Raw genomic sequence first — 72,089 nt, 5'->3', positions numbered from 1 at the left:
GACGCGCTCTCCACGGTGGAGAACAGCCCGAATTTCACACAAGGAAATCTGTTGTGGCAAAATGTGATAAAATGCAATAAAACAATTGGAATAAGGTAGGCGTACATGTAACAGCTTTTTTTTTCTTTTTTTCTTTTTTGTGGTGGTGGTGGTGGTGGTTTTTTACCAGTGACACGGGAGACATAATTCTATCATATAAAAACACGACTACTCACCAAGTCAAAAGGCACATTATACAGTCAGTCAGTCAGTGATCTGTTAAAATCGATATCGTAACACAGTGGTCAGTTAAGATTGGTATTGTGACACAGTGGCCAGTTAGTAAAGATCGATATTGTAATACTTGTTGATTAGGTAAGATCAACAGTTGTCAGTCAGCTAAGATCGACGTTGTAACAAAACGTGCTGAACGGAAAACTATAATGTAAAAATGATAATTTTTTTAAAAAGCAGGCACCACTGAGTAGCAAATGTCATCGCCATCAGAAATTTTAACGATCATCTTGTGTATCCATAAAAACAACTTTTTTTAAAATGTGTTTCGATTATCCAAAACACTCGTGCAATACCATTTCTACTTAACATATGCTCAGTTACTTACAGTATGCACATATTATGCACACATGAACGCACACGGTGGTTGTACTGAAGAAGAAATGGGGTAGACAGACAAAGAGAGGAAAGAAGGGGAAAGAGAGAGGGGGGATGGAGGGAGGGAAGGGGGAAGGACGGGAGACAGAAACAGAGAGAGAGAGACAGAGAGAGAGAGAGAGAGATGGGGTTCGGGGAGAAAGAGACGGTATCTCTGCATACAAACACAACCACAGAAGAAAACTGTTAGCCTAACAATAATTGTCACATGCGTTCAAACAAAAAGCACACGGGAGTAAATAAATGAACAGAACCCCCTTCCACGGAAGCATGAAACACCAACACAAACATGACGTAAATAAAACCTATGAAAACCGGACGTGATAAATTACAATACTGATCCTTTCTTTCACATATACGCACATTTATACACGTGTTGACACATGCACTCATGTGAGTCTACGCACACACAGGATGTGTAAGAGAGGTGAAGGTTGTTGTTATTGTTGTTGCTGTTAAACGACTTACAATGATGAGAATATTAAGACCAACAAAAACATCAATACAGTTGCAGAGAAGAAATAGAGGATGAAAGCATGAGAGAAAAAAGAGTCAGAGGAAAAAGAGATAATTCCACAAGAGATAAATGCAACCATAGAAACACAATGGAAGCATGATTATAATTACAATATTTTTGTGACTGATTAAAATTGACGGTTGTGGTGCCGTTATCCTCAAACTGCTGTTATCTTAACTTGCAGACAGAAACAATGAATGATCCCCGCTCAACCCTCAGCCGAGTGATGTAAAATGCCGATGCAATAGTCTTTGTCGTCAGCACTCGCAAAAAGATAATAATGACAATAATGTAGAAAAGGTTTTCCGTTCCTTCAATAAAACAAAGGAAGAAAAAAAATCTTCAAACAGACAGATGCATTCCATACCATTGATATGTAAAAGGTGTTTGGAGTTATGTGTTGACGATGGGGTGTTGAGTGTGTAACGAAAAGGGGCAACTGTGACGTCAGCTTGGCCATAGTGACGTCAACCCACGACAGAACAAAGAGACCGACATGGAGAGAGGATGGGCGTGAGGAGGAAGGGTGAGAGACTGATACAACGAGAGACTGCATGTGAGAGAACACATGTCTGGACAAAAAGGTGGACCTTTCATGTTTTCACCTGGGTGGTGGTTGAATTTGTTTTTGTCTGCTTAAAGTCATCTGATGCATTCTTACTGTACCAAGATTTCTTGTTACATTTCACATTGCGAAAATGGACGGTTTAATTTTCGCATTGTATGAAGTTAAAAAGACGGGGTAAAAAGACATTGAATCAGATGTGTGGCACAGCTCAGTATCGGAAAACCATGCCCTTCACAAAAACAGAAAGTCACTTTTTTTTCGGATCGAATTCATGTCTGCCACATTCTCTCTAAAATTTGTTTCTTGTTTTTTTCAAAAGGAATTCAGCAACCAATGTCTCACTCGAGTTTATAATCTGAAAAGGTCACCGATCCGTATTGTTTTTGAGAAATGAAGGGGTGTCTCTTTCAGTCCGGTTTGCTGTGCTGAAGCGTGATTGATAAAAGAGAACATTGTTTCCATTGCACTGTCTTTGACAGAGTTAATTTGATGAAAGGGCAATACACTGGCCACGCGATAAGCAGTTCTGTGACAGGAGTCAGAGATCTTATTGGAGCAAGCTATGGGAATGGGGAGAGAATTAATCACTGAAACGGGAGAAATGGCATCCCCTTACTCTTCGCAATATTGTTGGACACTGTAGCCCTCTCTCGGGTTTCTCAAATCACCAGGTTCGCTGTCGAGGCTGGCGGAGGAGAGCTGTCGCGATGAAGACACTGGAGAAGACAGCAGCAGTGCTGTGAATAGCGCGCGCCGACTGATTGCAAACAACTCTTCAATACACCTCCCTGTCTAATCAAGCCGGGGACACTGTAAGCAAGCCCCCGGCCGCACGGCCTCTAATCAAGACGCAGGAGCCAAACCTCCACCTGAGGAGGGAAAATGGAGCTGCACTCAATCAAATCACCCCATTAAACAACTCCTCCTCTGCGCCGTGTCTGCCTTGTCTTCATTTCCGCCGCCAAGTGAAAAGAATCACCCGGTTTTACATATTTAATTTCCGGTCACTTTGCCGACATCTATCGAGTACACTTTTTATCATTCCCGTTTCTCTTTTTACCAGCCAAACAACAAATCATGTTTCATTTCATTTTTAAAAGCGGGTCAGTGCTTGAAGACCCAAGATGATAAAAATGCTCAGTAAACTGTGCTAGTAAGGTGTCGAAAACATTGTCAAGTCATGAACAAGAACGTACAATAATATAGAAGTGATGAACATTTTTTAGCGCCTTTTTCTCGGGGTGGGCCCAAATCCCTAAGAAAAATTGACGAAATAATAAATCAACCTCCACACTCCGTGCGAACACATCGCAGAAAAACAACACAGCACACAGCAACAAAAACAAACCGTGGCCCTGCTTGACCTTCCTTCAAAGCAGGCTAGAAAAACAGAACAGTGATGGCCTTTTTCAGAGCTTTGGAAAACCCTCAAAACCCACTTCACGATGCTGCAAAGCCGGAACCCAAGAGTAGTAGACGTAGGGACGCGGCGGAAGATCGTTCAAGGAGCAGTGGGACTGGCACTGACAATGCAGCAAAAATACAATGCAGCTGGTATGCCAGCTACATGAGACCTGGAAGAAACAAGAGTGGGAGGAAAACCTTGCATGAAAACCTCAAATATATATCTTCAGCACAATCATTTCACCCACAAGACATTGTCGGGAATGGCCAGTGACGACACTGATGGCCGCAGTGGAGAGGCTACTCATAGAAGAAAACACTCACGGTAAAGAAGAGGACTCCATCACTGATACACACATATGGCGCGGCAGTCACGAAAGACCAATCGTGTTGGGGAGTCGATGCAAACTGTAAAACGGAAAAACAATTGGAGAAGAGAATGTTGCGTACAAAGTCGCAACCTCCAGTCTGACAATGTAGCCTAGGATGAAGCTGAGACATGCTCTCCGTCCGGTGGCTGTCACACGTTTACATACCCTTAGATATTAACATGCCATGATTCTGACTCAATGAACCTTCTACAAAAATTGAAAGTGGTGTGGGGAACCCATAGTGGAATGAAGCAATGCGCAACTTGAAGATTCCAAAGCTTACATTCAGTGTTACATACCTACTGCCCCTGACGTGCAGGGCGACGGAGTGACACGATGACTGGCTGGGCAACCACAACAAGCGGTCTGCATCTGGGACGGAAAAAAAACCTTTGAAATCTTAAGAAAAGTAAAAGAATCCCTAATAAAAAACAAAAACAAAACAAAAAAACAGGTACATGACCGTCACACTGCTGATCGCCTCACAGAAAGAAAGAAAGAGAGGGAGCGGCCACAAGTCTACTGAGCATGAAGGTAGAGCATGATCCCGGGCTTTGCAAATCTAACGAATATTGATATCTTTTCCAAACTAACATTGTGCAAATTTCTTTAGTTTCTTGGCTTTATCAAATACATTAGACTGAGAGCATACTTGACGCGGCAACGTCAGTTCAATGCGGTAAATATCTTTTCCAACCCATTTTGTGGCAAACGGTGGCTCTCTCTCTCTCTCTCTCTCTCTCTGTGGCATCCAGTCTTCTTCACTGAGCATGAGTTTTACCGAAATCAAGGTAAAAACAATCACTGAAGTGCACTATGTAGAAAACATAGCTGACTTCTGTGTTGCCTTCGTGTTGTGGTGTGTCTTCCCGGCTGGTAAAAGTGTCACTGGTTCGCTGTGTCACATAAGTCGCCGATATTTTGGGGATGGGCCACGCACCCGTGGTTCTGGTAGACAATCAAGCCAGACGGAGACAATGTACACATTAATTTTCAATGGGGCTGATAAAGAGGTATAGTTTTGTATTGTATTGTAAACTACAGGGAGTTTCTGACGTCCGATGTGCATCAGCGTGTCTGTACATAGTTCACGCCCAAAAGACAGAATCAAATCATGCACACACGGGGAGTATCGGGCTGACTTCCAACCAAACCACGCCACATCGGTACCTCTCCGTATCTCTGCAAGGAAGGCAGCTGTACGCTGCAGGCACGGAAGTATGTAAGTTGAAACGTTGGACATGTTAACTGGAACAGCGCGCACGCACGCACGCACACACACACACACACACACACACCGGCACACACACACACACACACACACACACACACACACATTGTACTGAAGTTTATTGGATTTTACAGCATTGTTTTGTGTTGTACTTTAATGTATTGCACCTCAGTCACGGCAGTTTTCTCTTCTTTTTTTCAAATATATTTCGCTGTTGTTGTTTTTGTTGGCGGGGAGGGGGGGGGGGGCTGTTCTGCCCTTGAGGATCGAGAAGACGTCGCCACAAATCCAGCGCCACCCTTTTCTTTGAGGTTGGGGAGGGGGGGGTGTCTCTGTCTTCTGCATATTTTTGTTTGTTTGTTTGTTTTAATAATAACAATAATGATATTTATATAGCGCTGAATCTTGTGCAGAGACAAATCAAAGCGCTTTCGCACCAGTCAGTCACACTCATGCATAACTATTACTGGAGAAGCTGAAGACAAGGAATAGGCAGGGAAGGGAGGCTATTTTGGGAAGAGGTGGGTTTTAAGGCCAGACTTGAAAGAGCTGAGTGCGATAATTCAAGTTGTTGGTGACGTCAACAAGGACAGTCTAAGCGGGCCAGTGTGTTACAAATATTTAACTAGTACAGACCACCCAGGCCGTTTTCTGCGAAGAGAGAAAGCGTCTTGAGTCTTGATATATTCATTGATTAGGACTTTGACTCATATCAACAGAGGTCAACACATTCAGAGCTGTAGTTTGAAAATAACACAGCAATGGTTGTTAATTTATATATTTCCGGCTGATTTGGAAAGCTTTGGGGAGAGACAGACAGACAGAATGACAGAGGCAGGCAGACAGATATACGGACAGAAACAAATAGACAGGCACAGAGACAAAGAGAGAGAGGGCGGGGGAGTGCAACTTTCTTTCCAAGAGTGGTATAGATACCCATACAAACATACTTTTCCCCCCTGAACTCGATTGCCTATGTGCCCATTATTAGACTGCACACATAAAATTAGAATATAGCCATTAATAAATGAGTAACTAACAAGAAATCGGAAGCGAGAAACCAGTAGAACAGAATAGAATAGGTCTTTATTACCAAGTGTAGCGGGGTCACAAGGAATACTGGGGGGGGGGGGGGGGGGGGGGGTAGTACATAACAAGATACGAACATAAATCGAAAATCATACACAAACACAGATACAGTAGAAATTTGAATACATACAAGTGCATATCAATATAAAAACTTGTGCATACTCACACATGCACGCACCGCACTCTCTCTCTCTCTCTCTCTCTCTCTCTCTCTCTCTCGCGCGCGCGCGCGCGCGCGTTTGAACAGAAGCTGCATGTTACATGTGGATGGGGCTGATGACTAGATCTTCAGGTAGGTGGTTGTTGGTTAAATAGGTTGTTGGTTAAAATAGAGAACAAAATCGTCTCAGAGTCACAATCATTGGAGGTTTGGGGAGTGAACACGAGCGGAGAGGGTGCGCGCGCACTGATGTGTGTGCGTGTGTGTGAGTTGTGTACACGCAAGTGCGCGAACATGCGTGTGTGTGTGTGTGCGCCCGCGCAGTGCGTGTGTACGCATTTGTGATTCTGATTTATTCCTTTTGTTCGACTTATTATCTCTCTCTCTCCAAAGCTTTCCAAATCAGAAGTATGTAAATCATCAGCCATTGCTGTGTTATTTTCATTCCACACAAATTACTTTACTAATTAATTTACTGTAATACCCCACATGTGGTACTGACATGAATTTACAAAAAAAAAAAAAAAAAAAAAAAAAAAAAGAACCCATCGGTTGGGTTCAACAGCCGATTTTAGATTTTTATGTCGTCTCGTTTGTGTTGTAGCTTGGCCGTTTTATTTTATTTCATTAATTTTTTTTCCTGTGTCTTTGTGTTATGAAAAGATATTTGATGATATTGATTTATATACTTTTGAAACTTATTTCTATTAATAATTTATCTTGAAATTCATTTGGCAGTCTCTGCACGTAAGCATACCAACATTTTGTCAACCATTCATGTCAGTGGTGGCTGCACGGGCGGGATGCGGGCAGGGTGGTAAGATTTTGATTAAAGAAAATTTTCGTTATCCTAACTCAGGTATGTGTCAATACTTTTGTTTTGGTTTTATTTGAATGTTTAATATGGTATCAAAAGAATTACTCTAGTTTTAGGGATGATGTTAGGATATTTTGTGGGAGGGAAAGTAAAACACTTTTGTCAGTTGTGAGTTGGGAACATGTTGAATGTAGAAAAAGTTTATTTATTGATGTGTGTTAGTTTTGGGTTGTTGTTGTTTTTGTTGTTGTTGTTGTTTTTTAGGAATTCTGGTCATTTTGGCATTATTTTTAAAACTCTTGGGAAAAAAAGTACAGAAGAAAAACAAATTTTATTATAATTTTGGTACTGTTGGTGGGTGCAGAAATCAAAGGCATGGGACTTTTTGCCCCTGAACTTGTAGTCATTGCCCCAGTAAGTAGTATTATATTTTTGTAATCAGTTATGATCTAGATATATCTTATTAAAACTTTGTTGTTTGTCTTATTTCGATTATTTAAGAAAAGTAAATCTTTACATTATTATATATGTTTCATTTGCTTGATGAATTTCACCATTACTCACACAAATACTTGCGTGTACCGCGACACGCGCGCGCGCGTGCGTACACACACACGCAGACACATACAGACGTGCGCACTAGTCATGTGCATTCACCTGTAAAAAGAACGACACAAACCACGCAGATCATGAATTTAAACCACTACACTACTCTCCCTCCACCCCCCTACCCCCACCCCCACATTGTTTTGACATTCGCTATGTTGGGGATGATATGGTGAATGCGCTGGCTAAAATTTCCAGTGTTAACAGAAATCAACTTTTACTCAAACAAGACAGCAAGTACTATGACTTCTTTTTTTTTTCTTTTTTTTTTAATGTTTATTAATTTATTTTTTACTATATTGACCTCAAGGCGGTTTGAAGAGGTGGAATTAAAGGTAATGGTGATTTTTCGGGGTGGATGCTGATCTGTGTTTGCTTTTTTTTCCAGCTAAACCATTAACTAACTGTAGGATGTCACTTCAAAATGCTTCTTCAGAGTGCAATTTTTTTTTGTCATGGACGTTTGATGCTATGTATGCGGTTTATTTTATTATTATTATTTTACTGAAGGGGGTCACTTCGAAATGTTTCTTCAGAGCGCAAAATTTTGTTATGTGGACATTACATGTTAAGTTATGTACACTTTCCACTTTTTCCTTAGACTGGCATGTAATTTTCTTTTTTCTTTTTTCTTTTTTTTTAATCTTTTTATAATTATTATTATTATTATTACTACTACTTCCTAAGATTTGTGGAGTTCGTGGGTGATTCGAACTGAGCATACTGTTTTGTTATGCTATATGTATGCTTAAGTGCATGGTTGGTTCAGTAATTGATTCTGGTTTTTCTTGATTGATTAATTGCTTTATTGTTTGTTTAGTTAAGGTTCGCTATGCTGACGAGACAATTGTATGCTGAGGACGCTGGCACAGCTTTTTGCAATGTTAACTAAATTTCATCTGCACTCATGCAGACAGTTGCACATGCCATAATACACATGCGCGCGCGCACGCGCGCGCATGCACACACACTCACGCATATACAAGTGCTGCCACTCGTTGCAAGAAAGAACCAAACGCACGCATGTCAAGAATTTGAACTACCACACGATATGTGTGTGTGTGTGTGTGTGTGTGTGTACATATATATATATATATATATATATATATATATATGTGTGTGTGTGTGTGTGTGTGTGTGTGTGTGTGTGTGTATGTATGTGTATATAAATATATATGTATGTGTATATGTATGTGTATATATATATATATATATATGTTGTTTTGTTGTTGTTGTTGTTGTTTTAAGAATGCTTGCAGGCTGAACAGATGTTAGGTTTGTACTTAGCCGCTGTAACCGAGATTTTAAGTATGCACTGTTCTAGGTGTGTAGGTGTGACTCACTATATCTTCTACATTGAACATGTAATCTTTCCATACTTCCTGTCTAGTCGGTCTAATCAAGTACAATTATGTGTAATGTTGTTCCCTCTCCATGTGTATATTTTTTTCTTTTTTCTTCTCTCTTTTTTTTTTTTTTTTTCTTCTTCTCTCATTTCTTTATCTTATTCACTAACTTGTTTTTCTTACCTTTTTCTGCTTTCTGTTGTGAACAACGTATCTCACAAATGATGTTTATATTCATTGTAAATTCTTTAAATATATTAATCTCCACGGCGGCTCAAAAAAAAAGGGGGGAGGGGGGAAACAATGTATGTCTGCAATGACTGTCGTTTATATGCAGTTGGAAAATGTGTATTTCAACATAATTGCAATCGTGTAGCGTCCACCAGCCGTCAAACGAAACAAATGTATTTAATCACATTCCTGAGCACGATATAAGCTATTAGCTTGTTGTTGCTTCGCGGTCTATCTGTACATGTGTGACATATTTACTGAATAAAAATGTTGTTTAAAAAAAAAAAGTGTAGAAAAATCATTACAGAACTTAACTTAACAGATGTTTGGCGAGAAAATAACCCACAGCTTAAGCGTTTTACATGGAGAAGAAGCTCACCTATAAAACAAAGTAGACTAGATTTTTTTTCTTGTATCAGAAGATATTTTGTATAATTTTGAAGACGCAGATATTATACCAGGGAATAGAACAGACCACTCAATGATTATTTTGAAACTAAGATTTGGTAAAAATATAAAACGTAATACATTTTGGAAATTTAACTGTAGTTTACTCAGAGATAAGCAGTTTACAGATGAAATTAATAAACTAATAGATGAAAATATATGCGAATATTCTACAAAACAATACGATACGGAGACCCTACACAGAATTTCGTCTATGAACATTGAATTAGTAGTCTGAGATAAGGTATTCACAGACTTCATGCTCATGAAAATAAGATCTAAAACTATAGCTTATGCCACAATGAAGAAAAAAATACAAAAGAAAAAGAAGAAGAAATGTTAAAAGGAATTGATCTTTTTGGAAAAAAAGAAAAAGAAAACAGAACAGAAGAAGATATGAAATTATTAAAAGAAAAACATCAGGAATTAGAGTCTTTGAGAGAGAAAAAGATACAAGGCATTATATTGAGATCAAGAGCAAAATGGATAGCAGAAGGAGAAAAGGTAACCAATTATTTTTGTAATTTAGAAAAAAGACATTATGTGAATAAGAGCATGGCCAAACTGACAGATCATAATGGAACACTAACAAAAGAACCAATAAAGATAAATCAAGAAGTTAATTCTTATTATAGAAATCTATACACACAGAAAACTTTTGATGCATGCAATATAAGGATTTAGTTAGTGAGCTGCCTACACTATCAGATGATGAAAGTAATTTGTTCGAAGGAGAAATAAGCTTAGAAGAAGCTAGTTTAGAGTTAAAAAATATGAAAAATGGAAAGTCCTGGCACAGATGGATTTGGAGCGGAATTTTATAAAAAATTTTGGAATAAACTGGGTCCTTTTGTAGTGCGTGCTCTGAACCAATCAATGAAAAATATGAAAAATGGAAAGTCCTGGCACAGATGGATTTGGAGCGGAATTTTATAAAAAAAATTTGGAATAAACTGGGTCCTTTTGTAGTGCGTGCTCTGAACCAATCAATGAAAGATGGAGAACTTTCGGCCACTCAGAAAGAAGGAATCATAACGTGTATCCCGAAACCAGACAAATCTAAAGAATATATAAAGAACTGGAGACCCGTCTCACTTCTAAATGTTTTATATAAGATTGGATCGACGTGCATTGCAAATAGAATAAAGATGGTTCTTACAAAATTAGTTGACGAAGACCAGACAGGTTTTGTTGCAAACAGATACCTGGGAGACAATATAAGACTCATATACGATTTAAATGATTACCTAGAAACACGACAATTACCTTGACTTCTGATTTGCTTAGATTTTGAGAAAGCCTTTGATTCACTTGACTGGAACTTTTTGTTTAAAGCTTTGAGCGCATATGGATTTGGAGACAATATATGTAGATGGATACAAACATTTTATAACAGTATAAAGTCAACTGTTATAGTCAACGGTCAAACGAAAGAATGGTTCTTTGTAGAAAGAGGTTGTAGACAGGATGACCCACTCTCTCCCTATGTGTTGAAATTTTAGCTATTATGATTAGAGAGGATAAAGATATAAAAGGTATAAAGATAAATGATAAAGACCATGAAATATCACAATTTGCTGACGATGCACAGTTGATGAATACTGGGGACCGTTTATTGTTTCAAAGATCTGTTCGACATGTAGAACAATTTGACAAGTTTTCAGGACTTTTCATGAACACACAAAAAACACAAGCTATATGGTTAGGAAATAATAATTTTTAAAAAATATTAAAATATTCAAAACCAAAATATATGCAACATCTAAACATTAAATGGAATCCAGAAAGATTTAAAATATTAGGAATATGGTTTACAAACGACTTGAAAGATTGTGAAAAAATAAATTATGCAGAGAAACTCTCCGAACTGAAGTCCTTATTCAAAATATGGATAAAAAGAAATATCACACATATAGGACGTGTTGCGGTGTTAAAATCTCTTATCTTATCCAAACTGTTCACCTGTGGATCTTGCTCCCAAATCCTCCTGATGATTTTATTAATAGCTGTCAGAAAATGTGTTTTCAGGTCATATGGAATGGAAAAAGAGACAAAGTAAATAGAAAAACAGCAACAAGTGTTAAAGAAGGTGGTTTCAACATACCAGACATAAGAAAATATATTCAAGCATTAAAACTCACTTGGATAAGAAGATTTAAAATTACAAAGCATAAATGGAAAAACATTTCAATTGAAATGTTCCCATTTTTCACTGAATTAGAAAGATATGGACCCATGTATACATTGGAAACACACTTTTCTGGCTTACAGAGAATTTTGTTGTCAGGTGACACCTGAATCAGATATTGACCTTCTGACAGAACCAGTCTTCTATAACGAAAAATTTAAGATTGGAAATAGTACTATAAATCATAGAGACTGGGTTGATAAAGGTGTATACTGTGTTTCGCATTTCCTGAATGACAATGGACACTTTCTTACACAAAACGAATTTTGTGGAAAATATGAACTGAATGTACATTTTCTGGCGTACAATGGTTGCTTAAGAGCAATCAAAAAATGCATGGAACAGATACGTCTTAATGTTCCAACAACCCACAGTTTGCCTGATACACCAGGGCCATTAAAAATATACTCCACACCTAAAGGATCACAGCGATACTATGATGTTCTAGCATTTGATGATACAATCCCGAAATCCTGCCACAAGTGGTCTGAGAAACTAGGAACAAATATCAGTTGGGTAAAAGCATATAACAAACTTCATAAAATTAAAGACATAAAACTAAGGTGGCTACAATTTCGCATATTATATAGAATCATTGGAACGAATGTTGTTTTAAAGGAAATGGGAATTGTAAACAGTATTGATTGTGATTTTTGTCTAGAAGTTAAAGATAGTGTTGAACATATATTCTGGCGATGCCATTACTCGAAACGCTTTTGGATAAGTCTAGAAGAACTATTAAAAAATAAACTGTACAGTGTGTGAGAATTTGAAATTCAGTGAATGTATAATACTGTTTGGTTTCCATGCTGATATGAAGACAGACTCAGTGCTTGATTTATTAATCCTCCTGGGGAAGATGTATGTATATAAATGTAAGTTGGATAAGTGTCTTCCAAATATTCACGCTTTTGAACATTACATTGTTTCAAGATACAAAATCAAAGAATATAACGCTAAGATCGCATGTGAAACACACAGCTTCAAAATAAAATGGTTGCCATACTTACCTTTAATTAGAAACAACATATAAAAACTATATTTCAAACCATGTATGGAAATAAAACACAACTAAGTTAGATGTTGAAAAAATGGTGCAAGTTGATATGTAGGGATATGGATATCTATTACTATATTTGAAGACTTATTTAAAATGACTTATTCAAACATTCTCAGTTGTTTTTGCTTAGAATGCTATATGTGTATATCAGTTATGTGTGTGTGTGTTTTTTGTTGTTGTTTGTTTGTTTGTTTGTTTTTTTAATGTTGTTGTTTGTTTTTGTTTTTATTTTCCTATTGTTACTATGTTTTTGTCAAATTTGTCTTTTCTCTTTTCCCAATATATGTATTTATTCATTTATGTCCTCATGTCAATTGTCCATGTGTTACAAAAATGGGAAAATAGATATTTCATACATAAAAAAAAAAGAAAAAAAAAAGAACTTGATCAATTGTTTGTTTTATTTCCCACATTCAATGAGACTGATTAACTATTCACATTCACATAAGTCAGTGTGAGAGTTGTTTCAGTTAAAGATTGGGTTTAAAGAAAAAGATGAAACTGACACACTCATTTTCCAATAAAAAAAATAATTAAAAGATTTATGATATAATAGAAAAACAACTTTGTATATAGAGGTCAAAAAGAAGAGAGAGAGAGGGGGGGGGAGATTCTTTCTTAATGAGGGTAATTTAATGGATAACTTAGTTTGTCGGTCAGTTGACTATATAAACCTGTTGATTCTATTCTTTACATTGTTAAAATTCCCAACTTTGCTGTCTATCATTCTAAATTGCACTTTTCGTCATATGTAACCAATCCAGTTCGAGCACGTTCTCATACACCCACCCACAGCACAAACATTTTTCTCCGTTTAAAACCCCTTTAGTGAATAGCCGCCAACCAACAGAAAGTAGAATGCGCATTTCAGAGTAAATAATTAAACTATGCTTTAATTTTGTTTTCTTTTCAATATATTTCAATATTGTCATCTCTCTCTGTCATAACTTGCTGTGAGGAAATGTCTCCAATGAGTTGACATTTAACTATGACGCCAATGCCTGGTGCAGTCCCGTCGAAGTGATAATTCTCATTCTACATTCTCTTTGACAAAAAACAACACCTTATCAGCAGAGTACAACAGATTAGCTTTCGCTCTTCAAGTAAATTTGACAGATGACTGGGTGTTTGTCGCGGTTGAAAAACTCATTGATCTGTATCGCATGCGGTAGCCTCCCCTGTCATTCCATGTGTGACCTCACCGTGGGAAACGGAAGTAAACATCATGGCGGCGTTCTGCTCGCATGCCAGAACGTGAAGAAACGTAGACATTTACACCAAACCGTCTTACTGAGATTTGGCAGCCTTGGTGTATCAGGCGAGCTGATAAAAGAATGCTTTTTTAGAAGTTGAAATTTTGACAAGTCACCCAAAACAATGTCGGCGAATAATGTGTGGCACAGACCACCAACGCAGGCCTCTTCAGGTAGCAGTCGGCCGCTTCGGGCCGTCAGGTTGGTCACTGGGCTTAAGACTTCCCTCTCTCTCTCTCTCTCTCTCTCTCTCTCTCTCTCTCTCTCTCTCTCTCTCTCTCTCTCTCTCTCTCAGTCTATCTATCTATCTCTCCCTCTGTCTCTCTCTCCCCCTCTCTCTCTCACTCCACCTCTCTCTCCCCCTCTCTCACTCACTCCACCTCTCTCTCTCTCTCTCATGCTCTCACTCACTCCACCTCTCTCTCTCTCTCTCATGCTCTCACTCACTCCACCTCTCTCTCTCGTCCATGTGTCACAACATACCCCATATATTTTCTTTCATAGACCAGTGTAATCAGGTTTCCTTTGGTTAAAAACATTTTCTCCCATCATTGCTATGTGTATCTCTGTTAGTGTAGTAGTGTATTCATACTTGCAGAAGTGTGCTGATATTTTTTACAATATATACATACACACACAGACATATATATATGTGTATGTAACTGTGTGTGTGAGTGTGCATGCATGTGCGTCTTTCTTTTTCTATTTTGTTATTTTTTCCTATGAATTTTACCATACACCATACTTGTGCATGTGTGTGTGTTTTTTTTAATTTTTCAAATGTATTTCTGTTAACACCATGCTATGCTTTTTATTTAGTATTGTGTAGTGTAGACCCTGGTCAGGGTGGAGACTGGGTGTAAGAAAAAACATATCTGTGCTTATTTATTATCCTCAAAATAGATCACTTTGTTTTGTCTTGTCCTCTCTCTGTCTTTCTCCCCCCACTCGCCCCCCTCTCCAACCGCTTTTTGTTTTCTGTAGAGATGTATAAAATGCACTCATGACCCAGACAGTGTGGGTTAAGGACTGCTTTACTGCTTTTTGAATGAACGATGTTTGAAATGAAGCAAAGACAACCAATAAAAAAAATCAAATTTATGTTAACAAGACAACCAGTGAAACTTTTGCTCTTTGAGGCATAAGAAAGGGACATAGCATATAGCTGTTGTTTAGTTATAATCTTCCATCCACCTACACTCATGTTCATAAGAGATACAGAAAAACAAACGCAGAGGCCCCAGTGTTAGGCATTTCTGGGTCTATTTCTGCTCTCCTCATACAGTTGCTTGCTAAAAAAAAAAAAAAAAAAAGAACATATTTTGATGGTATGTTTGTTGGTCAGAAAGTGAACATGCTATTTTTTCCTGGTTGACAGATATACATGGGCAGGCCCTTTCAATACACAGCTGTATGATGATCAGCTGACAGATCTGACGGACAGGACAAGAGACAACCTGAGTCGGTTAGCAAACAACATGATGCAGGATGAATTGTGTGACCAGTACGGTATCAAGCACTATCATCCAGCATCCTCCTCTCAGGCATCAAGTAAGTTTTCGTTGTAAAATTCAGACAGTACTTGTCAGTTTGGTTCAGTGTCTTCTCTTTGATTCTCTTTATAATCTTGCTTGTTGTGGTTCCATTTGTATAGATTTAATGATTATTGTATTTATGTGTATTTGTGACTCTTGTTGTTTTATTGATGTGTATATTTATGTGCAGCACATGGTTATGTGTGTTTAGGGGGGAAGGGCATGATGTGTGCGTGTCCATGTGTGTGTCCATTTATTTGTGAGAGAGAGAGAGAGAGAGAGCATGCAAGTCCATATGTCAGCATACATCACCTGTCAAAAATAATTGTATCCACTCACTGTTTCCCAAGTCCATCATGTTTCATTCATTCATTCAGAGACGGGCAGACCACAGGAGCGCCCACCCAGCCGCGGCAGCTGGAGCAATCTGTCAGTGATGTTCACCAGCGCCGGCAGCCTTGGGGCCTCACAGCGCCCTGCTGATGACGCTTCATCCATCACATCCACTTTCTCTGGTATGTCTCTGTCATCCAGCATCATTAATGGGTCACACCTTGTTGTGGAGATAAGCAATATTTTTGTGTCTCACTAGAATGATCTAAAAACAGTGAGTGGTAGTATATTATTATATTAACATCCTTACACCTTGATATTAACACACTGGCACCAAGTCTCTTTCAGCCAGCTTACACTATACAGAACCAGCCCAAAACATGTAATGTGCAGTTGTAAACAGACCTTCCAAGCATTGGATAGGGACAGACTGGGATAGCTGTTTTTTATCTGCTGTTTTTTAGTAATAAATTTATTAATAAATGATGAATGATTGTGAAACCAGCTATCTCTGTTTTGTTTTTTTTATTCAAAGCTGGTAATCTCACATATCTGGCGAAAAAAATCTGTATGATGTAATTGTCTTTGTATTGTCTTTAGGACCAATGAACTTCTGTTACCTGTGCTCTACAATGGAGGAACACCAGCGCAACCATCTCAAATTAAGAACGCCGGTAGGAGGTCCACATTGTGCACAATGTGTTTGGGTGATCTACAATATGTGTGTGTGAAAGGTCTGCAGTGTATGTGAGAGGTGTTTTGAGTTTGTTTGTTTTTTTAAAGTAGATGTGGTGGAGCATCTATGCATCAGTCTGCTTGTGTTGATACCTCAATGAAGCTCTGTGTGTGTGTGTGTGTGTGTGTGTGTGTGTGTGTTTATGATCATTACTATTTTCATTTGAATGAAAATTGCTTTGTTCAAAGAAGCTCGAAATAGATTAATCTTCATTTATGTATTCAGCAGTTTTCTTCACAAATCTCACACAACAGAACTGTCTCAGTGCCTTTCCTCTCAATGTGAAGGCAGAGGCTGAAAAATAATATGTAGTAACAAATATTTTATTATCTCAATAAGGACAATTAATTGGTGATGTAAAACACATTAACATTACATGAGAACCACAGTCATTCGATATGTATGCATACAAAAATAGAGAAAATGCATATATGTCAACTTGGAATAAACCATACATACAGTAATCACAGTCACAGACATGCAGTAACTCAGTAGACAAAAAATACTTAAAAAGGTAACTTCATACATACAGTATTCACATTTTAAGGATAGCCATGAAATATGGAACTAATATTGAGCATATAGACATGTAATAGGTAAGCTGTTCTGCAGTATTTCAAATTATGATGACAAATCACACACACACATAGGCTCTAACATGAATGTTATAGAGTCACACAATTAGTTTTCAATCATTGCTGTTTAGTAGCTGTTTTGACTTTGGGACAATGCTGAATTTTCTTCTGTTTGTTTTAGAATTTGGAACATAGAAGTTTTTGCCTGATGGTAGGAGTTGAAAATAATTTTGCAGAGTATGGCTGCTGTGGCTTGAAATGTATGTGGCTTTATGCCGCACTCTGACACTACAGTTGATTTCAGCTGTTTTGTATCACACCCACAACCTTGAAACATGTTAATGATCACCATGTCTTTTCACAGGTTCCACTGAACAAAGATGGCTCAGTGCGTCAGAAGAAACAGCGTATCCAGTACATCCCCCCACCCCCACGCCCCAAGAAGAAGGAGGAAGAGCCAGTTGTGGTGCAGGAGGCATTGTACAAGGTGACTGTGTGGACAGGGGATGTCCCCAGCGCTGGAACTGACGCCAATGTAAGAATTGTTTTGTTTCCGTTAGTGGCTCTGACACCAGTGTAAGAATTGTTCTGATTCCATTACTGGCATTGACTCCAGTGTAAGAATTGTTCTGATTTCATGACTGGAACTGACACCAATTTAAGAATTGTTGTGATTCCATTACTGGCTCCCTGCTTCTCATGACCACAGACTCTTAAGAGAGCAAAGGAAATAGAATCCAATTCAAAATGTGGAGATAACAAGATGAAATAAGAAATGAACATGGTATTGATTTCATTGTACTCTCAGTTTACTGTTGTGCTCAGTACAATGATTGGTCAAACAAACACCCAAATGGAGAGTTGAGGTCAGGGGCCTGAGTTCAAGGTCACAACAATTCAGAATGGGAAAAAAAATGTTCTGTTTGATAGAGCTTGGGGTTTTCACCCCATTTTAATCAAACTTAATCCAATGATGATGAATGCAGTGATGGATTAGATGTGCTGTTAAAGAGTTAGAAAGGTGGGAATTATCCTGCAGATATATCCCCTACAAACTAATCTTTTTGAGGTATATGTCACATGATGCTATTTCCCATGGAAACATTTCTTGATCTCTTTTTGTAGATGACACATCCTATGTTCCACACCATACTGACCTTGGTAGAGGATGGTCAATGGTTTTCTCCATGTTCAGATGGTTTGGTTTTAGCAGCTGTATTCAGTTTGGTTTTTGCAGCTATGTTCAAATGTTTTGGTCTTAGCCATGTTCATTTGGTTTGGCTTCAGCCATGTTCAAATGTTGAGCCATTTTGGTCTTATCAGCCATGTTCAAATGTTTTGGTCTTATCAGCCATGTTCAAATGTTGAGCCATTTTGGTCTTATCAGCCATGTTCTGTTATCAGGTGAATTAGGCTGATGTGACATGAGCAGCACTGTTCATTGGCTTATTCCACATTTGCTGAATAAGTTGTGGAAACACTTAATGCACAGAAAATGCCATTTCAAGAGCTTGTTTCCACCTTAGACACTGTTTCAAATCTCACTGTTTTGAGTTTACCACACTGTGTGGATGTGTGTGTTTGTAGGTGTTACAATGATAGTGGGTGACAGAGACATCCTGAACAAGACCAAACTGTGTGTTTGTAGGTGTTCATCACGATAGTGGGTGACAGAGACATCCTGAACAAGACCAAACTGTGTGTTTGTAGGTGTTCATCACGATAGTGGGTGACAGAGACATCCTGAACAAGACCAAACTGTGTGTTTGTAGGTGTTCATCACGATAGTGGGTGACAAAGAATCCTGAACAAGACCAAACTCTGTGTTTGTAGGTGTTCATCACGATAGTGGGTGACAAAGAATCCTGAACAAGACCAAACTGTGTGTTTGTAGGTGTTCATCACAATAGTGGGTGACAAAGAATCCTGAACAAGACCAAACTGTGTGTTTGTAGGTGTTCATCACGATAGTGGGTGACAGAGACATCCTGAACAAGACCAAACTGTGTGTTTGTAGGTGTTCATCACGATAGTGGGTGACAGAGACATCCTGAACAAGACCAAACTGTGTGTTTGTAGGTGTTCATCACGATAGTGGGTGACAGAGACATCCTGAACAAGACCAAACTGTGGCGCCGTCAAGGCACCAGCAACTTCTGCTTTGTGCGTGGCTCCAAGGAAGTGTTCCACCTCAAGGGACCCAAACTGGGCAACCTTTCAGTCATCACCCTTGAGGTCAGTGATTACCTCCCTTCTCTACTGGTCATTGAAAGGGGGAAAGGTTCAGATCACAGTCAGCACTCAGCCTGGAGTGATGTGTCTGTGTGTTCTTTCTTTCTCTTACTTTTTCCCATATTTCTTTCTTTTTTTAGAGAGAGAGAGAGTGTGTAGACATACATGTGAGAGACTCGGAGTGGGTGCTATAACATGAAAATGCACCCAACTCAGAGCCACTTCACAAGAATATTGGTGCATTATATAGAAGACAAAAAAGACATTGTTAGAGTGTAGAATCATGTCCTTAGCTTGCTCCATTCAAACAACTGCTGTAGTTTTCCACCAATGATCCCACTCACTTTCTGACAAATGACTGCTATAGCCTGTGGAAAGCTGAAAATGTTTTAGTGAGTTGTCCACATGATGACTGGCCACAACAAGCCAAATAAAACAGTCACTGTAAACTAATTTGTAAACGACCAGTATCCAGGGAATGCCTACCCCCTATTTGGGTTAAGACTGTACATAAGGTGAAATACCTTGTGAATGCCCACCTCCAATATCGGTGAAGTTTGTGCCAAGTAGGGGTGGACACTGACAAGGTATTACGTGGAGTGATGGCCTAGAGGTAACGCATCCACCTACTAAGCAAGGGAATCTGAGCGCACTGGTTCGAATCCCATAATCGCCAGTATTTTCTCCACCTCCACTAGACCTTGAGTGGTGGTCTGGATGCTAAACTGAGGTCCTGTGTGCAGCATGCGCTTAGCACACGTAAAAGAATCCACGGAAACAAAAGGGTTGTCCCTGGCAAAATTCTATAGGAAAAATCCACTTTGATAGGAAAACAAATAAAATTGCAGGCAGACAAAAAACCTTTTTTTTAAAAGGATGGTGCTGTCTGTGTAGCAACGTGCTCTCCCTAAGGAGCAGCCTGAATTCCACACAGAGAAATCTGTTGTGACAAAAGAAGAGAGTAATATAATACTATATAGTATATTTCTGCAGTAGATGGCAAACACCTTTCTCTGTATGTGGATGGGTAAATCATTGGTAATGACTATCCACAATGGCTTGTCAAGCAACTACTTCACTAGCTGACAGAGTTGGTGACAACCGCAGCATTTTACAGCTGCTGATGTCTTCAACACAACACAGACAGGAGGTTCCAGCACTGAAGAGGTGGATGAAGACAAAGAACACAGCATCTGTAATGGCAAGAGTGACAGGCTGGGTGATAATGAATCAGTTCAACATCAGTGGCGACTGGGCAAGGGGAGAAGACGGAGGGAGTGGTGTAGAGAGTGCAGGTTATGACATGGGTCAAGATGCCATTTGTAATTTTCGTCACAGTTCTCTGTGATTTGTATTGTATGACTAGTCACATTACATTTATCTGTGCAATGTATTGTATTGTGTAACTTTTTGTCACAACATAATTCTCTGTGTATTGCATTGTATTGTATTTCTATTTGTCACAACACATTTCTCTGTTTATTGGATGAATTTTCTTGTCAAAAGACATTTTTCTGTTCTTTGTATTATATTTCTTTTGGTCACTAAACAATTCTCTTTGTGTTGTATTGTATGACTTTTTGCCACAACACATTTTTCAGTGTATTGTGTTACTTTTGCCACAACACATTTCTATGCGGTTTATATTGTGCAACTGTTTGTCACAACAGATGTCTTTGTGTATTGTATTACTTTTTGTCACAACACATTTTTTGTGTGTATCTTATTGTATTTCTTTTCGTCACAACCTATTTCCCTGTGTTGTATAACTTTTTGTTACAACAGACTTCTTTGCATATTGTATTGTATTGTTATCGCAAAAAATTTCTCTGTGTATCATATTGTATGACTTTTTGTCACAACAGACTTCTCTACATGTTGTATTGTATTACTTGTTATTGCAACACATTTCTCTGTGTACGGTCTGGTTTTGGGGTAGTGTCATGGATGGCGTAGTGAAGCTGGTTACTGTTTGGGTTGGTGCAGCACGATGGTTTGGAAAAGCGCCATGGGTGGTACGTGGACCGAGTGGAGGTGCAGTGCATGCAGACCCAGAAGACGTGGGTGTTTGTCTGCAAGAACTGGCTGTCCATGCATCATGGGGACTTCAGGATCAAACGTGACCTGGAGGCCACGGAGAGACAGCTGGTGATCCGTGGTATGTGCTGCTGTCTTGGGTCAGGGCTTGTTTTGTTTTATGTCTGAGACATGTGTATTATATTATTGGTATCTGGTTTGTGTGTGTGTGTGTGTGGTTGTGTGTGTGTGTGCTTTTGTCTGTCTCTGTATGTTTGAAATGAGATGAGGGGAGGAAGAGTGGATGTAAATGATATGAAACTGTACTCAATTTGTTTTGTTCAAATTCCAAATATTAGAATTGTCCTTTGTTTATAGTATTTGTACCTAATTTTCCTTATGATATTAAAACACACACACACACACACACACACACACACACACACACACATACACGCACACACATGCACGCACACACGCACGCACACACACACACACACGTGCACACACACATACACACACACACACACACACACACACACACACAGATGGAGCATGTAAACAGTTACCATGTACGCAGTGTATTGAAGTTGGATGAGGTGCTGTGGAGAAATTGTCAGTCAGTTTATGTTGGCAGAGGAGTACTACATGAATGAAATGTTTGCAAATGTCTGCTTGAACATCCTTGATTGATAAGTTTACAGGTAAGGTTGTTGACTGAGTGATTGGTTGGTGGTGTGATTGGATAGAATCAGATAGTCATTCAGGAAGGATAGATCCTGCATTTTGTCCTCTTTCAAAATCCTGCATTTTGTTTTCTTTGGGCTACTGGTATGGTTGTGTATTTCTGTACATTGCAAGATTGGAGATTGCTTCATTTGTTTCTGTAGTTTAAGGTAATTCTATAATCTGTAATCTGTCAGAAACATGTATAATAATTAACTGAAATCAATATGCACATTGACAGACATAGCAAATCTTGCAAATTATTTTCCCAATCTGGTTATAGAGCGACACATGTTGATGGTGTGTTGACAGATTTTGAGGTTACCGTGGAGACTGGGAAGAAGCGTTTAGCTGGAACTGACGCAAATGTCTACATCACTGTGAACGGTAGTCTGGGGCGTTCACGCAAACATCACCTGAATGCTCTGAATCGAGGCACTTGTTTCCAGCGTGGCCAGACTAACAAGTTTAAAATCCACATGCCAGACATTGGAGCAGTACGGTCAATAAGGTCAGTAAGCATTGTCAACTGGTTCCACACACTTCAGTTACACATTGCTCATTATTGTAGTTAAAACTAGATATATGATGACAGTTTATATGGCTTAGTTTAATCTATATGCTTTTAACTAATGATACATGTGTTTCTGTGACTGCTAGTGTGTGTGTGCATGTGTGTGTGTGTGTGTGTGTGTGTGTGTGTTTTGTTGTTTTTTGTTAGGTATAATTTGAAAAAATTCCTTGTGTAGACAAAATCCTGATGATTGTATGATAACGTGTCACTGTCTGTCAGTGTCTTATATTTGACAGGAAATCTGAGTGCTGTATGGTTGGCACTTGCATGCAGACAAGTCATTTATGTAAAAACTCACCTCTCTTTGTGAGGCATACAACAACAATAGCATAGGTAGTGCAGATTATTGTAACAAGTGAGAAACCTTTTTGATATGTACACTTTTCTATGTCAAGACTTAAAGTCAGCATGAAAGTATTAGAAAATATAGTTTTTATTCTTTTAAGTTAATCAATGTTAAAAAGAATCAGTATTATTTCTCTTTTTTTTTCTTTTGGAAGGGGATGATATTTTGCAGACTGAGATTTATTCTTTGCTAACATGTGTTTGTTTAAGATGGCATGACACATTGTATCCATTTTTGTGATTCCCTCCTCTGTTTCTGCTATTTTAGTATATCTGTATTTATGAGATAGGCTGAACAGTAGTTGCTTAATTGTATATTCACGAGATATGTTATCGGTTTGTTACTATATTATATTTTTTTCAACATTTCAGTGTGTGTGTGTGTGTGTGTGTGTGTGTGTGTGTGTGTGTGTGTGTGTGTGGTGTGTGTGTTCATACAAAATCAGAATTGAACATGATGGAGAAGGAATGGCATCTGGCTGGTTTTTGAATAAGGTAAGGATATATACGCACACAAAATGTGTTGTCAGATTGTTCAGCTCAATCACGAGACAGAGAGAGAAAATATATTTGTTTTATCTGTCTGTCTATTCTACATGTTGTATTTATGTCTGGAGAGCTTTATCTTGTCTTGAATCAGTACTGTTTGTATTTAGCATTATGCGGTATATTGTGACTAAAGGACTTTGTCCTGCCTTGAATCAGTGCTGTTTGTATTTAGCATTATGCGGTATATTGTGACTAAAGGACTTTGTCCTGCCTTGAATCAGTGCCAAAAGTGTTTCATGTTATGTGGCATATTCTGACGAAAGGAATTTTGTCCCATCATGAGTCATTGTTGTTTGTGTTTCACATTGCATGGTATATTCTGACTGAAAGACTTTGTCCTAACATGTGTTTGTCCTACCAATGATACGAGAAAGTCTCCATTGTTTCCTCTTCCACAGTAGTGTGTTTGAAAATTGTGACATTTACAGTGAAAATATGAGATCTTTGGTAACATGAGCTGGCAACTACACAAAACAAGCATGAGGTACATTCTCTTTAGAGACATTTACTGAACTGAATAAGTAAGTCTTCTTTTTTTTCAAGGGTTGGCATTATAACCCAAATGTATTGCAGCATGCTGATTGGAGACTTAGTTTAGAGCATTGAGCAGTATACTGCCTCGGCTTTCCAGTGTGCTAGGAAAATCCCCACTTGTCTCTACCTGTTTCCAAAGCCATTGACAGACTATGACGTGCACATTTGCATGCATTTGTTATGAGCTTGTTGACATGCTTTATCACAATGTTGCTCTATGTGTGTGTGTGTGTGTGTGTGTGTGTGTGTGTGTATGTATGCGTGCGCATGCGTGCGCATATGTGTGCATGTGTTTGCATGCTGTTTGAATGAAACTGCTTTTCCTGTATTCTGTTTTGTTTTAAATATTCAAATGTAATGTGTGCAATCTTGAGTCAAGGTAGAATGCCAGTATGATTATGTTCTTTATTGTGATTGTATTAATGGTGAAATGTACCAATGTCCACAAACCAGATCATGCTTCAAGATGTGCAACAACCTCAACTGATCTACCATTTCCTGTACAATGGCTGGATTGCCAAAGACGTTGGTGATGGAACTTTGTGGCGAGAGATACGTGCAAAGAAGCGTCTGCCCAGAGAAATCACCTCTGGTAAGGCTGTGTCCACTTTATTTATATCTCCCTTTGCTTTGTGAAGAAAGGCAGTGCGTGTGTTTGTGTGTGTGTGCTTTTGACAGAGAATAGAAATGAAGAGATAAGGCTGTACACTGTATTTAAAGCTGAAAAAAAAGAACATTACAATTCTGAGGGGCAATATGTTGAAATATTGTTGGAATTGAAACACGTGAAAGAATGGGAAGTAAATGGCCTGTTGCAATAATTCACCCCATGACTTTGATGAACTTCCAAGCCTGTACAAACAAGGGTTTATAAACTGCAGTTACGTGTATTTCCTCAATGTTTTTTTAACATAGTTGTTGCTAAACAAAACAGTTGTTACTGAACACATCCTTTTCTGTTGTCTTTATCTTACCAAGAGGAAAGTCTTCAATGCAGTTTCATACCAAAGTTGATGATTCCTAAATGGAAATTTAAGGACTTTTTTTTGTACAATGCAGTCATCTCAAAAGTACTTTTTAAAGGATATTTACATAGCTTTTTCCTTTTATTTTACTTGCATAAGCACTGAATACTATTGTTCTTTTTAGATTGAGCATTGTGTTCTGTGCTGACAAGTGTGTCTGTGTTTTAATGAAGGATCATTGCTTCATACACAGCCCACAAGGTTCGTCAGCCACCATCAATTTCAGAAGACCGTAAAGGTTTGATCACAAACTGTTAATTGTGGTAGTTTGCATGTGTTCAGTGCTGTTTCACTCTGCCTTCTGTTTGAGGAGTCATATGTTTGTAAGAGTTTGTTAGTTTTGTTTTGTGCCTGTTACTTTAAACAAGACACTTTTAAGTTTTCTGTGTTGAATAAGATTCCTGTACTTCATCAATATAATGTTTATGGAAAACACAACTGTCCAGCTCCCTTTTTGCTGTGTAAAAAAATCTACTGTAAGTGACTATAAACATTTGTTGATGTTGTGTAGTTTGATACATCTCAGTCAGATTATACAAATGGGATACTGAGACTGTGTGTCAGCTAGCTCCATTATTGACATCTCTCTGATCAGAAGGCAGAGTTGTGGGCATGTCTTGGCTTGTCATTGTCCATTTTAACAGAAGCAAATGGGAGTCATGCCTGCTGATCCATTGCATCTGTGCTTATATTTTTATGTGTTATTTGTGTCTAGCTCTGAGATGCGTCCATAAACATTCCAGTAACTGTGTTACTTATGTGCATGTCTTACGCAAATTGGGTCATGAGTATATATATGTGTGTATACCAACATGTTGGTTAGTGTCTCTATCTATGTGTATTGATGCAGAAATCAAGACTTACTCATACTATCTACATCAGATACAGGATTAGTTAAAGGCAGTCAAACAGTTCACTACAGCTGGCCACAACCTTTCCAATTCTGATTGGCCACAAACAACCAAACATGCATGACCCTGTGGTTTTCAGTTTGATTGAACTGTTTATGTGCAGTTAGTAGGTTTTCATGTCAGTCATACCACTTACCTTTTGCAGATGGAAGTTTATGTGAACCAGTTATGTGTAACAGGCTTATATCTATATAAAAAAAAATCTTTTAGCATGTAAAATAAGGAAACTGAAAATTATTAGAAAAACTTTGATATCTACATGAAATATTAAAATAAAGAAGTAAGGAACATATACATTAATGAATGATAAACACACCAATGTTTCTTGTATGAATGTTAAAAAAAAAAGTTTTTTTTTTTTCTTTTTCACCATGAAAATATATGTAATATGAATCTTTCAAGAGTGATTAAGATGGAAAGGGACATACAATGCATTTTGTTAGAACCAAAACAGGGGTGATCTGACACTGGGAACATGGTGTGTTCTACCTGTCAGTCTCCTGTCGCCCTGAACTCAGTGAGGAGTCACTGGAGGGCCACACTGAAGAACTGTTCACCACATTCCTCCAGGTCTCTTGGGTGTGTGCTGTGGCCTGGGTCTCTGCAAATGGTTTCACCATCCATTCTGCAGTGTTGTCAGCTCATTGTTCTCTCTGTCCTCCCCTTAAAAGTTCTTCGGAGGATTGTTTTAGTAAGGCCATTGGATCTTGTTGTGTGGCCAAAACAGTTTTCTTTTTCAAGGTGATGTCATCATGTCTTCGCATGATTCAGTGTGCTGTTTGGAGGTTTGGTGCACTTGTTCATTGATGTGGTCAGTGTTTCTGATGTTCAGTATCTTGCAACATCACCTCATTTCTGATCAGTGTGTCTGATGTTCAGTATCTTGCAGCATCACCTTATTTCCATGGCATGGATTCTTCTTTGCAAATTTGTTTTGATGGTTGATGTCTCACATGCAAACAGGAATATGGAATATGCCTGTGCAGGAGCCTGAGTAATGAAGTGGTACCAAGTACTTCACAAAGTTCACAGGATGGACAGTTTATATCCACACATGTGGATTTTGAAATGCAGTTTTCCTGTGATGGTGAGTCATGATTTCTCCTGCATGTTGACTTCATGTTGACTGCATCTTGCGCTGCAGTATTTTTACAGCCTTTCAAGTAAAGCCACATTTTTTCACTACTCTGGTTTTGATCTGTCAATCTCCTCCAGAGATAGTTGATGAAATGTGTCCACCCTGATACACTCGGCGCTGCGAGCATGATATTTGCATGATGTGATCTGACAGGGTTGTGGATTTGTGGTCAGTGGCTGTCCTCCCAATGTACTGGTCAGAGCCACTGGTCTGCTTTCACCTGCATGCAATGAGCTTCCTGTTCAACTGCAGTATTGTTAGTACTTCACATTTTACACTGCCTACATTGAGCTTGACTGTCAGCCTGTTTCATCGGTGGTGGATGAAACATCTCTGCCTTGTTGGATGTTGGTATGGTTAGATGTTCTGGGGTTTTATCATGCAATAGAATTAGTGGAATGTGTTATGGAAATGCTTTTGTTCATGATGATGGTGTGTGGCAGTGTTTGCTCAGCTATGATAGTGCCTACAGTACATGTGTCTTTTATGGTGTTATTGCCCTGGGCTGGGTTGTGCAAATAACCTTCACAGCGTTTAATTTGATTAGTGGTAAGAATTTTCCAAGGAAGATGGAATTTGCAGTAGAAAATTTCTTACTGCTAAGCAAACTTAGCACTCTAAAATCACTTGTGCAGCCCAGCCCCAAGCTGTTGAAAAACAGAATCAAATCTGGATTGATCAGTGGAACATTTTTCTTCTCCTTTGCTGTCATTCTTTTTTTGTCTCAAATGTGGAAAGTTATCAAGTTACGATGTAATCACCTGGTCTTGGTTGTCTGTCTTTGTGCATGTGTGTATCTGTGGTAAATTTCAATGTTCACATTTTCTTGGCAACCAAAAATAGTGCAGTAACCAAATTTAACTGCATGGAAGGTATGCATAAAACCTTTTTTTTTTTTTTTAGTCATTCTGTTTATGTTGATCTGATGAGCAGGTGAGATATTAAGAGTTCATGTCTTATGTCCAGTATTCATCAAACTTCGTTGTCTCTGGTCACAGTGACAGCATGTTCCCTATTGAAATTAGTGATGAATTTTAAAGATCAAGGTCACAATGTGGCATACTATAACAATAAAAAAAAAAACCAACCTTGCAGATACAAAAGAAATGAGGTCTTGGTTTTTTTTCTGTTCAATAATTGGTGTGGTCAGTTAAGTGCGTCACATGCCAGTCTTAAAGGTGACATGTCTCTGGTTTCTGTATTGATTGTCATGTTCAGTTGATGTTGCATGGCAGATCTCATTGCACTTGTTACTGTCATACTTTTTTCAGACAGTGTGTGACTGAGTAAGTTTATTCTTTCCCAGGAGATACTTTGATATTTAGTATGCCTTTTATCTGTAGCTATGCTGTGAGGTTTTAGCAGGTAACTGAATCTAGCTCATAATTTTTTTTTTTTTTTTTCAAAATAATTGTATTGCCATAGGGTTTCCATGTTAAACCTTCTTTATGGATTCAAATTAAAAGGAGGATTGTATGTCAATTCTTGAGTATATAATTCTGATGTTGATATATCCAAGGCCATATATATGTTTTACTACAGTATGACTGGCAGGCCACTTTCTGTCAGCCATTCTGATTTTGTGTCCAGTGTTTTTATATGTAATTTAAAAACAAGATTGATATAGGCTTGTTGCAATTTTTGTTTCTATTTTCTCCTTTCCGATATTACCCAGTAACTGTGAGGGGATTTTTTGGATTGTTTGTTTTTCATCATGTTTATTTTGTTTACTGTCATTTTTTATGAATGTCTGATGTTTGTCATAAAGTAAATAGTGAACAAAAATATGGTTGGGATCAATATATGCAAGCACCAGTACACACACACACACACACACACACACACACACACACACACACACAGATAAAATCATTCAAATTACAAAATATCATACACTCTTGAAGTAGTTATCGTGAAAGAAAGGAAAGTGTGTCATAAGTTTGAACATAGTGTACAATGTCCTTTGATTACACATAGGGGAATGAGGTCAGCACAAGTCAGCACTGGCGGTCTCTTTCAGGAAAACCTGTGCAGTATGAAGTGATCGTAAAAACTGGAGACGTCCGCTATGCTGGCACGGACGCTAACGTGTACATCATCTTCATGGGCTCCAGTGGCAAGTCCACCAAGATGTTCATGGATGATTCCAGCAACAACTTTGAGCGAGGCATGACAGAGAGTTTCAAGGTAGATGTCAAACTGTGATCTTTTTCTTAATATCTGTAATTAGTCTGAGTATATGCTTGTGTTTGTGTGCATACACCTGTGCATCTGTGTGTGTTTGTGTGCGTGTGTGGATGTATGTGTTTGTGCGTTTGTAGATTGGTCACACTGTACAATGGAACACACACACACACACACACACACACATACACGTGCACACACTTAAAAAACCAAAAAAAAACCAAAAAAAACGAGGGAGGGTGAAAGACAGAACAATTAAAATCTGTTTTACAGACAATATATTCATGATTTTATACAACACTCTTTCCCATATGAGAAAGGTAAAATGAACTGTGGACACATTTCAGTAGTCAGTCCTATTCCCTGAGTCAGTGATATACATTTGTCAGTCACCGCCTGTCACTAAGCAGATTGTCTTCATCATTCTGTCATCATTTACCAAAGGATGTTTCCTCTAAACTTTCTTAATCTTGGTATTGTTGCTGCTGTAATATTTCATCTCTGTTACAAATTTGCAAGATTCATCACAGCACATGCATTGGACCATTACTTTAAACTGTTTTATTTTTATATTATGATATTAACTCCTTGACTGCCAAGCCTGTAGAATTAGGGTCATTGTGACGAAACAGATGACATCAAAAGAAGGGAAATAACTGTGGAAAGCTGAAAATCCACACATTTGATCCAGAGTGGTGCATCTCCAGATTGTTTTCTCACTTTTTGGCTGATTGTTCTTCTGGATATTGATTTATGACATGCAACACCACTTTCTGCTGGGGGGGTTTCTTGGCAGTCAAACGGTTAATGACAGTTACCACTGGGTGTTTCTTCTGCTTCTGCGCACATAGGCAAAGGACATTCCAGGTACACACCTGAAACTGTTAGTGACCGTTATCATTGATTTTTTTTTCTTTTTCTTCTTCTATGCTGATATCAGTATGCAGCAACTTTGCTTTCATTCACACCAGAGAGTGGGCTTTTATGTGTATGATTGTTCTTACTGCACCATGTAGGCAGCCATACTCCATGTTGGGGGGGTTGCATGCTGAGTGAGTTTGTGTTTTGTATTGTATTGTATTACTCTTTTGTCAAGACAGATTTCTCTGTGTGAAATTCAGGCTGTTCTCCCAAGAGAGAGTGTCGCTTCAGCGCAGCACAACCTTTTTTTTTTTCTTTTTTTTTCTGCCTGCAAATAAGTTTTCCTATCAAAGTGGTTTTTTCTTCAGAATTTTGCCAGAGACAACCCTTTTGTTGCCATGGATTCTTTTACATGCATTAAGTGCAAGATGCACATGAGACCTCTGTTTATTGTCTCCCCTGATTGACTAGCATCCAGACCATCACTCAAGGTTTATTGGAGGAGAAGAAAATATTTCTGAGTGTGGGGTTTGATCCTGTGCACTCAGATTCTCTCACTTCCAAGGCTGGCATTGATTTGTGGGTCTTTAATGTGCACATTTGATCTTCTGCTTGTACATGTACACGTGAAAGTGAGTTGGGCACTAGTAAATGTTACGTATGTTGATCTTAGAGATTTGGAGAAAAAAACAAAACAAACAAACAAAAAACTTGCCTCCACTCTTCATTTACCAAGTACTGAAAGCAGAACTAAACCCAGAACCCACAAGTTGAACATTCAGTGCTCTAGCCACATTGCAGTTGCATCACTGATTGTGAAAATGATAATAATAATAATAATAATATAATACATACTTTTTCTATGGCGTGATATCCAGCACCAATGCTGCTCAAAGCGCCTTACATCATAGTTGACTATAAACATGCCTTAAAAAACATATCAACCGCTATCTGACAATGGAAAACATCCTGAGTGTTCATATGAATGCAAAAGCACACTAAAGATTATAAAAGCTATGAAGTAAGTATGGCTTAGATTAAAACAAAATGCATTTCATAGAATACACACACACACACACACACACACACACACACACACACACACACACACACACACATATATATACATATATATATATATATATATATATATATATATATATATATATATATATATAAATGTCCCTCCCTTACAGACACACACACTGACATTAAATATCAACTGCACTAAAAACAAAATTGCATAAGCATTAAAATATCTCTTATTTTCTAACATAGAATTCTGTTTGGGCATACTAACATGCCTACACACATACACACATGTACCAGAGCACTGTAACTTCACAAACACATGTATGCATGCACACACGCACGCACGCACGCACGCACGCACGCACACACACACACACACACACACACACACACACACACACACACATGCCCATTAAAAATAACCAGATAGAAAAAATGACATCACATCTAAGACCGAAACTACATAAAATACACAATGCATTAAAACAGGACTACAAAAATACTAGCACAAAGATACTTGCCAACAAGCATACCTTGGTTTAACCATTCCGCCCAGAACAAAAATGCTTACGGAAAAGGTAAGTTTTCAGATCTGACTTAAAGGAATGTAGATCAGAGGAATTTCTAAGAGATGAATGTAGAGAGTTCCATACTTGGGGAACCTGAGCTCTGAAAGACCTATTTCCAGTGCATTTCAGATTAGTCCTTGGAACTTTAAGCAGCTTTTCGGAACTGGATCTTAATGTTCTGTGCGGTTCATATGTTTCCAATACAGAGGAGAGATACAATGGAAGAGACTTGTCAAAATTTTGAAGGCGAGTGTTGCTAACTTACAGTGAATGCGGGACTCAATTGGAAGCCAGTGTAACCGATTCAGCAGAGGTGTAACATGATCAGATTTCTTTTTGGTGAGAACCAGTCGTGCAGCATTGTTCTGAATTTTCTGTAATCTGTTGATAGAGGAAGATGGTAAACCTGCAAGAGTGGAATTGCAGTAATCCAGTCTGGACAGAACAAAAGAGGAAACTAACTGAGCCATATTTTTCTCTGTTATGTAGGGTCTGACTGAGGCTAGCCTTCAGAGATGAAAATTACATGAGCGACACAAGAATGAAATTTGATTGTTCATAGTCAAGGTTTGATCGAGATATACAACCAGGTATTTGGCTGATAGGAGTGTGATAGGTGAGTAGATGGATGAATACGTGAATGATTCATTGTTATTTCTGTCCATCAGTTAAAGGCCATGGATGTGGGACACCTGACGAGCATTGTCATCGGTCACGACAACTCTGGACCTGGGGCTGGCTGGTTCTGCGAGTTTGTGAGTCTCACAGTTTTTGGTTACTGCTGTACAATTCATGTTTGTGAGTTATACAGTTATTGGTTGCTGCTGTACCATTCATGTTTGTGAGTCACACAGTTATTGGTTACTGCAGTAATGTTCATGTTTGTGAGTCACAGTTATTGGTTACTGCTGAACAGTTCATGTTTGTGAGTCACAGTTATTGGTTACTGCTGAACAGTTCATGTTTGTGAGACTGTTATTGGTTACTGTTGTCCCGTCAAAAGCACATATTTTTGTCTCTGAACTTGGCCAGTTGTGGCAATTCAGTTGATAATATGAAAAAATAAACATCAAATATGAGGTAACAGAACAAGAAACTGTGATGAAAACAGGGAATCTTTGATACTTTGACTGAGATCTATATTATGTGCAAGAAGGCATCTGATCTGCCTGTCATAATTTTGTTGACAGAAATGGACTTGTCTGAAGTCAATATTATGTATAGTATGCCAGAGACTGCATTTTACGATTTTGTTACAATTTATCAAAACTGGCATCTCATGATAAGGGCAGGGAAAGTTTGAAAGTTTGATAGATTACTGTTATGATCATAACACAATGAAATACTGGTTGACATGGTCTGCTTTAGCTGGATGGAATTGTTCAGTTTCCAGCACACAACTTTTGGTTTGACAGGCACTTGTTTCAGATGATGAATGAAAGTATTTGGATAGGTATATATAAGCATATCATGACACCCCATTGCCCCCCACCCACCTCACACAGCCATGAAGGCTTTACCACTTTATTTATGATGGTGGTTGAGCATAATGTGGAAATTCACTGAGGTTTGAGACTACATGACGGAACTTCACTTTAAATTTCCATTGATGATATACCAACAAGGGCCAAGATATCTACAGTGTTGGTAAGGAAAATTTGAGCAACATTCTTGAAGACACATCCATGAAGTGGATTACACTGAAATGTCTGGTCCCAAATTTCCCATCTGAGCCCATAGAACACTCAACTAAGGGTCAGAGCTTGCTAAGAGGCAAAAAATAAACAAACTCACTATCATATTCCTCTATGAGGAGTGTCTTTATGGCATTTAAAGTATTTTTTCCAGATGTTTGTGTTGAATGTGAAGCACTCCTGGCCTTGTTTCATCCATCATGTTGTTGTGCAGGTCAAAGTGCGCAAACATCTGACCCGCCAGGAAATCACAGCACAGCTGACGGAACAGAAGCAGGCATGGAAATCCTCCCGGAGGCAGCAGCATCAGCGACTGGCCACCAAGCTCAGCCAGGACAAAGAAAACGTCTCTGACGCAGAAGATGACGAGGAAGACGCAGACCCAGGGAAGAGGAGTGGCAAGACGAAAAGAGATGAACGCTTTGCCGACGTGTTTGATCGAGATGGCAGAGTGCTGAAGGTTCCCGTGTATGAGGAATATTTCTTTCCCTGTGCCAAGTGGTTTGCGGCAGATGAGGGTGATGGACTTCTGGAACGGGAGCTCCAGTTTGAAAGGCAGACACTGTTTTTTCAGGAGAGGTAGACTAGCTGTGCGCATTGACTTTTTTCACGCATTTGGTGATGGGAATACTGTTGCTGTTGTGCTTTAGGAATAGTTATAGACAAATGTTAACATAGAAGTTAGTGTGAACCACCTTCCACACCCTGCCCCCCCCCCCCCCTGGCCCCCCCCCCCCCAAACCCCCACCCACCCTCAGACATATTGCATTAAAAACCTGATAATTAGTGCTAATCCCGCCATGTCTTTTTAATATTTATTTACCTGTGAAATATATTACTGTTTGGGTTTCCTGTGAGTTATTTTGTGGAATGCCAGTGATGAATGCAAAAGGGTTTACCTCCATCAGTGAAGGACATTGGTCATTTTGTGTTGGCACTTGACGACAACTTCAAACAAATCAATGGCTCAGGTTGAGACAGAATCAAGCAAACAACAGGTCAACATTATTTTAACACAGCTCCTCTCCTTTTGTCAAGTTAAGAACCCTTTACTTTCTGCTTGTCTTTTATACACCAGTGCTGGAATCCCTTTCCACTTGTCTCTTGTATACACCAGTGCTGGAATCCCTTTCCACTTGTCTCTTGTATACACCAGTGTTGGAATCCCTTTCCACTTGTCTCTTGTATACACCAGTGCTGGAATCCCTTTCCACTTGTCTTTTATACACCAGTGTTGGAATCCCTTTCCACATTTTTCATTTGCCAATGCTGGAATCCCAGGATTCATGTTTACTGGATCATCACAGAACAAACTCAGAGTGTATGACACAATCTGCATAGACATGTCCTGCTGAGCCGATTCCATTCTGAATGAACCGACAGTTTCTCTACACAGGTCACTTCCAGAAAGTCCATGGGTTGTGTTTGAATCTCTATTGTACAGCTTTTAGAATTGAGGAATCTGATATTTCTTCTTTGTTTTCTTTTTTTTTTCCTTCTAAGTAATGATCACAGGGTGAACAAACCTAATATGTCATGCAACACTTGGCAGCAGAATGGATAACATCAGCTGTCTGGTGTACTGCTGTTTTTTCTTTTGTCTTTTGAATGGAAATCAGGATAATGAGATCACTTTTGAGAGAGAAATTCAATTACAAGCATGGGTGGTGGTTGTTTTTTTTAGGGGTGGGGGGTTGTGTGTGTGCACATTCAGATGTGCATGTGTGTGAACATGTCTGTGTGTCTGAAAATGTTAAGAAGCAGAAGAGAGACAGGGAGAGGGTATTCGTGGCACTGGTTCTGCACACACATTCATCAATGTTCATCTTCTGTATACTGTTTCCCTCTGCCACTTTCCTGTGTCAAACTTCATCTCCACGCTATTGTAATGCAGTAAGCATTTATACATTGATGATACTTGTGAATTCACTCTCTCAGTCATATATATATTGATTGATAGATTTATAGATATCTCTCTCTCTCTCTCTCTCTACATATATATATATATATATATATATATATATATTTGTGTGTGTGTGTGTTTTCCATGGAAACAGATTTGATATGCAACTGACAAAAAACGGCATTGATTTAATTAACCTCAAGGTATGGATTTACCAATGTACAGACATGGTTTGTTTTGCAGTAATGGTTTCCAAGTTGTTGTCTTCTAATTCCATTCATCTTCCTCAAGTCAATTTTTTATGTTTATTGCATATTTGTTATTATGTTCTTATTTGAGACGTATGTGTTTTGGCTTTTTTTGTGTGTATGTGTTGTTGTTTTGTTGTTATTCCAATAATGTGCTGTTTTTGGTCACTTGACCACAGGCGACCTTAGTCGACTAGACAGTGCCCCGCCATAGGTGACTTTTAGTTGACATCCAGATGTCATGTCAAAAGGACCGTTTTTCACATTGTAACAAAGCTTTACAGCTCCAGCCAGTTTACCGCCAATAGAACAATGACTAACCTTTGCTCCCTGACCCAGTTTGATGAAACCAAATCCATTGTGTTGTTTTGACATGAACCAAACGCCTGTGACAGAGCATTGTATCAAAAATACCTGGTGCTGGGAAGTGTTTTTCACACAGAAACTTGGTGGTGAAAGAGTTAATAATTATTAAAAGATTGGAGGTTCAATAGCCTTTTACGTTCATTGGAGCAGTAAATTGATAATGACAGTGTCAAGGATTCGGCTTTGGAAGGTGGTGCCCAACCCTCTCCTTCCGCCATGTTTAACCTTCCCTGAGCAGTATAAGAATACCGATTCATACCTGGGTGGAGTGATGAGTTTGGAGTAAAGTGCTTTTCTAAAGAACACAGCACCATGCTGAAACGTGGCCTCAAACTTTTGAGCACTGGTGAACACTGGATCAGAAATTCAGTGCTAAAACGACTTTCCCACAGCTCCTCATAATAATAATGATGAACACTTATTCAGCACCTTTTCTCACAGTGATGAGCCATTAGAGAAGATTTGAAGGAGCTGAGGAAGTGGAGTGTCTAATGTGAAATGGAAGGGTATTCCAGATGGTTAGACCTTGAAAGGAGTATCTGTTGACTAAAGGATTCTGTTCTGACAGATAGAGCCCGGAGAAATATTGACAAAAGGATTTTGTTCTGACAAAAGGAACGTATAGTATGAGAACATCAGAAGAACAGATATTTCAAGATGGGGTGCAGAGGCAAACAATGTCAGAGAGATATCCTGGGCCAGTGCTGGTGTCAGATGTGAAACTGAAGAGAGTTTGTATGAAATCCTGGACTGAATAAGGAGCTAGTGCAAATATTTCAGAGGTGTGGTATGTTGACGTCACTTGACATTGGTTCTGTGTCAGATCTCTCAGAGCACCACTGAGTCTTTTTCCAAAAAGTGTGAATATGTGGTTAACCCTTTCAGTGCTGCCAGGATCATGGCTTGTGCAACCTTCCCCACCTGGGAGGTTTTAGCAATCATTTTTAGTCAGTTCTTTTTTCTTTTCTTTTTCTTTTTTTTAACGACAAATGGCATACATCAGTGGACCCAGAAAGGAAAAACCTGAGTATGTTAACCTAAGGATTTTGCTCTGACAAATAGAGTGCAGAGAAATATTGACCTGAGGATTTTTTTCTGACAAATGGAAACAGAGATTATGATTACAAAGAAGATGCAAGTCACCTGTTGCCTCACCTGTCAATGTTTACAACAGTCATTCTTAATATGCATGTCAGGATCATAAACACAGAATTCATCTCAAAACAGTTTTATAATCGATGAGAAGTGGAAATCGACTTTTTGGCTATGATCATATAATTAAAACTTGTCAAAATGTGCTTGAAAATGCTGTACCTGCATTCAGATTTCATCAACAAGTTTCCCGGAAGTTTATCAAGTCGTGCCCATGCCCCATTTGTTTACACATAGTTGAAAGGTTGAAAACCAGTTTAATTTGATGAATCTGGATTTGATGCATGAGCTCTGCTCAGGCACAGGCCATGGCATGACAATATGCACACCAGTGCCCAGACAGACCTGTGCAGAATAAGTGAATGCAACTGTGCCTGAAGCAGTGTTCCCAAAAACGTACATATGTGCGTAAATGACGCACAGATTTACAACTTTGACGCACAAAATTTTTACCCTGTGCGTCAATGTGACGCACACTTTTTCCTGAAACTAACAAGCATCTTACGGCTTCCAGGAAAACCGCGAAGCACGCATCGTGGGCCTAAGCTTAGGCTAGTGCATAGCAGATGAAACTGAGCTGGCCAAAAACGTGTTAGAGTAACTTCCCTTGCCGATGCAGGCAAACGCTGTTGTGTGTTCATTAGTAGTGAGTATGGTTATGTGCTCATTATAAGTAGTTGACTGTGTTTTCATTGTATTCAAGCATTTCGAATGTCCTTGTTTGGAGAAGGTGTGGGTTTCTTTTCATTTTCATTGTACAATTGTCTTCATTGATTTTTTGTATGTTTTCCAGTTGACCCTCAGAAATGTGACAATGACCCTCAAAAATTCCAGTCAAAGGGTCACAGTGACCCTCAAAAAATCAGGCCCATTGGGAACACTGCTGAAGTCACTGACAAGTTCTTGTTTGAATCTCTTCATTGCCTTAACCCCCACACTCATCCCATGCCTTCCCAGATTGCCTTAGCTTTGTTTTGTGTAAGTATATGAGTGTATGTGTGTGTGTGTGGAAGTGTGTGTCTGTGTCTGTGTTTGTGTGTAAGTGTGTGTGTGTGTGTGTGTGTGTGTGTGTGTGTACACTTCTACATGCTGGTGAACATGCTTGCCTCTGTGATTGTGTGCATACTTGCTTGCACATTGTTATTATGTATGCATGGATATGTTTTGCATATTGTGTTTGTGTTCATGCAAATTTGCTGTTTTGGAACAGTTTGACATAATTACAAGGCTTACTCCATTAGAGGCAGGTGAAAGTCTTCAACACTGGAGTTTCAAAACACCAGTTTTAGGGTCCAGGGGAAGGAAATAGCGTTTACCAGGAATGCAAGAGCTGCTTTCTTCAATCAGGTTTTTGTGTTATCCTTACCAGTGTTTACTGTTCTTCACTGTATAGTTTAAAAAAACCCAACTTTACTGAAATACACAGTTTAAGAAATATATCAAATGTTCAATAGAGATACGTAATTATCTAGATAATGCATATGTGTATTCAGTTTCAGTTTCAATTTCTCAGGGAGACATCACTGCATTCAGACAAATCCATATCACGCTACACTACGTCTGCTAGGCAGTTGCCTGACCAGCAGCATAACTCAACATGCCAGCCAGGCCTTAAGTGCATGTATGTACTAACTTCCTGAACATTACATTTCTTTACAGTGTTGTTATCGATGTTACTTCCTGAACATTACATTTCTTTAGTGTTGTTATCAATGTTAGCTGGATTAATGTGTATTTCTCTTATGGTTTAGGTGTACACACACACTCACACACACACATGTACTCACAATCTTTATCTCCCTCACTATCTCTGTCAGACCATCCACATGTACAGACATGCACATATACATCAATGTCCAAAGGTCGTAGCATTATTGCTTAGTTAGTAGTCACAGCTTTATTGTTTTTCCGATAACATTATTGTTTATCAGTTGTTCTTTTTTTCAATACAGTCAGACAAATACTATCTTCTTTCCACTTTTTTAAAGATTTTACATCTTACAGCAGTGGACATGATGCATGTGGACAGTGTTAAATGCTCACCAGAAAACATCTATCATCTCCTCTCTTTCCCTCTCTTTTTCTGGGGTATTCTCTTTGATTCACAAACTGGTTTGTACGACGAGTCATCTCTATTTTAACAAAGGCAGAAAAACAGTCGGCTGACTGAAAAGATTGTGATGTGTACGTGGGTCATGAGAGACCGAGTAATCATATTTAGAAATGATTGTATCCCCTAGAATTATGCTGTTCATGTCTGTGTTTGATTGTGTCGGCTTTACCATGTACGAATATTATTGTGTTTCTGTGATTCTTAATGTATGTATGAGCAGACTCAAAATTTCCTGTGTGAGGAATTGAAAGAGTGATATTGTATAGGAATATACTGGTTTTGGTGAGGGGGTTAACAGATAAAGTGCAATTTTTTTTTCTAACTGTGATAAAAAAAAATTTTTAAAGTACAACTTCAGTCTGAAACCAAGGAATTTTTGGTACACAATGAAGTTAATTCAGCAAAAGTAATATTTGTCCTCAAGTGACAGTCATACTGTCAGTTCTTATTTATATCTCAAGGACGTGATGCAGGATAAAGGGAAATAATCATCACACTGCATTTTTCTATCTGGTAAAATTTTGCACATCAAAATATGCGTGTATGACCCTTGTATCACTGTAACCCCAAAACAGTACTTATTAACTTGAACATTCCCATATTTGATGTGTATGGAAATACTTGGTAATGGTCATTGTGAAGTATCATCTGTTGAGAAAACATAACCTTCATTGCAAGGAAGGAAAAAGTGTGTATGCATGTATATTGTAGTTTTGGTAGCAACACAACATGTTGTCATCAGTGTTGCATGATTTGCCCTTGATCTCCTTCCTGTGATTCGTTGTGATCTCCATCCGGTTATTGTTTTTGAAAAAATGTGTAGTAAAATAAATACAATATAACCAACTTCAATTTGTTGTGTGTGTGTGCGGAAGGGGGGGGGGAGATTTACGGTAGAGTGTAAGTGTGGGTGTGTGTGATACATTAAAAGTTTGTCTCATGGTGATTGTACAAACAGTCAGTTGCCTCATCTCAGCTGCCTATGATAAGCAATTGACAGATGATGTATGTGCATATATTGTACATGATATATGTACATGTAGAATAACAACAGTTTGTATAAAACAATCATCAATATTTTCTTGCATGATACCATTATGATCATACATACAGTGCAGATGTACTTCCTTTCCATATGCACTATGCCCCCTCCCCTCCGAACCCTGCCTATGCTGTCCACACTTCAACACCCACATGTCAACGTGTGAACATTGTCAAAGCAGTGCACGGTGGGGGCAGGGTGTGCTGTTTCCAAACAGTAGCAGTGAAATTCTATCATGAAAAATCTGTTGTCTGTGGAAAAGCATTAAAAAACATTATTCTGTTTAAATTTTTCACCACCTAAATTCACACCATACAGAGGGGAAGTTGTGTGTGACTCTCTCTCTCCGTCCCCTATAGTTACTGCAATTATTTGTTCATCAATACTACTGTCAACGAACAGTTTTTCACCCATACAAATATTTTTCCTTTCCAAAAGTGCGTTTTACAGTGTGTCAAGCACAGCTGATATTATTATTATACCCCATTATGGCAAAGGTTTATTTATGCAGCACAGAAAAAGCATTGATAGAATTTTTTTTTTTTTTTTTAGATGGCAGCATGCATGCACACACACACACACACACACATACAACAAGACAAAAAACCAAAACCAGAATCACTAATGAAGAACCGTGGGATCAAACAAAACAGCAACCTGCAGAGGATGAGATCCTCCAAAGATGCTGGAGATGGGTCAGCAACACGCTCCACAAGCCTGCATCCAGTGTCATAATGCTATCCCTTACTTGAAACCCACAGGGGAAAAGGAAAAGTTGCCAGACAAGAAATACATGATCCAGTGACCCACGGCAAATACAAAGACAGGCTACACTTGGGGACAGCTGGAGTGACTGACAGGACCAGGATGGCTTGAGAGTGCTTGTTGGCGGTCTACATCCCAGATGGAACAACAGGCATAGGTGAGATGACACACAAACACACATGTACATACACACATACTATACCATGCACACATATACTACTACCACACACACACACACACACACACACTAATGAACCATTCAATATAACTTTTGAAGTTTTCATGGGTGATCACTTCTTGACATACCGTATAGGCACAGTTCAGTATATAAATATGTACTGATTGGAAATCAAGATGAAGCAAAGAGAGATCAAAATGACATTAAACAACAAACCTTACAGAAGATTACTTCATGGCTTTGAATTGAGTACCTTTGTCTCACAGTATAAGAGAAACAGCTAGTAATTGTTGCTTGGGTATTGCACTGACACACAAAAGGCTACCTAATCTTCACTAGTGACTTACCATCATATGTATAGAATATATGTGTGGCAATATAATTATGTTCATATTCGGAACTGGTTATATTTTATACCTGATCAACAGAATGCACTTTATAAGATTGTTCGTTCATCTACTTTTTGTTCTTCTTGTTGTTGTTGACAGAAAAGCTGGAACTTAATTTTGGAAGACAATCCGTACAGCCCCCTTCCCACTTTCCCCACAAACATCACGGTTGCACACACACACACACATACACACACACACAGAGTGCGTGGCTAAAGGGCCCAAAACAGTGTTGACATCACTGCTATTTTAAGCTGCATGTCGAGAACGAGACTGATATTACAACTTCCGATTCTAAAGTCATCTTCGAAGAGTTGCACCACACTGACGCAAAGTAGCCGAACATACGAGCCTATAAAAAGGTGACCTTTGGTTGAACATAACAGTTACACCCACTGAGATTCCTGGCAGTGCCAACTCAGGTCCGGCCAGAAAGGCTTCATCCTTTTTCTTTACCAACTTCTCTCGCAGCATTTGTCGTACGCCCGACTGTGAGCAGACGACAGTCATGGTGCACAAAACATCGCATCGTGGAGTGCACTCTGGAAACACTCTGCGAGCTTTCAACTCCCGATTCAGCCGACGCTACCACCACCAGTCTTGCATCGTGTCCAGAGTTCGTCCAGAACTTCTCCAAAAACTGGCTGGCGGCAGCGGAAAACCAGATGACAAAAAGCTTGAATTGCACAACATCGCTGTTGACGTACCTCTTTCCCTCAACAAACAGTCCCGGTGGTCATTACCATCAGCTCTCATTCGTCAAATCAAAAGCAACGACATCGCCCAAGCAGAGCTGACCGTGTCACTGTTGGAACGTCACAAGTTGAAGCAACATGCTAACTGCGTCAGTTTCCATAGCAACAAGGGGGAAGTGAAGCGAATCCAACCTCGAAATGGACGGTATTTTGGGTACAGTTATCCAACTATTGATGGGAAATCCAGACGAGCTTGGAGAAGAGAGCAGCGCGAGCTAAGACTGAAGGAACAGATGAAGGGAAAAACGATTGAGGTCTACACAGAACAGGGAGCAGCCAAGAAAAACATGAATCTTGGAGAGACAGAAGTAAGTAGATTTGCATCTTCTTCTTTTTTTTTCTCTCTCTTTTTTTTTAACACACTGTATGGGTGTAAACATGAAAACCGTATCATGAAAATGAACTATGAAAAAGAAAAAAATGAATGAACTGCAGTCAGTAAGACTAAGAGGACATATCCATACATGATATATTCATAGACTAATTCAGTAATTGGCTTGTTTGAGTACATTTGAGTTCTCTCTCTCTCTCTCTCTCTCTCTCTCTCTCTCTCTCTCTCTATATATATATATATATATATATATATATATATATATATATAAATTGGTCTCTGTTACATGATTTGTTCAGTCAATGATTAGTTATGCAGTCAACAAACACACACACACACACACACACACACGAGCGCACACACGCTCACACACGCACATGTGCTCATACACAAGCACACGCACACACTTACACACACACACACATGCACATGTGTGCATACACACACACACACACAAATGCACGTATGCACCCACACACACACGCATGCACACACATGATGATACACATTGTAAAAGAAAGGGAAAAGAGATATAGATACAAATATATATGTAATATATAAATCAGGATATAAAAAGGAGCATAGATAGTTTTTATGAAGTCCTTTTCAAGTTTATTATTATACACAATTTTCATTACCAAATTTTGAATTGTGATTTTGTCTCAGATCCCAGGACTTCTTCAGCAAGTCAGTGTAAAGCATGTAATTGACTGATGGATGGATTTGATTGGCTTGATTGATTAATTGATAATTGGTTGATGTATTGATGAATAATTCATTAGTGATTGTTGGTTCATGAATTGATGGATTATTCATTTGTTCATTTCAACTACATTTGTCAGTTTAAATTTAAGAGAATTTGAGAAGTTGCGAGGAGTACTATACCAATGCCAACCAAAGCCTTCATTATATATATACATTGTCAGTTCGTTAGTCAGTCAAGTTGGTTAGTTAGTTCGATGTCCATCTCTGATAAACACCCCACCCCTCCCCTGTTGTAAAAAACAACAACAATTTTTTCACTAAGACAAAGACTCTCTCTCTCTCTCTCTCTCTCTCTCTCTCTCTCCCCAGTTGCAACAATATATATATTTATCTATATTCATATTTTGTTGAAAATATATACATTATACCTATTTAATCTTCCTCTGTGCTGTCTGTTTCCAACCCTTCCAGTGTCTCTGGCTTGTCCATTAATATGATTTTTTTTTTATGACAGTGTTCTGAAAAGATATACATTTACCATTAACCCCATAATGAGACATTTGTTTACTTGTTGCCTGTTTCAGGTCAGGTATGAAGTTTACTACCCCTCTCCAGCTAAGAGCTCCATTTCCCATAACCCACGCTACATCAAGCAAGATGTGGACGTGGCCCCAGGAGATGACAACGAGTATGTGCAGCACGGGAAGCCAAAGAAACAACATCGAGGGAAGCAGAGAAAGAGAATGTCTGTAAAAGACCTTGATGTTTGTGACCTGCCTTCTTACCATGAACAGTGTAACCATTCCCTGACTACTGTCCCGGACCAAGAAGAGTTTGCACCAGTTGAGGGCATCAGTGCAGTACAGAGCACAACAGTGTGCCTCCTCACCACCTTAATTGAGAAAGCCCAGCAACTGCAGAATTTTAAAGGCATCACCAACTCTCGCCACAGAAAGAAAACTAACAAGACCAGCACATCTCACCATGAAGATGACAAATCGCACATTGTCTTCCTCAGTGACCATGAGACACACACATCTCCAGATGAAAATGCTGTCCAGTCATCATCATCCATCAGTCTAGTTTCATTTTGTCCTTCAGAGTCAACCAGAGTCATGCTTCCAAAAGAGGATGTTTCCCTTACAAGTTTAAAAGAATGTTTTGGACAGGGTTACTTTGAGGCATCCTGCAAACCCCGAAAATTTGTTCTGGATGTCACCCAGAATGTACAGGAAGTGCTAAAAAAGAAAGGGATGCAGATCAAAACAGTTGAGAAGTATAGTGATACCTATCTCATCTGCATCCATGATGGATTCTATGATGATCTTTATGATGTCTATAAAGTATTGCTCAATTCCAGATTGCACCAGGGCTTGCTGCCTGTTCAGATCAACACTGAGGAAAACCAGGACCTGTTCAGAGGCACACTGATGAACTTAATCAGTCAGACCATGGACTTTGTAGAAGAGAGCTTGGTGAGAAAACTTGAGGACAAGACCTCTGTCCCTGTTGTCTCTGAAAGCATCTCAGTCAAGGCCTCAGCACGTCAGCTCAACAGTCACCTTGGTTCAGCAATGGTCTATGTACCATCAGTGCAACACCTGTTCCAAAAGGGTTCTGATGTTTCTGACTTTGCCATGCCAACACTGTTCGACCTATTGCAAGAAGATCCTTTGTTTTGTGATGTATGCTATGAAGATATAAGCCCCCTGACACAGGATAGTGCAGCAAGCACATCCCTGTTGAAATGTGGCCATCGTGTGTGTGACTCATGCTGGTCACAGCACATCCACATGCGTTTCCATGAAGGCTTTGTTCGGCTCACTTGTCCAGGGTACAACTGCCAAGAGGAGGTGAAGGTGGGGGTGCTGCTGTCTTTGGCACCTCTGGACAATGTGGAGAAGCTGCTGCAGAGGCAAGAAGAAGTTCGTATTGGAGGGTCTCTGACAGAAAAGTGGTGTCCCAACGAGTCCTGTGGTCGAGTCATCAGCATTAACACATCTTCCACCTCTGGCAAACATCAGCAGGACGTTGTCTGTGCCTGTGGCATGCACGTCTGTTTCCAGTGTCTGTTGCCTGCCCACTGGCCTGCATCCTGCAAACAGGCTGAAGACTATCGTGCCAGTCTGGCCACAGCTGTCTTCCCTGATCGTCTGGCTGAAGTGCATGATGATTATAAAACTGACAGGGAAGCCCAGTTGAGGAAGTTACAGGAAAAGAAGACAATGTTGGTAGAAGGAAAGCACTGCCCAAAATGTGGAAATTTTGTTTGTAAAAATGGTGGATGTCCCCAGATGACGTGCCGATGTGGACAAATGTTTTGTTGGTACTGTGCCAAGCCAGGTCTCTCCCACCCAAGTCGCCATGGTTGTGTTACTGAGGAAAAGGAAAAAATGCTTTCCACCACAGTTATTGTTCGTCATCTTGAAGCTAACCAAAATTCAAAAGATCAAAAGGAGGAGAAGCATTCAGGGAACAGGCGCCAGAGGGTGTCTCTTTTGGAAAGAGCAGTTGAACATCGTAAGCATCATGAAAATAAACAGCAGAATGTCCGCGCTGTTACCATACTGGCTAAAGCTGTGGCATCAGCAGCTGCTAAGAACAACATTCTCACTCAGCATGTTATCAAAGCATGCACAGAGGCATTTCCCTCTTCATCCAGCAAGCCATCTGCCAAGTCCCCTGCCTCAGAGTCTACAATCCAAGCACATGCTTCTGTACTAGAGATAGTGACCACCTTCCTGAGAAGTGCTGCCCAAAGCAAGCAGGAGTTACATGAGGTGGTGGAATACTCCCTGGTGTTGCTGAAGGACCTTCCAGACTCTCTTCTCAGACAGCGAGCACTGCGGGTCACGGAGGATCTGGGCGCCTTCTGCTCCTTCTCCCAGTCTGTGTTTGATGCATGGAGCAGCAGCACTTGTAGCCATGGCCAGCCGCAGGAGGCGGTGATAAGACTGGCAGAGATACATCGATGGATCCAGTCTGCCCTTGACATCCACATTGTCACTGTGAGGAAACTCCGCTCTCTTGGATCCCCTCAGTTGTGAAATGAAACGCAAACTGAGGTTTCTGCATGTGGCTATTGAGTGTGTTTGCTTGCAGTTATGCACAAAGATGTTGTGCGTGTGTGTGAGTGTGTGTATGTATGTGTTGGTTTGCACAAGTGTGTGTGTGTGTGTGTTGCACACAAGTGCATATTGTAAGTGTACAGAAGTCAACTGTGATTGTTAAAAACCAGTGGTTAGTCTGGAAATTGGCTGTGAATTAAAAGAGTCAGTGAGCCACTCAGTTGCTTATATAACTTTACAGAATTATACACTTTACACACACACACACACACACACACACACGTCTGTGTGTGTACTAAGATCAAAATGGATCATAAAATTTATGTAGTTTCATATGTACACAATTACTGAATCAGTAAATTGCTTGTGATTATTTACTCAACAGTATTGGAGGCAACATTCGTCTTCCCCTTAAACTACTAACACAACATACTGGAATAAGCTGGCAGGTTTCACACGTCAATGCAATATCATTTTGTTATTGTTATTGCAATTGCTTCTTTTGTAAATGTACTTCTATGTGCAATCATAAGAATTCTTTGTGTGCGTTGTGATAGGTGTCATGGGTACATCTCAGGAACTGAAGATGAATATGTTTTACCGGTAATCTCTAAGTCTCTCTCTGTCTCTGTGTGTCTCTCTCTGTCCCTCTCTGTCTCAGTTTGTCTGCCTGTCACTCTCTCTCTCTCTCTTCGTGTCTCTGTATTTATGTGTGTATCTGAGCATGTTTATCACTGGGGTATTCATGCATTTTAATTCATAATCATTGATTAAATTGTAACAATAATTGTGGAGCAGGGTGCTTGTCATAATTATATGGGCCCAGAAAGAATATTATTCATTATCATTATCAGTGGACTTTGGATTTTTTTTTCTAACATATTTTGTTTCTCAATTTGATAAAGGCTCTCTGAAATGAGCTGATTGTAACACATGCACCATAATTAATATGAGTGCTTTGGGAAGCACATGGGTGCAACATAGAGTTTATTCCTTTTTCTGTACATATCTATTGATTTGTGTTTCCTTAAGAGTGATTTTGGAACACATGTGTGCAACGTAGAACTTGCTCATTTTTCTGTGCTTGTAAGATTTATGTATCATTTTGTTTTTTGTTGTTGATTTTTTTCTTCCTGTTTTAGATTAATCTACAGGACTACAGCATGAAAGGTTCTCTTTCCAGATCAGAATTTCTTGTCACACTGTATGGCTGCGTTACAATAAAAATAAAAAATAAAAAGGAGTGGAAATTGTACAATGAATTCATAACAATTTTGGAAACAATGTGTAATTTGTAATTTGTATATGTACAAGTGTATATGGATTTGTTATTTTACTGTTGCCTTTGATAATCAGCAGGTTCATTATTCTGTGAGCACACAAAATAAATCATGATGAATCCACAGTCTGGAAAAGTTACAATAAATGTATTACACAGTAATGGTGTTAATTAGGGGGGAAAATTAGTGGGAAAAAATCTAAGCAAGAACAATAAAAATGAAAAAAGCAGGAACAAGCAGAGAAAAGTGTATCATACACTCAGTGAGATGATACCTTTTGAAGATATGCTAACAGGAGTTTAATCTTTATGATTGATTACAGTACTTGTAGTGGTTGCTGTTTTTACAAATTACAGATTTGTTTTAAAATGACATTTACATTTTAGTGGCTAGTTAGTACTTCTAACTTGTTATCTTTGGGTGTTGAATTGAATTTTGAGTCTTTTTGAAAGTAAATAGTAATAAAAATAGATTGAAAAGTTCTTTGTTTCTTGGTGTGTGATGGTTGAACGTTCCTATTGATTTTGCATTTCTCAGTCTCTTTCAGTCTAAAGTGTATGTGTGTTTTTTTGGCATGTGGGTGTGGTTTTGTTGAAAGGAGCAGGTTTGACTATTCACCCACTTGTTCACTTTCTCTTTAACATTCCCCACCTTCCTCTTACGCCTGCCCCCTCCTCACTCACACATTCTGATGTACATGTGACATGAGCAAACCTTCACATACACAAAGACCTACACACGTGCCTTCCAGCATCAAAGTAATTAATATATTCCTTCTCATTCTTAACTAAAAAAATTGGGTGTTCTTGCATATATTATATACATACTCCCACACAAGTAAACACACATTTGCACACATTTTCTATCCGTGATATACACACAAACACACTCACACAAACTGTGATACACACACAAATACACAAACTGTGATAATACACACACAAACACTCACACAAACTGCGATACATACACACACTCTCAAAGATTTAAACTGAGTAACCAGATTATTCTTCAGCAAAAATATATTTCCTTTCAAACTGAAATTGTGTATCACAAATATTTCCTCTTTTGTATCATGAACAATGCTTATGTCGCTATAAGGGAAACACATTAAGTATCACAGTCTGATATTTGCATGAAAATGCATCAAATAAATAGTTCTAGACAATACCACTAACAGTTCCAGTGGTGATAATGCAACAAATAAACATTTCAAGACAATAATACTAACTGTATACAGTGGTAATTATGCAGCAAATAAATAACTGTAGACCATAACAATAACCATACCCAATGGAGCCCAATTTCTACAGAAAAATGTATGCATACAAATGTAAAAATCGTGCATCATATATCTAATACTAATGCATCATCTACAAAATAACTCACAGAATAATACTCAACATTACTCTTCAAACACTGACACACAAAGAATGCAGTAGTCTTTTTTTAGAGTTAGAAGATTAAATATGATTTTATTCTTTTGTGTGTGTGTGATGCATGGGTATGTGTGCAAGTTTAGCTTTACAGAAACAGTAATGAGACGATTCTTTTAAGATGCATACTAAAATCATTCCAGAAAACAACCTGGTAAACTAATACAAACAGACAAGAGAAATAAGCTGTTTTTTTCAAAGAAGATTTTTGAAAAGAAGCCACAAGTAAATTAATAATTCATATCTCATATATGTTGATTTAACAAATAAGTGCATAATAACTAAGCGACTGAAAACTCGAACATAATTCTCTATAACAGAAGTAAATGCTTAATTTAATATTTAGAAATGAAGCAAAATGAGATAAAGCCATTACTTATGAAGCCAGCTCTCACAACTCTCCAATAAAAACAATTTGCAATAAACATGAATGAATCACATAATACCTCATTCCAAAACAAGGAATAAGTATTGTTATTATTTTCAAATTACAGGTCACTAGCTCAGCAAATTCTGCAGTATTGTGTGATAAAACACTTCAGTTCTGCATAAAAATTTTACTATTATCTGCAGTATGAAGTATTTCCAAAATAAGGTATTCCCAGTACCATTACATACGGAAAGAGGCACACAATGCTGGGATATTCTTGTTGCTACAAAATATAAGTTCCAATCAATGGGTGGTGATCAAACCACCACAAATAATGCAACCAACTGAACATCACAGGTAATGCACACACAAAAAGCATCTATGTATGCACATAAACCATAACATACAAAGACACATACCCCAATGCACACAAAAACAAAACAGAACTGAAGGAACAATTACAAGTAAACATTACAAGTAAGGCTTACAGGTAGTCAAGAATACTAAAAATAAAATGCATTAAAACAAAGTGTCCCACTGAAAAATAATGTGGACAGATCATAATATTCAACAGCAGTGCAGCACTTTTGTGTGCAGTGTGATTTTTCTGAACCAAAATAATACACTTGCATATGTGAAATCCTAAAAATATGACATTGCTGCATGCTTGACCCAAGGACTCCATTCACTGAAGCAGTATCCTTCAGGAAACAGTTTGTCACAGCAGATTTCAGGAACAGCAGTATCAGCATTATTAACGTTGCATGACTGAAGTTAAAGGTCAAGGTGTAAAATCAATAAATCTGAACAAAAACAACAACAAAATTGTTGAATGACAAAAATAAAACTGGAAGTCATAATAATGTATCATACAAATCAGTGCAGTAAAAAATAAAGGCAGTATGATGGTGATCACAGAGTCAGACCAATTGATAACAAGTGTAGAATAATCTAAATTGGAGTAACAATGCCACAAGGACACAAAATAACGGAACATTAAATCACCATATTTTAGTCAGCAATACATCTTTACCTGGCACTGTGATTGGGGCAGAAAGGTTGCAGAGATATGAAGAATCAGAAAAACACAGAGCATAGTGAAGTGAAATACAATCTGTGCATGCCTGATTTTTTTTTTTTTTTTTTAATCAAACGTCCGTGTATAAAAATTCAGCTGCACCACATTTGCTTCCTTTACTGTAAGAAAATTGTAAACTGTCCAGCATGTATTTCAGAAAAGTTGCATAGAATTTTTTAGTTTCATCCAATGACTTCAAGTTTATTCCACTGCAGCTTGTTTCTGTAGTCATCAGTCCAATATGATCAACTGTCATTAACTCTTTTCATCATGAGACACAAGTATATAATCACAGAGAGCATAGAATGAGGAACCCATGTCTTGAACCCTACTTTCGGTTCAAGTACACCAAAACCAGTTTGCCTTGTTGCCTTCCTTTAAAAAGGGAGATATGTCTGTCATGCAGTGGTCATGCTATGAGTGAGACCTACAGAAACTGTGGAACCCAAGGACTTACATTCTGTCTGATCTGTTCTGTTTGTCGCAGTAAAGACAAATCACATTTCATCAATTTACAAGTTGCCCAAACTTCAGTAATCACTTCATAGCATGCACACTTAATCTTACAACAATCCATTCAGAAACAAAATTTAACTGATTATTTTTCTGACAACCTTCTTTCAACCTTTGCCACCAGAAAATTACTTGGTCTGGAGTGATGAGATGGTTTAATTTTATTTGTGATGAAATGGTTAATGAAGTGTATCATGTCTGAAAGTAAATGTTAGGGAAGGCTGGTATTTTTTGTTTTGTTTTCAAATTATACACATCGTATCATTTGCAACTCGTAACTCTAATATATACACACATTTGACTATCCAAATTCTTATCACAAAATAATCTTGGTGTTAATAAAAACATGGACTGATTGCAGGTTTAACAGAAAAAAGTAATTCTTCATTCTTAGGCACAAGCATTTCTTGATAACTGTAAGTACTGTTTCCCCATTCAATCATACCTTCACCATATTTGAGATCAGTGACAAATACTGCACACGGTTCATCCCTTTTCTACATGGTATACATGACACATTGGTATCTGAAAATAAAACCAATGTTTTTCCTTATTTCAGAATGAAATGGGTACAGGTTGACTTTAAATCAATTATCAACAAAGCAATATGTCAATAAACCATATAAAACAATACTTAAATACGTATCAGTCCCATTTCATTCACACGAAACGCTCATTGCGGATAGTAGTTTGCACAGGACAAGAATGTCAGACCCCTGCCGGAGTCTGCACTAGTTGGGTCACGGTTAAGTGTGTGTAATTAAAATACAATTATAGTTTTCTTCATAACAGAGACAGACCAACATGTAAAACAATTAATGACTTTTCATTGCCTGATTCCTTCATTTCCATCAGTCAGACAATTTCTTATCTTACAGGTACAGCACATGCATGCTACATTTGTTCTGCCAATATAGCTTGGGATATGTTTCAAGGTCCACTATCTATTTTTTCCTCATTTTTAAGCACCTATGCTACCGGTTTTAAAAGTTTCAATATTCAAAGTCCTCTTTAAAGATTTAGTATTAAAGTCCTCAGTAGAGAATGATCATTCAAAGCAAATATTCACAAATCAAATGCATGAAAAAAAATGGTACATGTTATATCAGTGTAGCTCATTATTTCCTATTCCACATTCACAAAACAGTAGCAGCTGTTAACTTTACAATCTAAATTCTCTGATCGCCTGATCCTCAACATTGCTATCTTTCATGGAACTATTTCATTTGTTATTTTCATTCTCATTCTCTCATATAAGAAAAATGGGGGAGATAAAAAAAAAGACAGACACAAAATACACACACTCACTTAAGCATGAACTGTACAATGCTTGAAGACTGAATCTTTAACACATTCACGACAGAACAGGCAGAATGTCCAGAAGAACACTGCTCATAGACATAAGACTTCTGACACAGATCAGCTTTAAACACAGGTTGAGCAACTGTTTCTGTGACCTGTACAATACTTCTATGAACCCTTCTCCCACCAATCGCTTTTTGGGATCCAATATTTCACACACTCACAGTAGCACCACTTTCATCCAGGCCTCTATACACACCCACACTTAGGCTTTACATCAACTGTCAGAAGTGTTCATACAGTATCACCATCTCCCCCCCCCCACCCCCCCAACACACATATCAACTGTCAGAAGTGTTCACACAGTATCACCATCTCCCCCACCACTCCCCCCCCCCCAAACACACATACATCAACTGTCAGAAGTGTTCACACAGTATCACCATCTTCCCCCACACACACACACATCAACTGTCAGAAGTGTTCACACAGTATCACCATCTTCCCACACACACACACACACACACATCAACTGTCAGAAGTGTTCACACAGTATCACCATCTTCCCACACACACACACACACATCAACTGTCAGAAGTGTTCACACAGTATCATCATCTCCCCCTCCCCACACACACACACATCAACTGTCAGAAGTATTCACACAGTATCACCATCTTCCCACACACACACATCAACTGTCAGAAGTATTCACACAGTATCACCATCTTCACACACACACACACACACACATCAACTGTCAGAAGTATTCACACAGTATCACCATCTTCCCACACACACACACACACACACACATCAAATGTCAGAAGTATTCACACAGTATCACCATCTTCCCACACACACACACACATCAACTGTCAGAAGTGTTCACACAGTATCACCATCTTCCCACACACACACACATCAACTGTCAGAAGTATTCACACAGTATCACCATCTTCCCCCCCACACACACACATCAACTGTCAGAAGTATTCACACAGTATCACCATCTTCCCACACACACACATACATCAACTGTCAGAAGTATTCACACAGTATCACCATCTTCCCACACACACACATCAACTGTCAGAAATGTTCACCAGTATCACCATCTCTCCCACCACCCCCACATCAACAGTCAGAAGTATTCACACAGAATCATCATCTCCCCCTCCCCACACACACATACACATCAACTGTATCACCATCTTCCCACACACACACATCAACTGTCAGAAATGTTCACCAGTATCACCATCTCTCCCACCACCCCCACATCAACAGTCAGAAGTATTCACACAGAATCATCATCTCCCCCTCCCCACACACACATACACATCAACTGTCAGAAGTGTTCACACAGTATCACCATCTTCCCACACATACACATCAACTGTCAGAAGTGTTCACACAGTATCACCATCTTCCCACACACACACACATCAACTGTCAGAAGAATTCACACAGTATCACCATCTTCCCACACACACACACACATCAACTGTCAGAAGTGTCCACACACTATCACCATCTTCCAATGCACACACATCAACAGTCAAATATTAACACACTATCTTCCCATACACACAAGCCATCTGTCAGAAGTATTCACTCACTATTATCATCTTCCTATACACACACATCAACAGTAAGAAATATTTACACACCATCTTCCCATACACACAGATCAATTGTCAGAAATATTTGCACACTATCATTCCATACACACATGTCAAATGTCAGAAATATTCACCACCTATCATCTCATACACAGTCAACTATCAGATGTATTCACACACAGTCATCCTCCTCCCATACATCCATCTTCCCCCCCCCCCCCCCCCACATCAACTGTCAGAAGAATTCACACACTATCACCATCTTTCCAAACATACACATTAACTAATCACATCAACACCTACTTACAAATGTGAGCAGATGTTTCTGTCATCATTGTCAAAATGATTCAGCATTTTATAACATAATGATTTGAACAAGCAAATCATAACATAATAATTTGAACAAGCAATTTGAAACATGAAAATCCAAACAAGCAATTTATAACATAATCATTTGAACAAGCAGTCAAAAATGCAATAGTTTGAAGAACCAGTTTTTACATAACATGAGCAAGCATTGTCAACAAGGAAACAAGGTAAGTCTGATATGTCCAGGTCATTGTTTCCATTAAAAGGAAATCCAACCAACATGGTCATCTGCAGACAAATGTATCTGCTGTTGGTTTTCCTATCATGCAGTATCACTGTTAATGTTATTTACAGCCTATGATATGCCAATTTTTAACTCATATCTAACGCCCCGTGTCTTCTCGGCTATATGCAATCTGTGTCTGAAAACTGAATTTGACTTTCACTTGGTGTCACCTCTTACAACAAACTAAATACTTGACAAGGTGCTTGGATAACAATAAATGCACATGGTCAACTGCACAGCAAAACTTACTTGCTTCATTCTTATCAGTGTTCAGTTCAACATAACTGATTTTCACCATCATGCTGATTTGAAACCAAACCACATATGACGCTGAATTTAAAGTGAACATGACAGGTATTTGCTCTTTGAATGGGGAAACAGAGCAGCATCCAAGTTATGGTGTGAAAATGGAGAAATCAGAAAAATGAACTGAATGCCTGCAAGAAAACCAGGTATCTTTTCTAACATGCAAATCAAGATGGCAGCCAAACCTGGAAGGAGAAATGGCATGAAATTGGGGCTTACCTGTCAGTCCTTCCTATGGTCTGCCAAGAATTCACTTCTACTGATCTACTGATCTACTGATCCGGTTTTTCAGACTCATGGATCAGTAGTGTCATGACCAAACTGAGATTTCTGAAACTCAACCAATACTTTCATCTGAGAGACACCACAAACAATCCGATTTGATTACCATCATGGTGGTGCAGTGGAGGACAGATTCAGGTAGGAATATACTTATTATTTCTGACTCACAAAAGTATACTGAGCATGGTAGAGGGTAACAGCATGATCTCACTGCGATCTTACCTTTATCTGGTGACAACAGAAGGGACAGCAGCATGACATGTATGTAGGACACACATTTCAGTGTGCAGAACAAACCAGAACTTGTGAACACTTCATCCAAATATAAACTCTCTGCAGTAGTAGTATCTCTATGGTGCTGTGTGTAATCCCTGTACAAGTGTGTGAACAGTAAAAATGCGTATCACTGTTCTCTATCACTTTGAAATTCTGCATGCAGCCTCCAAATTCTTGACAGAACATTGTTCTCCTTGGTGAAAAAACAAATTCAAGAAGTGTTTGTGAAATCATACACCATATCTAGGCATGTTCTGTCTAAGACAGAAAAAACCACAAGACTGACAACACTGTGGAAAGAACATGAAAACTATCTGCAGAGAACCAGGCTTTCAAACACAACCGACAGACCTGGAGGAATCTGGTGAACAGTTCTTCTGTGCAACACCCCAGTGATTCTTCACAGAGTTCTGAGTGAAGGGAAAAGAAGAAAAAGAAGAACACAAACATGCTGACATAAGACATGACCTGTCTTGCACTCAGCAGGAGCTAATCGCTCTCTAACAATGATTACAAGGAACTATCCCTTACAAAACTCATGAAGACACTGCTCATGTTCTTTATCCTTCAATTCTCAAAGAATTATTGTCTCACCAACAGTTGATAAAAATGATTTTAAATAAATGGAGTTTTGAATTTAACTCACTGAGCTCGCCCCCCCCCCCCCCCCCCTCCCCCACCCAGCATTGCTCTGGCTTCATCTCATTAAAAGTGTTCACATTCCTATATACATGTACATAAACCGTAAGGAAAGGGAACACATTTCCACAGTATTTCTGGTAGTGTCCACATATTATTTGGAGGGAAAAGTGTATATTTTCTGCTTTTTGCACTCATCAATATGGCATGGAAGCCTACTGAGGCTGAATGGGTTAAGTGAGAAAATGAAGGTTTTTCAACTGACACTGATACTGTGATCATCTGCATTCTCATCTCTTCTTGATGTGATTCCAGGACCCTTAGTGAAGACCACTGAAGACAACCTTTGATGAGGACCCTTGATGAAGATCACAGACTCAGTTCCCAAAAATTACATCTCAGTTTAGCACCTCTATAAATGTCACCCTCAAAATAATTCACATTAACCCTTTCAGTGCCAAGCTCATTTTATGCTCAGTGACAACTATTTGACAAGGCATGTTTTGGCCATGGAGGGTAATAATATTTTTTCAATCTACCATGCAAACTACTGAATGAAACATAAATAACCTTACTTTTCTGAGTAAAAAAAATAAATAAATAAATACTATCCAATGATGAAAATTTCACATGAATTTAATGATTTTGTGACAGGAAAATTCCTACAATGACATGGACGTAAATTTCCACCCTGGGGCACCCAAGGGATTAAACATAATCTTTCCAAGTCATATTTATCTAATTCTATACAGAAACATGTGACACAGCAAATATTCACATCTGGTTTCAGTTCTGTGATATATTATGAATTGACCTTATAATTTTGTAGTACAAAACGTTTTAATGACTTAACTTTTTCTTGCCAATTTTTCTTCATATCAAATTGGGACTTAAAGACAGATCGTATCTAAACATTAATTCTCAATGAAATAAAATAGAGTAAGACAAACACTATTTCGTACCCAATATATAAAATGATGAATTTCATACTTAAAATCACCCTACCACACAACTAATATTGTCTGATTAGAACACTGCAACTCCCCACCCCCTTTCTCGTTTTGACAGCCACTTCAAATGCCTTAACGCAGAGTTCAAATGCCTGAAGCCATAGTTCACATGCCTGAATGCACAGTTTAAATGCCTGAACCGGAAACAACAACAATGCATTCATAAATATATCCCCCAAAATGTGGAAGAGAGAACAGGTGGACAGGCGACTCATGCACTGATCAACCAAAGAAATCGTCATCCCTTTCGAGGTCATTGTCTTGTGACTCTGGTGGTGGGCGTGGCTGTCGCTGGAAGGCAGCCTCGTAGCTGTCCACTGTGCTGGCACTGGCTGTGGGACGCTTGGTGCCATGCGCACGCTTCTGTGGACCTGAGTGTTCTGACGGCGCTCGTTCCGCTGCCTCCTCATCCCCAAGCCACGAGTCAGCTGAGGAAACACACAGAAACTTATATACATGTCCGTGTGCATGCACGTGGAAACAAATGAGGCAGCTGTCAGCCAGCTCTACCCATGCAGGCAGCCTGCTGTGCATGTAAAGCCCTCAGACCTTGGTCTCTGACCAACAACAGGGCTATAAGTATCCACATCAATCAAAGTTCAAACCATGGCACACAGATTTTTTTCAACATATATCACCTTACAAAAAAAAAAAACATGAAAAAAACAACAACTAATGAAAAACAAAATAGCCACAATTACACCAATTTATTCTTCCTCCAATAACAAAAAATATGTGTAAACTGGGAAATCTATCTTTGTTCTAGTGTTTTCAACAGACAGTCTTTACGAATACAAGCAATCTAGAACACTCTGTGAGTGTGCTTTATACTTTTGGTGTTCATATCTTTTCAATCCTTGTGGCAGACATCAATGATATGAGAGAGAGAGAGTGTGTGTGTGTGTGTGTGTGTGTGTGTGTGTGTGTGTGTGTGTGTGTGTGTGTGTGTGTGTGTGTGTGTGTGTGTGTGTGTGTGTGTGCGTGCGCGCGCGCGCACACGCGCGCCTGTATCTGTAAATGTTTATGTGTATCTGCCTCCTTCAATACACACACTCGATCATGAACAAAAATGTGCACATGCCCAAATTATATACACATGCAATACATTCATATAAATGTAAGAAATCCTTGCTTACCATCACTGGCATTGAAGTGATCATCTTTTTCAACATCGATGTCATCTGCATTATCTCCTTGGTTTATTTTCTTTGCCTGTAAATAATAATAATAATAACAACATGATGAAAAAGAAAAATGGGAAGAAGAACAACAACAATATGATAAAGATGGTGGTTGACTTAAAAAACTTCTATCCAAAACATGTAAGCTCTTGAAAATTTCTTTTGATGGACTGATCAATTTGCCTTCCAACCACAGGCGACACTTGTTCTTAGTATAACATGATGCTAGTGTTCGGTGTTCTTCAGTGTAATGTATCTGCTGGTGTAGGTTCTCTTATTCCAGATACGCAGAAGAAATTCCCAATTCTAAACCAAAGCACTGAGCTGGACAGGACTTTGGTGCCATGCACAGAAAACAATTTCTGGAAGAGGAAGGTTAAAGAAGCCATCCAAATCAAGATAAGGCCAAGCCTCAACTGTGACGCTGGTCTGGATTTCCCTTCAATTTATGAGTCTACTGCAACACCACAGTCCAGTACGTGTGGCCAGGCAATATTGATGCCACTGTGCAGTTCCCTCACAACCTGACCAACACAAGTCTTTGCTGCACCAACTGTGCTGAGGAAGATGGTGTGAAACAATTGAAATACACAAGGAAGCTCAACTTTTGGTACTGAGTGGAGTAATTTCTTCAATATGTTATGTATCCCACACTGTGGTTTTGTTGTTGCTCTTCTTGTTTTCGTAATGTTCTTGACATGATCTCCAGCACTTTCTTTAGAAATGCTGGCACATCAGTACAGACACAAACATAAATCATAGGAATCTAAAAAGGAAATTGATGATATCGGCACTTCCATGTCGGAGTGCCTCTTGATAACTCGATCCTGCCACTCGGCAGTGCTCGGGCCGATCTTGTCTATCTCTTTATCCGTCAACACAACAGCTGAACGTCGGTCCTCTCGCAGGAGCTTTTCACGAGGTTGGACCGCCGTTCAGCTACAGGGGGGATTCACATCCCACGGCAAGCCGACGGTCAAAAAAGGAAGCTAGTCAGGGATACAGAGGGGAGGTAACCTACTTCCGGGAGATTATTGGCCGTAGCTACTTTCGTTTTCTCCGCATATGTGGATGGTATTTTGCACAGGACAGGAATCGGACTCCCTGCCTGAGTCTGCACTAGTGGGTCACAGTAAAGTATGGGTAGTGAAAATTACAATTACTTTGCTTCCTTCTCCTAAACAGGAACACACTTAACTTCAACAATCTGTGGGTGTTTGTGTGTGTGTGTGGTTTTTTGTTGTTTGTTTGTTTGTTTGTACTGATTTGTTTTTGTTTTTTGTACTTACATACCTCCCTTTTCTTATGAAAGTATGTATGTCTAAATCTCTTTGAAGTGAAAATTAATGACAACCAGAGAAGACACACACACACGCATGAACACACACACACACACACACACACACACACACTAATACACACACTAACACACACATACACACTAACACAAAACACTAGTACCCACCCTCTCTCTCGCTCGCTTTGCTCTCTCTTCACGAATTCTCTGTTTTTCTCGAACTTCTTTCAGACGCGCTTCCCTCTTTATTTCTGCTTGCCTCTGGTGGTCATCCAGAGCCTGCAACCCATGACAGAGGTGGTGTACAGAACTGAAGGGAACCACACATCTTTCACATTCCTTATCAAACTGAACTGAAGGCAACCTTAAAATACTGTCAAACTCCTTCTTTTTTCAAAACTAGTTTGTTCAGACAAAACCATAAACACACCAAACTTTCGCAATGATAAAGACAAACAAACAAATTTCACAGAATTACTATACACCCTTGCTGAAAAAAAATCCATATACATAAACTCCTTGTCTGAGACAAAACATTTCTCACACTCAAAGTCTTGTGGAAGGAAAGAAAATTCTGGCAAATGTAGGATTCGATCCCATCCGCTCTGATTCTCTCACTTCCTAACTTGACACATTACCACTAGGCCACCACTCCACTGACACAGAGAGAACACATTTATCAAACCACCACACATCCAATGATACTCACCTTTTCTTGCTGAAGTTGCTGCTGAGCCTCAAACTCTTTGGCTCTCATCAGTTCTTGCCGTCGTCTGGATGATTTCTTTGAGGCGCTAGCACGTTTCTGGAGCAGCTGTATCCACACATAACAGTCCTTTAGGTCATGTGTTCCTTTCCGAGTGCTGTTCTATTATCATTAATCAAAGTTCTATCCATACTTTGGACCACGTGTTCTTCACATAATACACAGCTATTACAAATCTATTAAAATATCTATCTATCTACATACATGAATATATATATATACTCTCTCTCTCTCTCTCTGTATTATTCAAAAACTTCAAATAGATACAGATACAGAAATAGATAGATAGACACACACACACACACACACACACACACACACACACACACACACACATATACTGTGATGTGCACCATCATCCTCATCATTCAAAATGACCATGACATCACCATCACAATAGTATAATCATTATTATTATTAAAATAATGATGACAATGAGAATGACACTAATAGTAACAGCAATAACATCTGGGCAATACCATGAAAAGAACAGGATCAATGAAAACCAGTGCTGCTAACTTTTCACTTCACCATACAGAAACCTTTGTATCACAGCAAAAACAAAACAAAATAAAGATACAACTGCAGCTTCTGATCTATGATGCACACATTCATATCCACATAAACACAAACACACATGAATATACACACATATTGTAAACTACCTTGTGAACGCCCATTCAGGTTAAAAACCATGCATGTGGAAAAACACCTTGTAAACGCCCACTTCCCACATTGAAAAGAAAAAGAAGAAAATTATTGTGAACTAACGATAGTTCCATTGGCTATTTGTGAATGTTTTGCTTCACAAAGCGGTGCAGATTGAAATCAAGAGGTAAAGAACAGATGAGATGTCAATGTATAACTGAAAAACAAAGTGAGAGCATGACGTTACCCCACAATGCTGAGTCTTGTTTCATTGACTGTTTTGTTTTCACTCACTGACCAGCCAGTGCTATATGGTGAAACTAAGAAAGGAAATGGGCTCCAACAATGTGGAAAGAACCCAGTGACTGCACACACCCAACTTTAGGGTCAAATTTGTGTAAATATGCATAGTATGTACCAAACATTTTACTCAAATCAGTCATATGTGCATGAAGCCATGAAACAAACAGTCAACTAGCTATTAAATGTGGTGCTCCCTTCCCTACAACCTGACAGACATTTCCTTCTCTTCACCTGCCCCATCCTTCCCTTCACACACATGCACACCAAATTACACAGTTCGTAACAATACACACACACACTCACCAACACACTAACACACACGCACACGCACACACACACACAAGCCAAAAGACTCATTTCTGTGAGTTTACAGATGATGAAGTTGAATCTTGTACAGACCTTTTCTCTCTTTTCTTCAGCCTGTCTTTGTTTTTCTGCCAGCTGCTCTGCAGACAGCTTTGGAACATTCAGTGGTTCAAGTGTCTGGCCGAGGAGAAAGAAACAAAAATTACTCCAACACAAACATGCATGCTCAACAAACTAGACAAAACATCAACAATAAAAACACATGCACTCTAACCAAAATTGACAACAATTTGTTCATCAATGACAGTGTGATCACAGCATTTTGTATATTTATACAGATAAAGAAATTAAAATTCTGCTCTGACAAGTCTTCTTCATGTGTCGGTATTGTTATGGAAAACCAACAACAACACACTCCATTGACAGGGACGGAACAGAGCAGTAGAAAACATACTGCTCAAAAGGTATAAAATCCTGCAATTCAGCAAAACATGCAGAACACAGATACACCACACATGTGCCCTCCAAAACTCAAAGTATGGTCAAAAGTTGTATACCATCCAAGTCCCTCCTTCACACAAGCATATACTTCATCACAGCTTAAAAGTAGTCATTGAAAATCAATCAAGACTGCAAAAGCCTTCAACACACCCATGGTAGGAGTGTAGTAAACAATACATTCCATATATTTTCAATTGCAACACAAAACTAAACATGCATTTTTATAAGCACACACATGCTGCAATGCTCACAATGCTACTACACGTATGCACACACACACATAATGTATGATAGCACAGTGTTGTGTGTACACACACACACACATACACACGCACACAAATGACAATAAAAGAATAATAATCAGATTCATAGTAATGTAACTGCAGCAACAAGGAAACATCAATCAGATCACAGACCTGCAAATTGCGTGGTCCTCTCCTGCCAACCAACAGCTGTGTGTTCTGACCATCCAGCGAGACATCAAAAGCCACTGACTTGGGAACTGAAATAATGATATAAAGTGATTCTTTTTTTTCCTTCTTTTTTTCAAAAGTTTCTGAAATCAATATGAGTTTTCTAAGAAAAAGGTAGTGCTGTACCCATCTTAATGTTCTTGTTCTTGTTGCTTATAGTCCAGCCAACTGCACACAACCATATCAAGACGGTCAAACCATACAAATGCTCAACCGCATCAACACAAAACCGTCACATCTACAAAAAAACATGAATACAAACCCACAAAACACAGTTCATACACAGTATCCCAACCACTTAGTTCCTTATGGCAAATAAGACTAGGCCATGCTGAGGACACCAGCCATTCCACTTAATTCATCATCCCAAGATTACAAAAAGTCATAAAAATGGAAAACAACAATGCTTCAAAGCCAAACCAAAATACATAAAAAGGCCATATAGGCTATCGACACTGCAGAACAGGCAGCTAGTGCCCATCCCAGTGTTTACATCTCACTAACTAATCGCCAGAGCAATACAGCACAGACAGTACATCACAGACTGCAGGAAAGAGAAAAAAGTGTCAAGGCTTGCCTGAAAAAAGAAAGGGAAAAGGACTGGGAAGGCAGAAAAAGGGAGACAACAATGAAGAAATAAAAAATGCAGAAACAAAGATAGTGACAGAAAAGAGGAAATTTCCAATGCAGAATTTCCAGAAGGTGGGGATGCTATCTATATTTAAAGCCCCCTAGTATCCCCACGGGAAAACCCATCTTAAGAATGGAAACACAAACACAGGTAACAAACCCAAAGTTTTGAAAATAACTCAAGGATGCGACATCAACGTCTTTTGATCCTGGTGTCTCCAATATGCAAACCAAAAAAACTAAATTCTCTTTCAAGTTCAACCAGGACAATTGTTATGCTTCTTTACCTTTCTTTGATGATAATATTACCTGGATTTATGAGGGGAAAACTGCATTAATTGTTTAACTCAGCCAGGTGCGCAATTATCAAAAGCATACACCTGAAACAGCATGCTACTGTCAAAACCAACCCCCTCCTCCCCTCTGATTTTCTTTTCAGCCATCGTTGTAATTTATATTGCCTACCCCCAATTTCAGGTTTGCTGAAAACTATCCTAACATCAAATGTATTATTCATTTCAGCTTACTGACTGAATGTGAAAGAGAACTTTGAAAAAAAAGCAATTGCAAACATCATTAACATGACTGACTTGAAAATATTCACTGAAAATAACATTCTTGTGTCCATATATGTTCTTAACTATTGTTCAGTATCATCATCAACTATATCATCATAACCATTTTTATCATTATCAATATCATCATCATTTGTTGCTATAAACCCTATGTTGGTGTTGTGTCAATAAATTCAAATACTGAGCGCCATGAGACACAGAACCACTGTTCATATAGTGGAGTGTTGGCCGTCAGGTAATGTGCGCACCTTGGAATTGAGAGAATCTAAAAGAAATGGTTCCTTCCCCACACTTGCCAGCATTTTCTACCACTCCACAAGACCTCGAGTGGTGATATGGACATTAGTCCTTAGGATGAGACAATAAACTAAGGTCCCGTGTGTAGTATGCACTCAGCACGCATAAAAGAACCCATGGCAAATTTTTGAAGAAAAATCCACTTTGGTAGGAAACAGAAACACTTCCGGACACAAAAAAAAGGGGGTGGGGTGGCACTCTCATTGTAGCCCGAATTTCACACAGAAAAGTTTGTTGTGACAAAAAGAGTGATACACGTCAATCTCAATTCATATTTTATATATAAATATAGATAGATATGCCAGCTGATTTATCAGTTCATCATTATTCAACAGACTTACCTGGTGTTTGATCTAACTTGACAGTGTTGCCATTTGGATCTGTTGTCTTCGTAGAATCCTTCTTTTGTGCAGTTTTTGTAGAGCCAACACCATTGACAGCAGCATGGTGACCTTTCTGACCTGTACCATTTGCATGCACCTGAGATGGTGGTGTCTGCTCGTTTCCACCAGGTACCACACCAACCGTTGATGACCCACACCCCATGATGCCAGGACACAACTGGAACTATCGTGTCTCACAAATCTGAAACTAACAGAACCAAACTGAACTGAAACTGGGAAGTCTGATTTCTTCTCTGCTTTGTCATGGTGGTAAGCTCAATATTTCTTACTGATAAGCTCAATATTCATTTCTTACTAGTGAGCTGAATATTCATTTCTTGCTGGTGAGCTGAATATTTATTTACTGCTGGTGAGCTCAATATATATATATATATATAGAAATATATATATATATATATCTTCCTCATGAGCTCAGTATTTATTTATTGCTGGTGAGCTCAATAGTTATTTCTTACTGGTGAACAAAAGTTATTTCTTGCTGGTGAGCTCAATATATGCATGTCTTACTACAAGAACTTGATATCATGCCACAAGTGTTGAGGGAATTAGTAAAATATAAGATAAAACCATTATATTTCATATTCAATAACATAATATTCTATAATGTATTTTAACAGATTAACAGATCATGCCAAGTATAAAATAGCTTTTGTTCGTTTCTGTTAAAACTTTTATTACATAGCCAATGTAATGGGTCTTTTGCCACCTTTTTCTGTGGGGAGGGGCGTATCAATTTAAATCAAAATCAATGTGATTAATCCCCGTACAAACACGTACTATACAGTGTGAAATGTCATTACTCTTGCACTTTCAGTCTGCAGTGATGCTTGTACTGTAGCAAAACACAATTCACAACTAGAATCTGGTGTGAACAAAACACGGAAACGCGGTTTCATATTTACAAATGTACTATCAAGTTATCAAGAAAATCCTACTTATCGTGGACTTCTTCCAGCACCTAACATTGTTGTAAAACCCGACTGTCGCACTGAACAACACGTGCATCAGCTATGCCTAACTTTGTTGTGACAATGTAACAACCCGACCATAGACAGCAATGAACAGAACACTTACAGCATATCATTATTAATACATGACTCAACAGTACTTCTGTTGTTACATTTAACAATCCGACTGTCGTAATATATTGAATGAATAGTATACATTCGTCAACAGAACCTACTATTTTAGCGCCAATAGGTCGTTAAAACTCCAACTATCTACTATTTTATTGTAACACACCGATTTAAACACTACACTGAACAACAGCACTGTGCATCCAACGCAACCAGAACAGGATCACTGATTTCGGCTCAATGCAAAATAATTAATTTATCTACGTGGCGTTGGTTCAAAACATACAATTTTGATAGGTCTTCTCCCAGTGGCTCCGAGCAAGTGACTGGAGAAAATGGCCGTCAGTGGATAAATCACTGTCTGAATCACTATCCTTTCCGTCTGGAAACACTCCTCGAGACCGGCTCAATGTCCAGTCTGGATGTAACATCCGGAGTACACAGCGTTCGGCGCCATCAACTTGCTCGGGCTGCACTCTTCGTAGCTGGAATGCCAGCATAGGGCATGCTCGTTGACGTCACTTCTGTATCATGGCGACGCGTAAATAAGCCGTCTGCTAAACAAGCACACTTTGGGCGAGCACGTGGTGCTCCCATGACGTCACTCGTACAGTTTCCCGCTGGAATTCTCGATCCGAAATATGATTGGTTAGATCTTATGAACGACATTAACATCGCCTCACTGCTTTCTGCGTGTGTGTATGTGTGTGTGCGCGCGCGCGCGCGTCCACCCGCCTCACACCCCCCATCTGAAACAATGTATTGGGAACCAAACACACAGAACCAAAAACAGAGATCGACAACGCTTGACAGCACTGGATGAAAAAACTTGACGGTTTTGAGCACAGATCATGCATCGTTATGATTTAATTTGTTTCGCTTTGTTTTTGACAACTTGAGGTGATTGTGTGTGTGTGTGTGTGTGTGTGTGTGTGTGTGTGTGCATGTGTGTGTGCGTGCGTGTGTGTTGTGTTGTGTTGTGTTGTGCTGTGCTGTGCTGTGCTGTGCTGTGTTTTTCCCAAGGCCTGACTAAGCGCGTTGGGTTACGCTGCTGGTCAGGCATCTGCTTGGCAGATGTGGTGTAGCGTATATGGTTTTGTCCGAACGCAGTGACGCCTCCTTGAGCTACTGAAACTGAAACTGCTGTGCTGTGCTGTGCTGTGCTGTGCTGTTCTGTGTTGTGCTGTGCTGTGCTGTGCTGTGCTGTGCTGTACTGTGCTGTGCTGTGCTGTGCTGTGCTGTGCTGTGTGTTGTGGTGTGTGCGTGTGTATGTGTATGCGTGTGCGTGCGCCAGGGATGGCATTTTCAGTATGATCATCAGTTTGTGTGTAGCACATGCCATTGTATCAAAACCCACAACATTTTCCTTTCAATTTGGATATTCAGATTTTGTTTTACTCTAATATTTTGTGCATTTTCAACTGAGAAGAAAGTGTGTCATTCAGTTTCTGTGAGATATTTTTCCAACTTTAGTACTTAGTGATTTACAATGACCTTTTAATCAAAAGTGGTTTTGTTGTTTGGTTTTTTGTTGTTTTTTTGGGGGGGTGTTGTTTTTTGTTTTGTTTGTTTTTGTTGTTGTTGATTTTGTTTGTTTGTTTGTTTTGTTTTGTTGGGTTTGGTTGTGTTTTTTTTTAGTACATAGACTGTATTTTGATACGTCATTATAATTTGGAAATGTTTGTCAGTACCAGCCATGTCACCTACAACCTGGCATGGTCAAAATGTACCACTGAGCCACACCTCTTACAGTTATAACGGTTCTTTGTTCAATGTGTTCTTTAAAAACAAAATCATGATATATTTTTGGCCCCCCAATTGTCCCAAACTATCAAATGAAAATCAATAAACATTTAAGAAATGCCAATCATTTGAAGCCCATGCATTATCACCATTCTAAACAGCATTTCAAATGTGAGCTTGAATGGTAACCTGTTTATTCCACTTTTTTGCGGAGACTGGAGTGTCTCTATCTAATGAACAAGAAGAAGAATCCATCTCATTTCCAAAAAATATTTAACACATGTTACATTTTAAGCAAACATACCCTCCTAACTTGTCCCAAACATGAGCATTAGGAGTGGTTGAGAGAGAGACGGGAGGGGTGGGGAACTGATCTACCCTGGTTTTGACTGAAGAAAATTCCTCTGTCCAACTGTCCATCACATGAATAACTCAGATGTTTTGTCATGCACAGAAGTTGGCAAATATGGCTGCATACATGAAATACCTTGCTATGACGCTGCCACAATACAGAAATGGGAAGAACAGCATTTATATCCATGCATTCTTAAGAAAGAGAAACAAGGCAATTAAATCATGGTTGATAAGCCTATTCAAAGTTCTTCCACAAAACAGGAAAGGCATGGGTGACAACAGGTGACTGAGATGGAAGATGAGAGAGAAGAGGGGTAGAGAGCAATGATGTCTTTGTCCTGTCATTTTATCTAATTTTTATGTTAATCTTTTATACAAACTAAAACCTCAGATAAGTTCTCAAGACCAGATCAGCACATTGGGTTTATGCAAAGGCCAGTCTTCTGTTGCCTTTTATCTTTTTTTTTCTTTTCTTTTTTTTTTTTTTTAAAGCAGATGAAAATGAAAGCTGTAAATATGATAGTTTGATGTATACAGTCTTCCCTATACCACAGTTCTGTCTTGGAAAGCTCATGTGTTTTACTTATGTCATATCATGGATGTTGTGTTTTCCTTCTTCAAGCAATGGATGGCTCTTGCTTCATCCATGCCATGCTGATGTTCTACACTGCACACACAGGAATGACAAGTGGAGTGTTGGCCTGGTGGTAACACAACTGCCAAGGAAGCAAAAGAATCTGAGCACACAGGTTTAACTCCCACACTTACCAGTGATTTCTCTTCCTCCACTAGACCTTGAGTAGTGGTCAAGACATTTCAATGAGACAATAAACCAAGATTCATTGCATAGCATGCACTTAGCACACATAAAATAACCCACAGCAACAAATGGGTTGTCCCTGGCAAAATGTCGGTGGAAAAAATCCACTTGGAGGCAGATTTTTTTTTTTTAAAGAGTGGTGTTGTACTGTAGTGACGCACTATACCGGAGGTAAGCAGCCCAATTTTCACTGAAGAAATTTGTTGTGAAAAAATGTAACACAATATGTGTGTGCATGTGAGAGAGAGATGTGTGTGTGTGTGTGTGTGTGTGTGTGTGTGTGTGTGTGTGTGTGTCTGTGTGTATGAGAGAGGTATGTGTGCGAGATGTTCGCATGTGTGTGCGTGCGTACTTGAGGTGTGTGTGTATGTATGTGCAAGTGTGTGTGTCTGTGTGTGTTTGAGTGTGAACATGTGTGTGTGTGCTTATGAAAGAGAGGGAGAGAGAGAGAGAAAGAGAGAGAAGGAGAAAGGGGAGAAGAGAGAACATGTTTGTTTGTGTGTGTGTGTGTGTGTGTGTGTGTAGAAGATCGACAAATCTTTTTTTTTTTTTTTTTTTTTTTTGGTCATAAATACCAGCTTCACAACACATAAAGGATATAATGATAACAAAAAATATCTTCAAAGACTGTATTTCCAAATAAAGGCAAAACAAAGGAGTGTTTTCTAAAAAGTTATTAGTAATATAAGAAACGCAATGGAATGCTATACAATAATTATCATCATTGTGCACATCAACGTTTAAAATCTACTGTCAGCAACATGAAAGCAAAATAACTTCAACCACTACACATACAACAGTACCAACCGCTTCAAAATTTAGTGTGATGAGTTACCATTGGACCACAGAAAAAATGCACTGGCTTTCATCACAACCACACTGAAAACAGTCTTGATCAATACCATGTTACACTGAACGAGTTATCTTCTAATGTGTGTGTATGCAACTTAAATTTTATCAAAAAAAGTATCACATGCACTCATAACATCTCAATCATATCAATCCAAAAACACTGTTCAAAAAGTATGCACCACAGCCTTGGTCAACTGCCACAAGAAATTGCTTATTCTTATTCTTGTTGCTCAACCGTGTCAACACAAAACTGTCACATCTACAAAAAAACACTAAGACAAACCCACAAAACAGTTCATGACACAGTATCCCAACCATTTAGGTCATTATGGCAAATAAGACTAGGCCATGCTGAGGGAGCCAGCCATTCCGCTTAATTTATCATCCCCTGATTACAAAAAATCGTAAAAAAGGAAAAAAAAACCAATACTTCGAAGCCAAAAGGAGGAGTTTGTATTATACTCCATGTTTGGTGTTAAATATACTTACCAAATAACACTGCAGAATGGGCAGCTAGTGCCCATCCCAGTGTTTTACATCTCACTACCTAATCGCCAGAGCAAAACAGCACAGATAGTACATCATCAACTGTGGAAAAGAGAAAAAAGTGTCAAGGCTTACTTGAAAAAAGAAAGGGGAATGGACTGGGAAGGCTGAAAAAGGAGACAACAGTGAAGACAGAAAAAAGGCAGAAACAAAGAGAGTGACCGAAAAGAGGAAATTTCTAGTACAGAATTTCCAGAAGGTGGGGATGCTATTTATACTTTTAGACCCCCGGCATCCCATGGGGGAAAAGAGACTGCTTCAACACAGGACCACCCCCATGGGACACAACTTGTAGCACAGAATACTGACAACTTAAGTACTGGTTACCCTCGTAAGGATCAATGGTAAAAGTAAGCACATATCTTATCAAAAGCAGACAGATTGCACGATCCTTAACAAGAGTTCAGTGTGGCATGAGGAAGGCTGAGTATTCAATATCTGTGCAAAAAGATGGCCACAAATATCTCTGACACTGGACACTGGCAGGCAGCCTGAGTTGTCTATCAGTGAAGATATGGCAACAGACACCTCAATGACTAGAGCTGGGATGACGTTACAATGCATCCCAGTTTCATTTGTTTCAGAGACATATATTAATACATAGTAGTAACATCTTTATTCTGCTATGAAGAAAAATATATAAATATCAAATCAATAAAATAACAATGTGATTCTTAAAAAAAATAAATAAAAAGAGAAATATCTATCTATGTTTATAACCATTCAAGACTATAATTTAGCTTTGAATTCTTGTTTCCTTCATGCATGTGAATGTGTTTCCATGTCAATAAAAATAAATCAATAGAATAAAATATAGAAAAAAAGGTAGGAAAGAAAAATGACAATAGCAAGCACACAAACAATATATTACGATGACGAACATACGTACCAAGAGTTTCATCACCAAACATCTCCACATTACTGGAGTACTCCCCATAGACTGGCTGTCAGCAAACATTTCAAGTGTGTTCAAGAAAGGCGACAGGAATAGAGCAGAGAACTACCAACCAGTGTCCTTGACCTTGGTAGCGTGCAAACTGCTAGAACACATTATCTGCTGCCACCTCTATAAACACCTCGAAAAATACAACATACTGACAGACAGAAACCATGGGTTTAAGAGAGGCTAGTCGTGTGAAACCCAGTTGCTCACCACCATGCATGATCTCTTCAAATCGCATGATGCAAACATCCAGACAGACGTGGTAATCCAGGATTTCAGTAAGGCTTTCAACACTGTACCACACGACAGACTGCTACACAAGCTGAATCACCACGCCATCAGAGGACCCATCCATACATGGATCAAGAACTTCCTGACCCGGCGTAAACTGAGAGTGATCCTGGAGGGAGAGCAATCTGAGGAAACAGAGGTGATATCAGGTGTTCACCAAGGTACAGTACTGGCTCCTTTACTCTTCCTGTGCTACATAAACAACCTGCCACAATCCACAAAATCAACAGTACGCCTTTTCACAGACAACTGCCTCCTGTACCGAGAAATCCACTCCTTCCAAGACTATATCACCCTACAGAAAGACCAGGATAGTCTGGAAGTATGGGTGAAAGACTGGGGAATGCAATTCAATGCACAGAAATGCTACATTCTATCCAGCAAAGGAAAATCTCCATACTTTTATAGACTAAATGGAGTCGTACTACAACAAGTTCAACAAAACCCGTATCTGGGAATACAGATCTCAAACGACATGAAATGGACTGGCCACATTACAAACATCTGCAAAAGAGCCAACTGCTCACTCAGCTTTCTCAGACGTAACCTGAGGAATTGCCCCCCAGAAAGCCGTCGAATGGCACTTGTCCGTTCAACGTTGGAGTACGGAGCAGCAGTCTTGGACCCTCACCTCAAAAAGACATCGAAAGGCTTGAAGTCCAACGCCAGGCTGCCAGGTTTATTACCAGGAACTACAGATCAAAGGATCTAGGCTGCATGACGAAAATGCTACAAAATCAAAATTTACCACCTTTAGAGGATTGTCGTAAAACCATACGACTTACTACAATGCTTAGGATTGTTGACAATCAAATACCAGCCTGACCACCAAGAAAGTTCATGACAC

At 39.0% G+C, this 72,089-nt stretch overlaps 3 protein-coding genes across 4 annotated transcripts; 2 read left to right on the top strand and 1 right to left on the bottom strand.

Annotated features, from left to right (window-relative positions):
- The first annotated feature begins 13,919 nt into the window (after positions 1-13,919).
- LOC143295805 (lipoxygenase homology domain-containing protein 1-like) lies at positions 13,920-40,136 on the top strand. Its single transcript, XM_076607436.1, has 13 exons — positions 13,920-14,140; positions 15,318-15,490; positions 15,852-15,989; positions 16,408-16,481; positions 17,483-17,653; positions 19,198-19,353; positions 21,337-21,508; positions 22,405-22,603; positions 23,458-23,506; positions 24,548-24,686; positions 29,189-29,355; positions 32,483-32,569; positions 33,723-40,136. The coding sequence occupies exons 1-13, from the start codon at positions 14,064-14,066 to the stop codon at positions 34,089-34,091; spliced, it is 1,971 nt and encodes a 656-aa protein (XP_076463551.1). The 5' UTR covers positions 13,920-14,063; the 3' UTR covers positions 34,092-40,136.
- A 1,833-nt stretch (positions 40,137-41,969) lies between these two features.
- On the top strand, positions 41,970-48,285 carry LOC143295759 (uncharacterized). The gene is made up of 2 exons (XM_076607379.1): positions 41,970-42,727; positions 44,040-48,285. The coding sequence occupies exons 1-2, from the start codon at positions 42,173-42,175 to the stop codon at positions 46,500-46,502; spliced, it is 3,018 nt and encodes a 1,005-aa protein (XP_076463494.1). The 5' UTR covers positions 41,970-42,172; the 3' UTR covers positions 46,503-48,285.
- A 7,999-nt stretch (positions 48,286-56,284) lies between these two features.
- On the bottom strand, positions 56,285-66,183 carry LOC143295774 (uncharacterized). Of its 2 annotated transcripts, none has more exons than XM_076607391.1 (8): positions 65,980-66,183; positions 64,555-64,804; positions 62,655-62,740; positions 61,831-61,914; positions 60,424-60,528; positions 59,883-59,993; positions 58,373-58,448; positions 56,285-57,664 (listed from the first exon to the last, which is right to left on the bottom strand). In XM_076607391.1, exons 2-8 carry the CDS (start codon positions 64,757-64,759, stop codon positions 57,459-57,461), a joined length of 873 nt encoding a protein of 290 aa, XP_076463506.1. In that variant the 5' UTR covers positions 64,760-64,804; positions 65,980-66,183; the 3' UTR covers positions 56,285-57,458. The 2 variants fall into 2 exon arrangements, with proteins under 2 accessions (XP_076463506.1, XP_076463507.1); XM_076607392.1 differs by having other exon boundaries at positions 64,555-64,798.
- Positions 66,184-72,089: the final 5,906 nt, after the last annotated feature.

The sequence above is a fragment of the Babylonia areolata genome, chromosome 21 (assembly GCF_041734735.1).
Source record: "Babylonia areolata isolate BAREFJ2019XMU chromosome 21, ASM4173473v1, whole genome shotgun sequence".
NCBI classification, from domain to species: domain Eukaryota; kingdom Metazoa; phylum Mollusca; class Gastropoda; order Neogastropoda; family Buccinidae; genus Babylonia; species Babylonia areolata.
The sequence above is the reverse complement of the archived record's forward strand: the minus strand, read 5'-3'. Positions and strand labels throughout refer to the sequence as shown.

Excerpts from the sequence above, each read along its gene's own strand:
- LOC143295805 (XM_076607436.1), top strand. The coding sequence starts at position 14,064 with ATGTCGGCGAATAATGTGTGGCACAGACCACCAACGCAGGCCTCTTCA. Across the intron at positions 29,356-32,482 it reads GCATGACAGAGAGTTTCAAG|TTAAAGGCCATGGATGTGGG; the intron begins GTAGATGTCAAA and ends TCTGTCCATCAG. Across the intron at positions 32,570-33,722 it reads CTGGCTGGTTCTGCGAGTTT|GTCAAAGTGCGCAAACATCT; the intron begins GTGAGTCTCACA and ends GTTGTTGTGCAG.
- LOC143295774 (XM_076607391.1), bottom strand. The coding sequence starts at position 64,759 with ATGGGGTGTGGGTCATCAACGGTTGGTGTGGTACCTGGTGGAAACGAG. Across the intron at positions 59,994-60,423 it reads AGCAACTTCAGCAAGAAAAG|GCTCTGGATGACCACCAGAG; the intron begins GTGAGTATCATT and ends CATGGGTTGCAG. Across the intron at positions 57,665-58,372 it reads TCACTTCAATGCCAGTGATG|CTGACTCGTGGCTTGGGGAT; the intron begins GTAAGCAAGGAT and ends GTGTTTCCTCAG.
- LOC143295759 (XM_076607379.1), top strand. The coding sequence starts at position 42,173 with ATGGTGCACAAAACATCGCATCGTGGAGTGCACTCTGGAAACACTCTG. Across the intron at positions 42,728-44,039 it reads TGAATCTTGGAGAGACAGAA|GTCAGGTATGAAGTTTACTA; the intron begins GTAAGTAGATTT and ends TGCCTGTTTCAG.